Source organism: Pinus tabuliformis, chromosome 9 (assembly GCF_031772625.1).
Source record: "Pinus tabuliformis cultivar Carrire ecotype Pingquan chromosome 9, CPIR1, whole genome shotgun sequence".
NCBI lineage: Eukaryota > Viridiplantae > Streptophyta > Pinopsida > Pinales > Pinaceae > Pinus > Pinus tabuliformis.
This window is the reverse complement of record NC_142307.1, coordinates 877,227,863-877,299,951: the sequence shown is the minus strand read 5'-3', so window position 1 is coordinate 877,299,951 and position 72,089 is coordinate 877,227,863.

Below are 72,089 nucleotides of genomic sequence, written 5' to 3'. Positions count from 1 at the left end.
AATTTTTTTGAGAACATAGTGTCAAATTTGAATAGAAAGGACTAAAATGCATCATAACACTAGTTTAATTTAACATTTGATAATTACGTTTCCATATATATCATTTGCTAATTTTATTTTTGTGAAATTAATTAAGAAGTAGAATGATAGATTTCATAATCTGAATCAGTTATTTTTTAAACGATATAGCATTGATTAAAAACCAATAAACTAAAATCCATACATATTAATGATAAATTTCTTACTTATTTAAGCATTATACAAATAATGAATTTTAAAAAAATTATTAATTATTAAATTAATTGTAATAATAACTAATAATTGTAAAACCATTGTTACTGTATGATTACTTTTTGATCATTTTAATATATAATGTCTATAATCATTTTAATAAAAAAAAAACGGTTGAGTTTTTGATTTTCAATGTGTAATAGAGACTAGTACAATATTCCTGAAAAACTGATAACTATTTTTGATGTTGATCTTATTTTAATTATTCCAATATATCATTTTACAATTATACTTTATAAATTCCACCATCAAGAATAGTAGAATAGTAGAGATCATAGTGCACAAGAGAAGGCAAGATTTACCCTCAGAAAACTCACAAGGGGAAAATACAACAACCTTTTCAATAAAGAATTTGTTTTGTTCAATAAGAGGCACACCTAGACCTACTTGTCATTAAATAGATCACACCTTTTCAAACCCTCCAAGTCAATCCTCCCAACCTGATTCAACACTTCACTCTGCCTGATCTCATCCAAAATTTCGACCCTCATGTAACTGTCAGAATCCATAATTTCAATGTTCAGTAACTGCCTAGAAATTTCAGAGCCTGCAAAAGAAAAAGCCCAGAAATATGCAATCTACAGAGAGATAGAGAGAGTCTATCCACACGTGAAAGCTTGAGAGAGAGAGCGAAAGAGATCCAATTTTCCTTTCTTTTCATCCTTCTTATCCTTCTTGATCTTCACTAGGATGCCCATAAACTATCTTCTTGAGAGAGTGCAAATTGATGATGAGAGAATGAGGTCGAGCTACCATTATATAGTGATCTACTTGGTCGAATGGGTGTGTCCTTTGCTTGGGATGGCTCGTCATGGAGGGAGGCCATCTTGACAAACTTGGAGCCAAAAAATTCAAATTTAAATATTTAAATTTTCTTCTTTGAAAAGTCCAAATGGGACTTGACTTAAAACATAATTTTATTTTGATTCTAGCATTTAAAATACACTTTAAAATAATTAAAATAAATACATCAAGTGGCCAGATATACGTTATGAAGAGAAACCATAGTTACAAAATTCAACACTCCCTCTTAACTAGGGTGGTATTCATAATGACTGTCATAGATGTTCTCAAGTTGATAAATTTCTCTAAGGAAAATGTTATATCAAATCATCATCAATCCTCACATCTCAATGCCTCTCAATAGGCAAAAATGTTGAAACTCAACCCTCCTAAGGAGCACTAGAAGGCACTCACTCAACCCTCCTAGGGAGCACTCGGTAAAACCTATAGGGAGCACTCTAGGCCCTGATGCTAAATCTCCTCACTCAACCCTGCTTGAGGGAGTGATCAGGTTTGCACGACCTCACTCAACCCTATTGTGGAGAGTGCTAAGGTATAAATGTTGAAATATCTCACTCAACCCTTTCCTTGGGAGTGATCAGTTTAGGATGTTGCAAGACCTCACTCAACCCTCACCTGGGGAGTGATTAGGTCTCCTCACTGAGAGGAACTCTCTCAACCTTATCTAGGGAGCTCACTGGGCCTCTTAGACCATTCTCCCCATCAGAGAATGTCTATCCATGCTGGTATCAAATCAACACTCCATATTAATGAGAGGAGTAATCTCCACAAGCCCCATCTTGTCTCTGAAGTAAATCAACTTCTCTCTAGGAGATAGATTCATCAGAATACCAACTATCTTCTCATCAGTGGAGATATACTTGAGCCTTATTCCTCTTCTTTTTACCATGTCACAAATGTAGTGGTAATTGATCTCAATATGATATGGCCTACCATGGAACATAAAATTATCTGAAAGCTTCACACAATTTTGATTATCGTAGTGTATCACAGTCAGTTCTAGCTCTTAGTCGAATAATCATACAAACAACTTTCGAAGCCACATTGCTTTTGTATATGCTTCATTGGCTACAATATATCCTACTTCTATAGTACTAAGTGAAACAAATATTTTCTTCACGCTCATCCAAGATATCATAGAGAAGCCCATGGAGAAGCATACCCCCGAATTGATCTTCCTATCATTAGCACTTCTCGCCCAATCACATCTATATATCCCTAAAGTTGTACAACCTTTTTTGCAACATATCAAACCATATTTCATAGTACCATGTAAATGTGCTTTGCTACTATCCAATGCTCATGATTCGTTTCCACCTAGAATTGGATCAACATGTTTACAAAAAAGAAAATGTTCAACCTAGTATTAACCAAATACATCAACGAGACAATCAATCATTGGTACATGGATGGATCTATCAATATGGATTCAGAGCCTCTTAACTTATTCAAGTTAGTCACCATGCGATTGGGCATGGATTTACAATCCATAATGCAAAATTTTTGAAGGATCTCTATATAAAATACTTTCCTTGACCAAGAAAAAACTCGCCAAGTTTTCTTCCATATTTCCAGTACCAAGTCATAATGCATCAAACCAATATCATTCACATCAAAATTTCAATCCAATTGCTTCTTGCACAAAATGATGAGAGGCTCAACAATTGTCAGAAAAAAATCATAAACATATAGTAATAGAATCATAGGTGCATTCTTCACGACCTTAAAATAGAGGTTTGGATGTACATTGGTCTTAGTAAATACCAATCTCATTAGATAGCTATCAATTAGAGCATACAAATCTCTTGGAGCTTGCTTGAGTCCATACAAGGCCTTATCTAACCCGCAAACATGAGATTCCTTTCCATGCACCTCAAAACCTTGAGGTTGCTCTATGTACACCTCTTCCTCAATAAAAATATTGAGGAAATAAATCTTCACATCCCTCTGATGTAAGCTCCATCCCAACAAAGTAGAAAGAGGAAAAACAAATCTAATGGAAGTGTACCTGGAAACTAGAGAAAAGGTCTCATCATAATCTTCTCCATCTTTCTCGGAGAACCCTCTAGCCACGAATCACACCTTATATTTGTCAATACTTCCATATACAATATGATTGATATTGTATATCCACTAGGAAGTCACCATTGACTTCCCTTCTGACCTTGACACAATCTCCCATGAATCATTCTTCATGAAGGATTGGTATTCTTGATTCATGGCCTCCTTCCATACTTGTTGGATAGTTGTTTCTTCATAAGTAGAATGTTATGAATCCATAATGTTACTCATAAGAGCTTCATAGCTAGAGAAACTTTTACGTTTCATAATTTATCTAGATGTGCCATCAGGAGATGCATGTCCTTCTACTTCTTCTAATGTATATGTAAGCCATGCTAGTCTTTTTCAAATCTCTAGGACAACAATTGGTTCAACTAGTTCACAAGGCCCTTTTGGCTCTATAAGAAATTTTGTAGAACTCGAACATTGTTCCTTTGAAACCTCGTTCTTTACTTCATCATAGGAATGGAGACTTCCTTAGAGTTCCAATATGTCACTTTCTAATTGAAGGTGACATCCAGGCTAACCTCAATCCATCATTACTTTAGAATGTAGATTCTATAGGCCTTTGATGATTCACTATAATTAAAAAACATTCCTTTCTTTCTTGAATATTCTATCTTTTTCGTTTTATCCTTAGGAACATGAATGTAGACAAGGATCCCAAAGATTCTCATATGTCCAACCTCTAGCTTTCATCTAGAGAATGCTTCTTCAAGAGTCATATCTTCCAAAATTGAATGAGGACTTATATTTTGAATATATACAACTATAAATGATGATTCCCTCCTTAAGAATATCGACAAAGCCTGATCATACATCATAGCCTTTACCTATTCTTCAATGGACCCATTCTTTTCTTTTGCTACACCATTCTATTATGGATTATAGGGAACATTTATCTCCCTCTTAATCCAAACTTTCTTAAAGAAAGACACAATTTCTTTTAAGGCGTACTCTCCTCCATTGTCAAATATCAAAATATTGATCTTCTTACTTGTCAAATTGTCCACTTCATCTTTGAATTCCTAAAACTTAGTAAAGACTTCATCCTTGGTCTTCATGAGATAGATCCATGTTTTTCGGGAGAAGTCATCAATAAATGTCGCATAGTATAATGAACCTCGAAGAAATATCATAAGCATAAGAACTCATACATCAGAGTGAATCAAATCTAAAACTTCTTTAGATCTAATGTCATTACTTGGAAATGGTTTCTTGATGTTCTTTCCAAGAGAAAAATTGTTACAAACACCCTCATGATTTATCTGCAATTTAGGATCACCTGAAACTATTTGATTCAATTAAGGTAAATCTCTATAATGAAGGTGACCATATCTTCTATTCCATATCTCACTTGGGATTGATTTCATCATGTACAACAACTTAAGCTAGTTGACTCACAAGCTAGCTGACTCATGAGCCTATACAATCTTCCTTCACAAATCCCAAAAAACCTAACATCATCTATACTAGAGCCCATTGACCATACAAGTAATTTTCCATCCACAAAATCTACTCTATCTCCTTTATCTTCTAAACATGAAATAAAAACTAGATTCTTTTTCAAACCTGGTATATAAAACATTGCTAAGATGAACATTGTTACTGAATTCTAGCTCAAAGGATGTCTTTCCAATTCCTTTCACTACATAGTCGTGGTTGTCTCCCAGCTCTACCCTTTGGGATAACCTACTTTCCATCATGTTAGTAAGATTTCCATGATCTTTGGTCATATTTATTGATGCACTACTATCTACCAACCACATATTGTCATCATCTGTAATAGAACATATTAGAGAAGAAAAGTAAAAGAAATCTTTGTCACCTTTAGGCTTCTTTGAATGTTCATCTCCAACGTCGGTTGCAAAAGCATGTTATTTTCATTTTCTCTTTTTGTTATTAGCCATATCAGGACACTCATTTTTAGAATATCTAAATTTTTGATAACCATAGAATTGAATTCTTGACAAATCCTTCTTCCTTTGGGGAGGAGGTGATCTTCTTCTTGACTTCTTGTTTTGAGAGCTAAACTTCCTCTTTCCTCTATTCTCCTTGAAGCAAACTGCAAGTTCTTGAAAAACTTATTCCTTTTTATCTCTTAATATAAGACTTGATTCTTCTTGAGCGCAAGAGGTCCATAGTTTTTCAAATGAAGGAGCTTCCTTCCAACTACTTGTACTTGCTACAAATGCACCCATGATCTAGGTAGACCATTGAGTGTTATAGTCACAAGTTCATTATGAGAAATAGTTTCTCCAATGGCTTGAATTTGGTCTCTTATTTTTGAAATCATTATGAAATATGAATCCATGGTGTCATCATCTATCATCCTTACATCATAGAGATCATCCTTCAAGCTCATCGCTTGACCAAAATTCTTGATAGAAAATAGATTAATTAGGGAATCATACATCTTCTTAGAAGTATCAAGCTTTGCAATATAGCGGATTAGATGATATATGATTAAGTCCACAATAAGACTCACATTATAGTGATGTAATCCGCATTAAACTTCTCCTTTTCTGTAGTGCCTGTTGGTTCTACAACCTTCCTTGACACAATATCAAAAACTTTGTTCTTTGAAAGAATAAGATCAAATCTAAGTTTCTAACCTATGAAGTTTGAGGTTCCTTCCAACTTGTTCTCATATTTCAGACAAGAAGCCATAGATGGAAATCAACAATAAGGACTTCAACAATAGTGATCTCAATGTAGGGTTTCTTCAAAAATAATCTCAATGTCTCTTCCTTCACTAAAGCTGTGAAACCATGCTGATTTTCTAAATTCAAAAGTGACTAACACAATATTTATGAGAAAATGATAATTAATTTTGATATTGATATTCTTTGAATTATTCCAATAAACCATTCAATAATTATACTTCAAAAATTCAACCATACAAGAAAAATATAATAGTAGAGATCACAATTCACAATAAAATACAAGATTTACCATGGGAAACCCCATAAAGGGAAAAACCAAACAACCTTTTCAATAGAGAAATTATTCTATTCAACAAAAGGCACAACTAGACCTACTTGGCATTAACTAGGTCACACTTGGTCAAACACTCCAAGTCAAGCCTTCCAAACTGATTTAGCACTTCACTCTACCTAATCCAACCCAAAATTTCAGCTCTCTTGCAATTGCAAGAATCTAGAATTTTGACTCCTAGTAACTACCCAAACATTTTGGCCACTGCAACCAAAATATGCCTACGAATATGAAATATATATATATATATATATATATATCTATATATATATATATATATATATATATATATATATATATATATATATAGATATATATATATATATATATATATATATATGTAGATATATATATATATATATCTATATACATATATATATATATATATATATGTATGTATGTATGTATGTATATATACATATATACATACATACATACATACATACATACATACATACATACATACATACATATATATATATATATATATATATAGAGAGAGAGAGAGAGAGAGAGAGAGAGAGAGAGAGAGAGATCCAACTTATCCCCTTTTGTTCCCTTCTCATCCTCATTGATCTTTGTTAGGATGGTCATAAAATGTCTTCCTGAAACAGTGCAAATTAGTGGTGAGAGAGTGAGGTCAAGATGCCTTTATATTGTGATTTTCTAGGAAGAATGGGTGAGTCCTTTACCTCGATGTACTTGACTTGGAGGGAGGCCAACTTGAAAAATTTGGAGCCAGAAATTTCAAATTCAAAAATTCATTTTTGTTCTTTCAAAAGTCCAAATGAGACTTAACTTAAAATAAAATTTTATTTTGACTCTAGTATTTAAAATATTCTTTACAATAAACAATATAAAGACATCAAGTTAAAAAATATACATTACGAAGACTGACGATAGTTACATAATTCAACACAAGAAAGGAGAGAACTTAATATTACCAAAAATTATTTACATAGAGTACAAGCTAAGGTGAGCTATAGAAGCGTGTGTTCAAATGAAGAGTTGTCTGCAAAATACCTATTCTGGTTTGAAATGAGCTTGTAAGGGACCATCAATCGAAACCAAATGATCCCTTGGAAAATGCATCTGATAGTTTAAGGCAATTTGGAACATAGACATTACCAAATTGGTGCTTTCTATTTTGATTGGAAAAACTAAAATAACTATGCAAATTGAAAGCAAATAGATGCATATATAGCCTAACAAGTGTCCTATCCATGCTAGTTTCTTGGAGTAGGAATAGCTTGAGGTTGACACTCCTTGGATTTGTCCTTTTTTTCCTACTCCAACATGTCTAGATTGGAAAATTGATCATCATATCATTCTAGAAGCTCGGGAGGATGCTCCCCTTCAATCACATATCCGTAACAACTTACGCTAAGCCGAGAGGATTCTCCTTTGGTGGCTTGGGCAGTGTTGGTGGAATTCTTTGATTGAGTGTTGAATTTTGGCTCAGGCCTCTTACTGGATGGGGAACCACCACAATCCTCTGGGCCCTTTTCCTTTTCCTACACCTCCAAAGGTACATCACTAGGAGGAATGGCCATATGGAGAGAATAGTCCATTGCAGCAAAAATTTCCTTGGAACTAGTGGACATTGGAGTTGGAGCTATGAGGGGAAACTCGATGCCAATTTCTCTAGAGATATTTCATAGAGAGAGACAAGTGTTATTACAATTGATGCTGAACTCCACCATTTGGAATTTGGTTCCCTCCCTAGCGTCTTCCATGTTCTAGACGTGGCGAGATAACAAATTTCTCACTACCTAGTGTTTGTCACCAAAACACCGATGCTTTTCTACCTCCATGGCTATAGCCAAATGATGAATTTGGGGCAGAATATTCTGGTTGAAGAGTTCCTCCTCTTGGAAATGATAAAGAAGGAGGGGAAATCAGTCTCATCCTCTAGCACCACATAAATCTCTACCACCATGTTGATCTCAACCATGTTCACAGACCATTCCTACTTGCCTAGTGCGATGGTGCTTGGTGCGATCGAGCCTAGAATGTTTGAATGCAATTACATTGACCCTTCTATTGAACCTACCACCTATAGGATAGAGTGATGGAGGGAGTGGATGCAACCAAATTTTTGGAATATAATCCTAACATCTACTTTTATTTTTTAGCCTAAGTATCCTTGACTTAGCCACATGCACTAAAAATCATGTTCACACTTGGTTTTTGCTAAACTATCTCGGTGGACCAACTTTCCCTTGTTTTTTTGTCTTTAAAGGCTTAATATTACGGAAATATTGGTCCAAACACTTTCCTAAACCATTTAGACATCTAAGTGCATGCTCAAACCTAACCACACCTCATCCACTTGAGTTATTTGAGGATTGGCGCCCCAAATGAATATTCCCCCTTAAATCAAGGGATTTGGTCCCCCAAACCATTTTAGCATGTTTTAAAGTTGCCTTCCTTGGAAAATGCGTGCCTCCTCATGCTTTCCTTGTGGTGGATAGTTGGCATAGGTTGTCTTGAGTCATTGTTGCTATTTTAGGCTTCCCTTTAGCTTTTCTTAGCCTTTTCTAGTTTTTACTGGTTTTTTTCCTAGTTTTCTAGATTCGGCAATTTCGATATAACCACCTCCCTTTGTGATTAGAGGTTTGGTTGCTCATGTATTACTATTGTTCATTAATTTAATACATTGATTTTATGGAGAAAATTATTCCTCTCCTCTCTTGAATATCAACAGATTACTTGTGTTTAATTTAACTAGAATTCTAGATCTATCGGAGTTTCTGTAGGAATTCTACATGGTATCGGAGCTAGTTCGAATCTAGTGGATTGTACGCAGTTTTATTTGCAGGTATAGACCATTAAGAGGTGCAGCAAGAAGCAATGGATCATCTCTCTCGACCCACAAAACTCGTTCTAAATCCTTTCAATTACTTCGAAAGGAAGACAGATATCACTCTGCTCCTCCGAAGCAAGGGGCTTTACAGGGTAACAATCGGAATGAAGACTGAACCAACTTCTACAACAGAGAAGATCAAGTATTTCAATAAAGTATATGAAGCAATTGGGATGATATGCCTATCAATTTATAGAGAACTCATCTTTCACGCCAGCGGAGCCACTACTCCTGATGTGGTCTTGACCACATTGGAAGGACTATTCGGCAAGTAGGATGACATGAGAGTGCATCAATTGGAGAATGAACTCATATCCCTAAGTCCAACTCATTTCAGCAACCTGCAAGAATACTTCACCATGTTTAAATCCATCCTCCTTGAACTTGATGCACGTGGAGTCAAGAAAGAGGAAGATCAACTCATCCTTTCGATTCTCTCGAAATTAGGCCCTGAATATTCCATATTTGTATCATCTTTCCAAGCATCTAAATTGACTCAGGAAAAATGGAAAATGCCTCCATTGAATGGCTTCATTGTAGCATTGACTCAAGAGCAAGCTAAATTAGTCGAAATGGGTGCCATCAAGCATTCAAAGAACCAAGCACTTGCAGCTACTGATGCTCCAAAGAGCAGTGGAAGAGACAAGCAAAAAGGGAAGGGTAAATTTAATGAATCGAAGAAGGAGAGACCCGTACAATCTTCAAAGAGATCTTCTTTTCCTAAGGGTAAGAAGAAGAAGGAAAGAACACTTTACAGCTATTGTTCCAAATTTTTTCATCCCAAAGAAAATTGCATGAAGAAAGCAATCGATGAGATGGCTAAGAAATTACAGCAGCACAATCTCACCATGCCTGAGAATGCAAAGAAGAAGGATGATAATAGAATGGGAGATGGGAGAGGGAGAGCATGAGATGTTCATGCTTTAATGGCTGTCACATCCACTCCATCATCTTGGATCCTTGATTCAGGTGCACCAAACCATATGGCTGCATCAAAAGATGAATTTTCCTCCATTGAAGAAAGCACTAGATCCCCAATTTACTTGGGAGATGCCACACCCGTAAAGGTGTGCGGAGAAGGAATTATAGACCTTGAAGGGGGCTGCTTCACAAATGTGCTTCATGTTCCCTCGCTGTCTGAAAATCTTCTCTCAATGTATTAGATCACTCATTTCGGCTCTAGAAGGAAGGTGGAGTTCACTCCGAACTCCATAGTGATTATCGACATTTCCATGGGCTCACAACTTGCACATGGAATTTCAGATCACGGTTCTCGTTTGTATTTATTCTCCCACTTTGTTACTCAATCTATTAGCACTATATTTTTGTCACAATCTAATGATATCAGCAGGTTATGGCATGAAATATTTGGCCATATAAACTATAAGTACTTTCATCAACTCAACACATGGTAGAAGGATTGCCCACCATTAATTTCACAAGCAGTGTATGTCAAGGATGCATTCTTGGCAAGCATCTGGAGCAAAAGTTTGACAAATGAAAGGCACCGAAAGCTTCTTCACCTTTTGGGCTGATTCACAGTGACATCACGGGCCCATTCCCGCAACCCTCAATCAGTAAGGCTCAATATGTACTCACCTTCATAGATGATTTCTCTCACTTTGCTTAGGTATTTTTTCTGAAATTAAAATCGGAAGTACTTTAATGCCTTATAGAATTTAAATCATTTGCTGAGAATGAAACTGGCTGTAAGATTAATATACTCCATACTAATAATGGGGGGGAGTATGTCAACAAATATGTGCAACAACTTTGTATTGATGCAAGTATACAGTTACAACACACAGTGCCATATACACCATAGCAGAATGGTGTCGTGGAGAGGAAAAACCGATCGTTAAACGAGATGGCCAATTGTATGCTACAGTCCAAATCATTAGCTCCTAAGATATGTGCTGAAGCTATTAATTGTGCAACATACATTCAAAACCACATTCCTCACAAAGAACTCAAAGGCACCATTCCATTTGAATGTTAGACCGGTAAGAAACCGAAAGTGTCACACTTTTGCATCTTTGGTTCACGAGCATGGGCTCAAATTCCAACAGATAAGAGGAAGGCTTTGGAGCCTCAATGTGTTGAATGTATCTTTGTTGGATATCCTAATAGTGTCAAAGGATATAGATTGCTGGACTCACACACTGAAAATTTCCTTGTAGATTGAAGTGTGAAGTTTGAAGAAGAATCATTGCATGATTTTTTAGCAGACCCTGCCGAGGATCTGCTTGTTGCCACTGATGAGGAGTCTGGAACTTTTCGAGCACTTTAGAGAATTCACGAGAGAAGCCTATTGGGTTTGATTCAGAGGATAAGGAGCAATGGATGGCTACTCCAACTCAGTTGCCAGCTTGGGTAGAGAAAACCTTGCAAGATGCGGGTGAGCTAGTCGGTGACCCTGCGGATGCGAGAAGGACTAGATCATAGTTTTTTTGCGCTCCTCAAGCCTTGGCTACCACCGAACCATTACTTCACATACATTGATATATGACACTTGGTTCAGATCCATAGTCACACTCTGAGGCTACTGGAAACCCACTTTGGGAGGCTGCCATTGATGAAGAGTACTCTGCTCTCATGGAAAACAACACATGAGACTTGGTTCCACTTCTGAAAGGAGGAAAGATCGTTAGATGTCAATGGATATATCAAACAAATATTACTGTAGATGGTGAGATCAAAAAGTACAAAGCTCGTCTTGTTGCAAAAGGATACTCGCAGGTACATGGCATAGACTACAGAGAGACAATTGCACCTGTTGCAAAAATGGACTCCATTCGACTAGTTTTAGCCATTTTTGCTTCTCGCAGATGGGCAGTTCATCACATGGATGTGAAGAGTGCGTTTCTTCATGGAGATATCAAGGAGGAGATATATGGAGCAGCCATATGGATACATTCATAACTCTTCCGTCGTTTCCAGATTAAAGAAATCATTGTACGGTCTATAACAGGCTCCCAAAGCCTGGTATGCAAAGATGGATTCGTACCTGCTTTCCATTGGATTCATTCGATGCAAATCTGATCTGAATGTTCATTTTATACAACATGATGATTCCCTTTTGTTGATAGTACTTTATGTAGATGATTTATTGATGACAAGGAACCTTACCTCAACTATTGATTCGAAAAAATCATCATTTCACGATCGATTTTCCATGACAGATTTGGGACTGTTGCACTACATTCTTGGTCTTGAAGTTTCTCAGTCTACTTCAGGGATCAAGATGGCACAGTCTAAGTATGCATCAGATCTATTTTTCCGCTTTCAAATGAAAGAATGCAAGCCAACAACATCTCCCTTTATTTCGGGGATCAGATTTGAGGAAGCAGGTACTACACCTTTGGTTGATAGTACACTGTATTGACAGTTGGTTGGGAGTTTGTTGTATCTTACTCACACCCGACCTAATATATCGTTTGCAGTAGGAGTTTGTTCCAGATATATGCAGGAGCCCCATGAGCTTCACTGGAAAGCTGCAAAGAGAATTCTTAGATATGTGAAAGATACTTCCAGTTTTGGTATCTTTTATGTTGTAGATTGGCCACTTTCACTCATTGGGTACACTGATTTTGATTGGGTTGGTGATGGTACAGACTGCAAGTCCACCTCTGGTTATGTTTTCAGCTCTGCTTCAGGGACTTTTTGCTGGTCTAGCAAGAAGTAATCGACGATTACTTTATCTACAGCTGAGGAAGAGTATAGAGGTGCAGTGAATGCAGGGGCTTCTCTCCGAGTTTGGTATTCAGTATCCACTTTCGACTGTCATATTTTGTGACAATGAAGGGTCCATTTAGATATCGATTGATCTAGTTCAGAGGAAGAGGACAAATCACATCGAGATTGACATGCATTACATATGTGAGTTGATCCGTGACCAAGTCATATCACTACAGTACTGCCCCACTGAGTAGCAGGTTCCAGACATCTTCACCAAGTCTTTCACCGAAAAGAATTTTTCAGAACTGAGAGCTATGCTTGGCGTGGTGGAGATAGCTGAGTAGGCCCTTCTAGCCATCTAGCCCTTTTTTCTTATTTTGGGGGGGTGGGGGTGGGGGGGGGGGGTCCCACGAGTTTTTCCCTCTTTCTTCATTTTATGAGGATCTTTTATTTATTGTACCTGAGTACCTAACATGAAGGGGGGGGTGTTGGAATATAATCCTAACATCTACATTTATTTTTTAGCCTAAGTATCCTTGACTTAGCCACATGCACTAAAAATCATGTTCACACTTGGTTTTTGGTAAACTAGCTCGGTGGACCAACTTTCCCTTGTTTTTTTCCTTTAAAGGCTTAATATTATGGAAATATTGGTCCAACCACTTTCCTAAACCATTTAGACATCTAAGTGCATGTTCACACCTAACCACACCTCATCCACTTGAGTTATTTGAGGATTGGCACCCCACATGAAGATTCCCCCTTAAATCAAGGGATTTGGTCCCCCAGACCAATCTAGCACATTTTAAAGTTGGATTCCTTGGGAAATGCACCCCTCCTCATGATTTCCTCGTGGCTGATAGTTGGCAACAATTGTCTTGAGTCATTGTTGCTATTTTAGGCCTCCCTTTCGCTTTTCTTAGCCTTTTCTAGTTTTTTACTAGTTTTTTCCTAGTTTTCTAGATTTGACAATTTCTATACAACCACCTCCCTTTGGGATTAGAGGTTTGGTTGCTCATATATTACTATTGTTCATTAATTTAACACATTGATTTTATGGAGCAAATTCTTCCTCTCCTCTCTTGAATATCAACAAATTACTTGTGTTTAATTTAACTAGAATTCTAGATCTATCGGAGTTTCTATACGAATTCTACACAAATAAGTCCAAGAAGAAGCAAGATTGCAATAGTAAGGAAAATCTCATGCCATATTTAGAGAGAATGTTTTGGAAATCCTCATTTAATTGCAACTAAACCTGATTGAATGAGCTTCCATTAGAGAAATTTTGAGGTCTAAAATGGGCCTCAAAACAAAAATATACAACCAAAATTAACTTTATAAGAGCCAATATGATTCAAGATGATGATGTCAACCATGGGGGTTCACCATTTTTGGAGTAAAAAAAAAAAAAAACTATTTTTCCAATTTGTATTTTCAGCTTATCTCCCTAGGGTTTAACTCAAAATTTTGAGTAGAAGGTCCTATTGGATGAAAAAATTAATTCATAATCCAAGGAGTACCCATGTTGAATACTTTCAATGAACCTTGCTACACGGAAAACAAAAAATACATGAAACATGGGATAGCAATAATATTTTTTCATGTATTTCTTATTTTTCATGTAGTAGGGTCCATTGAAAGTATGCAACATGGTTATTCCTTGGATGAGGAATTAAATTTTGCATCCAACAAGTGCCCCCACTCGAAAGTTGAGTAAAACTGTACAGAGATAAGTTGAAAATACATGCGGAAAAACGTAGTTCTCTTCATTTGTTCCTCTAAAATTTGTTGATGTAATCTAATCTTATTTTACTATTTCCACTATTATTTTATAATTTTCTTTAGGAGGCCCAATTTAGACCTCAAAACATCTCTAATGCTCGTGTGTGACTGTGACTTGTACCCAAACTTGAACGTTGACATGAATTCTGCCATTCCGTCTCTAATAGGGAACTATGAGAGATGGTAAACTCGATCTAAGGTCTAATAATTTTATTTTTAATAATAAAGTATGTTATAATTTAAATACAAAATATTGAAATGATATAAATTTATATAAATTAAGAAAATAATGAGTATTGCAATAATTTTTTTTGATTGAGTTTTTTAACCTATTTTAGGTTTATATCCTATCTTTTTATCACACCAAGAGAGTGAGATACATCTTATATCTTAATAGTATAAAATCAATATTTTTCCATAAAAGTTTTATTTAATTTTATACTTTATTAAAAATTAATAGATAAGGTTTTACATTTATATATTCAAAGAGATTTCTATTTATTATTGTTATTATTATTATCATCATTGTTTTTTAAGTTTTCTACATATTTTTATTCAAAATTCATCTTGAAAAATACATCAACATACTATCGTGGCTTACCACATGGAAACCAGACTAGCAGTAGTGCTAATGCAGGAAAAATCTAGTTTTCTAGTAACCCTTTAATCCACACATAGATAATACTTTGAAGCAACAAGTCTACTACTTGTTCTCTGGATTTACTTGCACTGAAATCATTAATGTGTCACTGGATTCTTCTAAGTCATGGAGACCTCTACAAAATTTCGAACCTATGCAAGTTCTACCCAAATTCAACCTCAAACTTAACTAGTATTCTAAATTGGAATTCTACCTTGCTCTGTTCTAAACAAATTTACACTTTGTTATTTTTCTTATTGTCATTGACATAGATTTGGCTTCAATCTATTAGGATTACATGAATTGATTCCATTATTCACACATCTAAATGTTATTCACGACATCTCAAAGTATTTAACATAACACACAATAGTATAAAGAGTCATACACACAACATTTTGTGAATCTGCATTTCCATTAAACTCATAAACTCTCTTGTTTGTATCTTGGCCTGATTCTACCTTCATTTGGCCATTATTTTTACCCTTAGGCTTACATTGATTAAATATTATTTTAGAAGAAAACTAGATTTTCCTAGATCCCTAAATCGCTCCATGATTTATTCCCTAAATCTCTCGTGATTTTGGCTAAAAGCTTTCCTATCCACATCTTTTCTAAAACTATAACTCGTACTTTCTACAACAATTCAAAATACTAAGATTATGTATATATAAAGAATTGGAATTCCTTTTTAACACTGACATCCCTTTTCAACTTTTCTTCAAAAAGCCTGATGGATTTTGGAAGCTCTAATGCTCAACTCCCATAGTAGAAAAACTTCATGACCTCTGTGTCATTAATTCCCAAATCCTCGAGGATCCCAAACATTGTTTTCAAACATTCCATTCTTTTTTTTTGTGCTTTTGTCCTACTACCTACATAGTTTTATTTAACTTTTCAAGTTTCCAAACTTTATGTTGTTTTCATCCAATAGCTTTGTTGATACAAAACCTTAGAATCAACTCTTCCTTATTGTTCATTGTCCTTTTCTTTATGTCGTACCTTTTCTTGGATATCCTCTCCTTCAACATACATAACCTATCAATCTCATCAACCAACCTTGTTCTTGGCTTCTGAAATTTTCTATTATCGACTTTCATTTGTTGCATGCTCCTGGGCAGAAGAATATCAAAATTATCATTAACTTCCTCTTCAAAAATTTATGTTGATCATAACTTGCAGCATCACCCATCTTGATGTCATTTAGAACAATTTCTTTTGTTGGATTTAGGTATGTCTATCGAATATGCACCATACGATTCAATAATCTTTCTTCCAAATAAGCCATTTCTTCATCCAAATCAGCAAAATAATCTTGACTTGGATACCAATTCTCCTCACCCTTTTGTATTGAATGAAGTAAATTTTCACCCTCATGTTCTCTCAACATCCTTTTCAGCACCATAATTTCTTCCTTGTACTTCATTACCATTATGTCTGAATGTTACTCTTCCTCTTTATACTTCTTTTGACTATCTCCATGAGCCAATTCTTCCAAATCTTCTACGCTAATAGGTTTCTACAACTTCTCTTCAACAATCTCTTTAATCAAAGGTGTATGGTCTTCCCTTTCCTTGTATTTATGAGACAATATCATCTCATTCCCTACTAGAATAAAAGTATCATTTTGTCTTCCTTCAAGGACTCAAGAAGACATTTCTTTTTCTTCTTTCACCTTCATGATAATTCTAGATGGATGTCCATCACCATCTACAAAATAACATGTAATCATACACAAAATTTCAAATTTAAGAAAATTAGGCTCTTCAACCTCATTTGAGTCCTCTGTCAACTCCTCCTTATGCTGATTTGAACTCCCCAAAGAGTTCGTGAGACTTGCAATATGTCACTCATTATCACTGTCTAAGAAATCTATGATATTCTCAAAGGGTTTCTTCTCAACATCATCTTCATCCTCACTAAGCAATGGTCCATGCTCTAGTTCACAAATGCACACATTCATCTCAGCTTCCTTGAGCTCTTCACTCCTCTATTGAATACTAAACCTATGTTTTAACTTCACCTACAACTTGTGCCATTGCACCCTTTTTCATAGGTCCCATCCACATCTCTAGTCTTCCTCACCTTCTTGTAGCAGTTCTATTAGTTATATTAGTACATTCATCTATACTTTTATCTCAACAACTTTTCGGTCAACTTCCTCTTGACTCATGCTTCTCTTTATGCCATTTGCTTTGGCATCTTCTTTACTTTTATTTTGGCTTCTCCCTGAATCCATGATATGACTATCAGTAGTCATCTTCCTTCTTCCTTTGTGAACTTTACATTGTCCACTTGTAGACTGCGTCCAATCCTCCGAAACAACAAATTACTCCTTAACGTGTTACAATACCTCACCAAGATATCTTTGAGCTTAACGTTTTGGTATCCTTGGTTCTCTCCTCTAGAACATCTTGAGCTTCTCTACTCCTTTTAGGCTTTTACAAATCTTCACTTCCTCTAAGAACATCCATCTATCCTTCTGGAACTTATAAAATTTCTTTCCCACTAAGCTTCACCAACGTCCTACTATAATCATCAAATTCTTTCTCGATTTCATTGAAAACTTGAAAAAACCAATTTTACCTCTTATTCAAGCTCTTTCGAACATGCATAATACTCTACAATTTTCTCCAATCCTTGTGTTAATTATGCTATTGCATTTGAATCTCACCAATTTTTAGCTTTTTCTATTCATTAAAATATCCTCTCTACAATTTATATGCACCTTACGGAATCTCTTTGGACCTTCATTTAAGTAGGGACGTAATCACACATTTTTTCAATATCCTTTAGCAAGCATAGATGCACATGAGACTCACCGTGTCATCTAAAACCTCCTTAAGCTTCGTTCCTTAGAAATTGTACCACATATCCATTGCTCCATGAGATCTTACACACCTCACCATACCTTTCGTTGTTGCCTGTCTATCATTTTCTGCTTGTTTAAGATCATCCTCTTTTTACCACATAAATTACTTCGTCTCAATTGTGCACTTCATAGTCTGTGTGGTCTTGGCTTGTCCACGAAGCATTATCCACCTCTTCCAATGCAACAGTTTTGTGGTAGCATCGTCGGTCCTTAGAGTGGAAAGGCTTGATAAAGCGACCAATTGGCCAACTGTTTCTCGACATCCAAAAAGTTTCCATATATTCCCCAAAGGTATTTTATTCTGCAACAAGCTTCCCTTTTGTATTGCCCGAAACTATTTTATTCTGCAACAAGCTTCCCTTGTCGCGCCTCAGAGCATCTTTTCCTCACGCGCCCAGCCTCCTGTATAGCGCCTTGGACACTTTCCTTACTCGATGGGGCATCCTTATCCGATGCGATGAACTTCCTCAAGCTTATCGCGACTTTGCCAACTTTCTCAGTGGAGTGCAATAGGGATCACGCGCATCATTATCCTTATACGATGGACTTCCTCCAATCGTCGACCAAATATGACGCTCGCAAGATGAAAATAGAGGATTTTCACAGCAGAACAGTGCCTCATGCCTGCAATCGTAATCTGGGAAGTAGAAGGCATTTATAATCTGGAAAGACGCAACATTCTGAAAATATTATATCCACTCTATTTGCAGTTAAAGCCACAAGCTTGCATCTAGTTTCACTTATCTTCATAGCGATTACAGAAAAGGTTAGCCCCGAGGATGTGGTAAATTAGTCCTGAAGATATGGTCCAACTGTTAAGGAGATTTGGCTTTTATAAGTCTAGTGGTTCAATCCCCAATAAAATTATATACTATACATCTTAAAGAAAGCAGTTACTCTAGGTGTGATTTTTTGAACTGGGAAAAAAAGCCTGTTACAGAAAAGTGAAAGAAAACAACCACATTAGGTGTGATTTCTTCCACTGAAAAAATAAACCTGTTATGAAAAAGTCAAAGACACAAAATTCTGCATCTACACTCAGTAAACCCATGTGATTTCTACCTCAGAAGTGCCATCTTTCAATAACACAACTACCATAGTGATGTCATCGTGAATGTCTCTTATTTCCCCTGTACACATTCTCCTTCAAGTCTTCATAGTTGATAAAGCCTCGCAATTTTGCAGCCTTGTCAAGAGAACCTCGGACAAACCGCCTGGCTATTCCCTTGTCAGGATAACTGTGCATGACCTCTGTGGCTTTGTTGTCAGAGAAATTCTTTCAGAGGCAATCGAATGCAAATATAATGAATTCATAATCTTCCTTTGATTTTACGGAAATGAACACAAGGCTCTGTTGATTAAAAAAAGTTCTCTCTTGAATGTGGCCTGCTACAGAGTAGCTATCGCTCCACTAAAACTCTTGCCAATATCTTCGAAACCTATGCGAATGACTTCAAGATGAGGGTTTCTGTCACGTCCCCATCCATATATCCATAAAATTTTTTTTAAAAGTTATACATATCAACTTACCTAAACATAACGCTCATATGACCTTCCAATCATTATACCCATAACCATGCCAATTCTATATGCCTACAAGTGCACTTTACCTTTATTTTTCAATTATCAAAACGTTTACATAAGCATGAGCAATTATTAAACATATACATAAGCCTGAGCGTCTTAATGTATATATGCACAACTGTTTACGGATATACATATTCGATCTGCCTTTCTATATACATACATCACAGAGTTAATATATCCCATACTTTGGATTTACTCTACCCATGACAATCTGCTCGAGATAATTTCCAATGGTTAATGGTGTGGACTTGACGTCCCGCCGCAGTGCCTGTTGACAACTCATCCTACCATAAAAGCGGCAGTACTTCCAGGGCAGGTGGCATGACCTGGTTTCACCAGCCACGTGATGCTTTGGGATTGCGGACTTTGGTTTTATCGCCACAGGCTTCCGCCTTACTTCGACGGCTCAGATCAAGTTTGGTGATCGGAGGGTTGGAAATTGTCAAGGGTTTTACTAAGACTTTTAAGTGAATTCAGTTTGTCATTGTCTTCATTTGGTGCCGCGGCCTTTGCGGACCTGGTTCGATGTTCCTTCCACGGTTCGATACCAACTCCCTTGTGCTTCCAGACTGCAACCCTCCAGGGTTTGTCTTCCTGTTCAGCATCGAATCCTCGCAGGTAAATTTAGTTGACAGTCCTTGGTTAAGTTTTGAAGTTTTGTTAACCCGGAGGTAACGCTTACAGTTTTCTCATAGTTTCCTTGTCGGGTTTGTATAGCTGCAACCTGCTACGCTGCAGATCGATCTATGGCATTCTCTCCAGCGGCGCATCTCACCGGCATTACACAGGTATGTTATGACTTTTCGTACCCTGCCCTGGTTTATAGTGATTAGAGGTTTCAGTCTAAAGCTGTTACATATAATTTGGTATGAATCTTTATTGTTTCAGCACGGATTCCTTGCTTCCATTGTCGGTTATTCCCTGTGGGAAACCCTTACAGCTGCCTTCGCTGCATACGACGGAGAATCCTCTCTTGCGAGGTTTACGCTTGTAGACAGCCTCCGGCTCTGTCGTGTATGTTCAATCTTTACTATTAATTATCAGGCCGTCCTGTAACAACTTGATATTGATTGTATGGTCCATATAATATTTGGGGTTTAAGATCAGAACCCGTCTTAGTTTTATGGGGCTTGACCCCCTTTTGAATGTAATGATATATTTATATTTGGACAGTGCTCCGTCGAAGCTGCTAGTATTTGCAACAGTACATAGACATTAAGCCTTCGGGCATTTCCTGTGTTTTAATGGAATTTTCATTTTGGTTGCCGATTTTGCAAATAGATATGTGGGTTATATTTTACTATGGCATTACTTGCTCACACGCGGCCTCCGCCTCGGTGTTACTGGGTTATGTTGACAGTTTTCAGCTCACGCTCTCTGCAACTTCTAAGGTTGCATAATATCATTCTACATGATATGTCTCGGTGGCTGTTCAGCGTCTGAACGCTCATGCCCTTTCCTTAAGGAATCCAGCGAGCTTTCATGCACAACTTTTTACAGTTCATCTGTTTAATATGAGGGTTTGTATTTTATATTTGCATGCATAGTTTTTCACAGTTCATGTGTTAAATACGAGGGTTTGTAATTTTATTTGCATGCATCGCCTCTCGGCCATACTATGAATAATACCCATCACCGTGTGCTTGCACAGGTTCTCTGCTATGATTAAATCATCTCTCACAGTTATTTACTTCAGTTCTCGGGTTGGCTTAAATGTTTCTTTTTCTGGGCTACATGCAATGTGTAATGTACATTTAACACCACTGTCTTGCCTGTACAATATCACACAGTTCTTTCACTTGTTTGTATTCCACCAGTGCACGGTTAAGACCTTGTCACAGGTTCTTTGTTGGAGTCTTTTTGTGCAGTGAATACCGTGACCCGATAGTAAATATTTGGAAGAATATAACTATTCTTTGTTTTATAAGTTCGCCCGTTTAAGAATACTCTCTACACAGAGTCATTAAGTAGTTTTGCACAGGTTAATGTCTGTTTTTGTTATTAACTACTCCATTATTCGGGGCTGTTTCCAACCGCAGTCGGCTTTTTAGCTCAGAGTGCTAAGTCTGGATGTTAATGATCTTTCCCAAATCTAGACTCGGGATTCAGTCTTTTGGTCTGCGATGTTACGTTCTAAATGCATTATTTTTCTGTCGAACGGAAGAACTCTGTTAATGGAAATGAATCGAGGCGGTTACTTGTAACCAGTGCTCAGACTCAGGCTACCTACTCCTATACAGCCTTACACAAACTCTGTAACCTTTACTTGACCCGGGTATTATCCCCGTCTGTCCATTAACTAACAGTTTTCTACCTCAAGTTCACAAGGTACATTCTTTTAACAGTATCTAGGAAAAACAACCGTCTTTTCCTATTCAAATTACTGCAACTTTAATGCATTTTCATTTTTTTCTATCAGGGACTACCAGTTTGGAACCGTACCTGATTTCCTCTGTCAGGAATGGTTTTTGTTCAAACAGAAGGTCACCTGAGCTTAATTTCTGCTCTCCTCCCAGCCAATGAGATCCATCCTTCAGACGGAGTTCTCCCCCCGAGCAATCCTGCAGGCCTCCAGCCCTCAACAGGAACAGTGCACTCCTTGTGCCAGGTTATCTGGTCCTCACCAGACTTAACCTCCCTGCTCTCCTTCTTCTTGGAGCAAGATTTTTGTTTTCTTTTTCCTCTGTCTGTCCCAACAGCACAGAATCCGCAGTTAGGGCTTTTTCCCCCTTTTAGAGGGTAGTTCCATCAGTTATCACCACTGATCCTTTTCTTTAAGATTCACCTCTTAGAGGCTGCCAGCAATTCCAAGAAAATATTTAAATTAAATTATTCATTCAAAATTTGTTTGCCACAATTTTGTTTAAAACATAACAACAACTGTATTATTCTTTTACCACATTAACTTTCGAATTTACATAAACCTGGGGTCATTACAGTTTCTCAAAGAAACTCTTTTATTAGAAGAACTACCCAACAAACAATTTCACTCCACATAATATCAACCCACTTAATGCATCGAAAATCTAGCGTTCCTACAGCCCTTCCATTCACACACACATAGAACTTTTGAAACAAGTCTAGTACTTGTTCTCGGGATCACCAAATTCTTTTAAGTTTTGGAGACTTTTATAAAATTTGGAACCTATGAAGGTTCTACCCAAATTCAATCTCAAACTTAATTGGTGGAATTCTACCCAACTCTACTCTAAACAAATTTTCACTTTGTTATTTCTTTTACTACCATTCACATAGATTTCATTTCCTTCTATCAAGATTACATGACAGATTCCGTTATTTGCACAACTAATTGTTATTCACCACATCTTAAAGTATTTAACATAACACAAAGTAGTACAAAGAGTCATACACATAACATTTGGTGAATTTGCATTTCCATGAAACTAAGGAAACCTGTAAATGCATAAACTCAAAAACTATCTTGTTCCTCTCTTGGCCTGATTCTATTTTCATTTGGCCATTAGATTTTCCCTTAGGCTTACATTGACTAAATACTATTTTAAAAGAAAAGTAGATTTTCCTAGATCCTAAATCACTCCCTGATTTATTCCCTAAATAACTTATGATTTTCCATGCAATTTTGTTTTTTCCTTAAGGATAAAAGCCTTCCTATCCATAACTTTTCTTAAACTATAATTCATACTTTCAACAATAACTAAAAAAGCTAAAATTATTTACAACCAAGAAATTAGAATTCCTTTCTAAGGTTGACATCCTTTTGCAACTTTCCTTCCAAAATCTTGATGGGTTTGGGAAGCTCTAACCCTCCTAGATCAAGTGTAAATGTTTCAGAAAAATTGGGTTGCACCATTTGATGTCTATGAGAGTCCTACACCCTAGTCTTCTACAGTCAATCAAAAAAATGAAAAGTCTTTTAATACGTATATGACAACAAAAGTCTGACCATCTCAAATAGGCTATCCAAGCCTTTTCCAAAAAACATGACAACAAACAACAAAAGCTACCGCTAAGGCACAAAAAAATCTGGAATATCATGCATCTTCAGAAGAAGGTCTAGGTATCGAGGTATTTTCATCTTGGGTGGGGATAGATTAGTCACTTCTGTCTAGCAGATTTTCTAGTCAAACCAATCTTGAGTCAATGCTAACCAAGAAAGACCTCAAGTGATTTGCAACGTTGTAAGTCATTAAGCTGCATGACAATTTCATTCCCGTATTCATGTTTTTCCTCTAGAATATGTCTCAACATGGTCTTCAAGTGCCAATGGAGTGACATGGTCTAGTAATATTAGTTTTTTTTACCCCGAAATTTCCACAGAGGCTTATTTTTGGTCTGTATTTCATCACCAGAATAGGTCTGCCTATCGTTGTTCACCAAATTTTTATTTCACATATAACAATGTGAATTTCTAGGGTGGGAGATGCAAGATTCATAGTGGCAACATCTTGAGCCTGGATTTGAATGAAGGCCTTGCTTTCCAACGCATGGCATCTCACACCCTGACAAAGCAGAGGAGACAAAGCATAAATTTCACACAAAAAACACGAATTGTTGCTCTTTTATTGATCACACAAAACATGATGCTTACAATGAACCTGGTGAACGGTATTTAACCTTTTCCAACTAGCTACTTGCTTAAAATATCTTGGCATGCAACCACACACTAAAAGTCATCTATTACTTAACTTGACTTGACTCAACACTCAAACACTCAACCCTTAATCACTCAGTTAATTATGTCTCTAATTTTAGTCAACTCCACATGCAGGAGTAATTACAATTTCTAACACTCCCCCTTAATTACTCACCATGACTGAACATGACTTAACTATCACACAAACATGCTTTCTGGTCTATGTCTTGGCTAGGCTTACAATGACTGAAGAATTTTACAATTTTTCATTTTCTTTTTCTCTGCTTCCAGATACTATATCCTCGAAATTGCTTCATTCTCCATTGAAACTTCTTGTTGTAGGCTTTATTCACTTGTTGCTGCTGCAATTTTTCTTTGACTTGTTTTGAACTTGTTCTGAAAAGCAATTGGATCATGTATTTTACACTTTCCTCTTCAAATATTCATTCAACTATGGACTGCTGCCGAAATATTGCATCTTCAATCTGTCTTTTTTTCTCTTCTTCTTGTGCTTAATATCCCTGAATTTCTTTCTACCATATTTCTTGATGGAAAAATCTTATCTCTTCTTGAATCCATTGTTGAAAAATGGTTTCAATGCATTCATATTTGTATTCAGAAACATCCATATCATTATTTTCACTTTCATCATTAGCTACTGTTGCTTTTTTCCTGTAATCTGCATCAAATTTATTAACAACCTTGCTTTCAACTTCTGCTTCCATGCTATTTTGAACACCTGCATATTCAAAAACAATGTTAAAAACATCTTTCATATGATTCTCTTTAGTGAGAGCTTCCTTCTCTGCATCTGCCTTCTTTTCAACTGCATGGAGGTTGTCTTCCACTATTATGCTATTAGTGGATGTTGTCATAAAAAATCCTTCAATCACTTTACCATGTTCTTGATCGTCAACTCCTGCTAGATGACATACTGCTTCATGAGTAGTTCCAACTGCTTCACGAGAAGTTCCAACTGCTTCATATCTTGTTGCTACAGTGGAAACTTCAACCTTCAATTCTTCGTCAAACATTGCGCTTACTATATTTCCATAATAAATCCCTGTTTCAAAAAAGAAACCACACATATCATCAACATAATGTTCATCCACACTATGGTGGGATATCCAAGCATGCATGTGTTCATTGTCAATCTCATTGACAATTTCAACTTCAACAAATCCATCAGCTGCGGCTGGATTCATGAATTCACATATAACTCTACAGTTATCATCCACATGTGTTTCATCACAGTGGGACTCACCATCATCTGTATCATCCACATTACAGTGGAGTCCTTGAGCATTAATATGCTCTTGCTCTGCTTCACATACAGAGGCTTCAACTTCTCTCGTTGTAATCTTTGTTGCATCTTCTTCATCCATATGCATTCTTGCATAATGGATTTCAATTTTATGGTCTTGACAACCATCATCCATTTTTGAGTGGGGTTCTCCAAGCTCTGTTTTCCTCTCAGAGTCTTGCTCATCTACTCCCATATCTGTGGCTAACTTCTTTGCTTGTGACATAACCTATTGTTGCATGTCACTCTCCTTTATGCCAAACACTGCTTCCAAGATCTTCCATGTTTCCTTGGAAGTTGTAGCTTTTGGCTACCTTGCACAAAAACTTCTCATCCAATGCATATTTTATAAAATTCAATGCTAAAACATCACATACTACATCATATGGGTTATTAGATTCATACTCAATTAACTCTTTAGCCCTAAGAAAAGTTATCATCTTGATAACCCAATGATAAAAATATTCACCTATAAACATAGGAGCTGGTAGCAAATCAAAGCTACACTAATCACCCTTGATTTCTTCTCAATTCCTTGGTTGCGTCCTAAACCTCTCTAACCATGGCAATGATCTTTGCCTCTTCTTTTTGATTTCTTTTTTTAGTCTTCTTCAGTCGTGCTTTGCAACCCATGACCACTGTCACTCCTTTTCTTATAGTTTTTTTGCTAATTGCATGTGGCTATCTTCCATATCAACCTCGAAAAAATATATAATTTTCAATATATGCCCCCGTAAAGCACAATCTTCACCTAAAAAATTGTCATACTTAACAAAAAAAATCACAAACAGATAGACTTTTGCAGAGCCCTAAATTCTCTTTCCAATAAAAACCTTTTTCTTTTTTTAATTCTCTTAAAAAAACCCTTCTTCATAAATATCTCCCAAAAAATACTTTATAAAATCCCAAAAAAATTCTTTTATGAACTTTCTCTTTTCAAATCACTACTCCATAAAACCTTTTAAAAACCATACCATTCACCATAAACCTCTTGATAAAAAATTCAATAAACTCTTTCCCCAAGAAAACCTCACTTCACAAATTCCACCCTCACGTTTATGTGAAATCTTTAAAAATAAAATCGAAACCTTTTGTTAACTTTGACTTTGCTAACGTCCCATGAAATATAGTGACAGCGTGTGATAATACTGTCCATGGTGATCACGACACGCATTAGTGTTCTAACGGTCTCGGCGGAGCCAAAGACCTGCATGTACAAGAGGTCGCTCGATCAAAGCTACGACACCTTCTATCGTAGGAATGTGCAACCACACACTATGGCTCTGCAAGCTGTTGTTCACTTCTTCGATAGCACCAGGTGATGGGTGTTCATGGCAACTGCAGCTGCTTTTTTAAAATAGATGAGTTTTCTACGCTGTCTGCAGATCAAACGAGATTGGCTTTCAATTCTCTTATAACTCACACAATGCGGCTCTGAAAGCTGTAGCGACAGATTCTCTCTTTATCAAATCTAGCTTTGATACCAATTTTTTGCAAGGCCAGAGGAGACAAAGCATGAATTTCACACATAAAACACGAGCTGCTGCTCTTCTATTGATTACACAAAACATGATACTTACAATGAATCCGGTGAAGGGTATTTAACCTTTTCCAACTAGCTACTTGTCTAAAATATCTTGACATGTAGCCACACACTAAAAGTCATCTATCACTTAACTACACTTGACTCAACACTCAAACACTTAACCCTTAATCACTCAGTTAATTGTCTCTCTTAACTGTCTCTCTCATTTTAGTGAACTCCACATGCGGGAGTAGTTACAATTTCTAACAGGGGTTGCTTACACTTAGGAGGCATCAAGATGAAGGGGTTACTACTAGGTAGAGAGGAAGAGGAGGAAGAAACTAGGGGTGGTAAGTAATAATACAACCTTGGTAATGTTCGACAAAATGGATGACTATAAGGAGGTAGTACCAAGGGACTAAAGGCACTAGTGAGTGGTGACTTTGAACAAAAAGAACATAACCACCAACAGATAAGGGATGCCTTTCAAATTCCACTTGCATCTATCTTGCCCCAAGAATTAACTAGACATGAAAAACCATCACAAACATTGATTGCATGTGTTCCTACTGGGATAGATCTTATACCACAGACAATGGCAGTCGATATTCCACAAAAGAGCTCCCTTCCAATTCAAATGCAACCACCTCCACCCTGACGTTACTATCCCGTGAGGAAAGTTTAAAGCATCCAACTTCGAAAGTGAGGAAGTGAGGGAGAGGTCCTGTTAGGAGGATCATGACCTTCCCAAAAACACTAGAACTTTTGAGCAGGATCCAAAGAAATAATTTCCACATTCAAAGGTAAAGCTTAAAGACTCTGTGTCCACACCAGTTATCCATCGAACAAAGCGTGAGCAAGTTTGGGAGATGTTAAATGCCCATTCTATCAACATGAAGTTGATTTAATGTTTGCATGGGTCACATTCAGTGATCAAATTTGAAGGTCTACTCTTAATTTCATTTGGAAGGGCATATATTTATATAACCCTTCAAGGATGAAAAGTTATAAAAAAAAACACTTCTACTGAAAAGTATATATTAAATAAACCCCTCAAAAAAATTCCATAATGAAATAGTGTCAAATATTCTCAAATTCCATTAAAAAAAGGTAAACATATGTTTCTTCTATTCATTCGATGATCTTCAAAAGTATTTGGACTTACATAAATTTATATTTTCCCAATAAAAATGGATTTCTAGTTTTCATTTATTTCCATACATCATAAGTAGCATTCCAATCTACCTCATTTAGAGAATGATGTGCACTTAGAGATAGAAACATTAACATATCTAGTGTCTCCAATGAAAGTCTTTATCTATCATCATTTTTTATCCTGTTTAATTTTCAGAAGCCTCTTTCACACACTGATGTGGTTGTTGGGATAACAAGAATAGCTTGCCATAATTGCATCAAATATGGAAAGTCTTCAAACCATTCATGTTCATCTCCACATAGGTCTCATGTCATACATATGATTTTTAAGGTATGATTTACAAATAGCACAAATAAATTCATTCATTTCACCTAAACATCTGGCAGTATCCACAATAGATGATTCCCCAACGCCAAATTTTTTGACATAAACATTTCAACTATATTTTTGTTGGACAACCTATATTATTCACTTCTTCATAATAATGTTGAGAAGTGAAAAACTTAGCCACATTAAATACATGTAAATCTATGAATCTCCTGTCTAAATATTTAATCACCTTTACAATAAAAAAATTTCCTAAAAGAATACAATCATATAGTAGCCTCGAATATTTTCATATTTGGAAAAATTTTGAACCTCAATGGATGTAAATGTACCATAACTGTGCAGCTGTACTATCTGCAAATTCAGGCGTTCCTCTTTATGCTTTAACTAAAAAAGAAGACATATGCACTGTATCTACACCAAAAGTACTTTCCAAAAATCGTTTACGAAGCATGCTAATAGAAACATCTAAAGTAATGCCAATATATGTAATATCAACATGATCCTCTTCGAACTTTTGATTCAATTTATTTAATTCAACGAGCATGTATGAAAGTATATGGATGCAAATTTTCACTTGAAATATTGTTGCCAACTCATACATTTTTTTCTCCCCTAACTCCCAATCCTAACAAATAATGCATGAGTTTAACAAGTTTTTCCATGACCTTTCCTCTTGAGATCGACCTAATTTTATGAATTTGTAAGACCACTAACTTAGTGAATTGAAATGTATACATTAGCTCTCTCAATTTTCATTGTCCTTTAGTTTATTTTCCAAGCCATGAATAAACTTTCTTTCAAATTTGTTAAGATATTGCAACTCTGGAAAATGAGATGAAACCTCATCGCTTGTTAATGCTTCCCTGTAAGCGATGCAATGGATAACTAATAAATCAGGACCATATGAAGCTTAGGAGATAAACCTTCACGAATACCCCTCATGGAAGATGCACCATCTGAACCAAAACCAACAAAATTCATCAAATATAAATCCATTTATACTAAAAGAGTTCTCACTAGATCATACATACATTGAGCTATTCCATCCTTTATTTGAAGTAAACATTGTTAAACATTGACCTCTTCCTCCATTCGTCAAATATGTAATATAAACAATCAATTGGTGTTCCATAATTTGATCAGTTCTTTCATTAACTGAAATTGAGTAAAATGACCTATGCAAAATCTTCTCTTTTAGATTGTTCCAATACACCTCTTTAGAAACTTGAAGAAAATATTTTCTTGGTGTGGTATTTGTGTATGCAAAAAATTCATTGTTAGAAGCATGTGTGGAGTGCATTTATACCAATGCAAGTCACATACTAACTTATACATTTCTAAAGATAAATCATGTATAGCAACAAAATACATGTTTTCAATCATTGATATAATTTTTTGCTTCCTAGCATTACCATTAGTTCTACATGTTTAGTGATTGGAATATTGCTTCAATGGCTTTTTCCCTCCAAAATTTGTAAAACAAAAATTGAGCTTTTGATTTTGCATGGCCACTTATACCACTAACTTGAAGAGTGGTAGTTCCCTCTTTTGAAAATGGAGTCTCACTTTTAAATTTAACACATCAAGAACATTTTATCCTTTCATTACCATTAAGTGTTTCAAAACATAAGCCCATGGAAACCTTGTATTCTATTTAGATTTGAATATTATTTTGTGTTTCTTTCATGGGTTTTCTATTTCAACAAGCTCTACACTATTTGATTCATCATATTCATGTAGATGAGGATCAAGTTAATTTTGAATATTACAAGGTTGATGAGAATGTTGTGTAAGACCAAATGATTCAACAATTGCCAATTTGATTTTATCCTTCTTAGGACAACCAATAGGAGATATTTTTCAATATTTACACTATTAAATAAAAAAAAATAGAATAAGTAAATACATAAATTAAAAATCCATTAGCAAGATTGAGATAGAAAAAATTCAACCTTAGCAACATGCCATAGGATTTGACTATAGATTTCTTGATAGGTTATTCATTGATTTGTTGAATTATGTTTTGTAACATTCTAGGAAACTTGTAGCTTTATGATAGAGAACAAACACTTCATGAAAAATGGTACTTGGACAAGAAATCTGCATGGATTTAAACAACGAAGAAAAATAAGCAAGAGTTTGAATGAGAGCGTTATAGTTGTGGAGTCCAATACCCTCAATATAAAATAGATATTCTTTTCATAGTTGGTTGATTCATATAATTATGACAATAAAAATTTGCACTATTAACAATGTAGAAAACAACTCGATCACCCATGCCTGGAATGGAAGGATGGTAAGCAGTTGCATTCAGGGTATCTAGCCATAATGTTGATATCCTGGGGTGTGGATTCAATAGCGCCTAGGATAAATTGTGTGACCATGAAGGCCGTCATTACTTCAAGGAGTGTTGCATTAAAGAATCCATAGAATGAAAAAGCGAAATGTTAATGAGATATGAGGAGGTTAATGAAAAATACCTCATAGTCTAGCATCGAACCATAACTTTCTTCTGTGGATGATGGGTTGCAATTCAAATGAAAATGGAAAAAATGGATGCAGGGAAAGAGAACTTAAGGATAATCATGGAGGAGCGAGAGCACATGCATAGTTGTTGAATTGTTATTCAATGTGCTATGTCACTCTGTGCTAGGTGTAATATTACCATGGTTGTTGCATGTCTTATTGTTGCAAGTTGCATCATGTTGGCGTAAGTTGGGGGCCTCAGGGAAATGTCCCCAAATCATGACATAACTATTAAATTGTATGAGGTCATTTGGACTTTGACTGGTCTCTTCTACGAAACTATCACTAGTCAGAGTGATTTATGCACTAGTACAGACTCGAAATTATCGTAAACTTAAAAAAGTATTGAGAGGCTATTAAAAATATTACCCTTCTTTTGAAATATAAAAATTTAATCTAACCTTTGTAATTGACGAGTGATTTTGATATTTTAAATTTTTTTCGAAGTGTAATTTTTTTTTAGCCCTTCTAAGAAGGGCCAGGAGCCTAAAGAAGGGCTAGGAAGGGTTCAATTTTGAACGCTGGTCACGTTGGCCATGACGCCCAACTATTTGATGTCGTGGGAGGTGGCGAGGTGGCCAACTACTCCTCTTGCCTTGAGATATCATCCCATCAGGGTAAAGAGATTATTATTTTACTTATAAGAGTTTATCTAATTTTATATTTATATAAATTAATAGATAATATTGAATATATCTTTCTCTCTATATATAATTCGGTATCATTTGAGTGGTTGTGAGGTGTGTTGTTTTCTTTACCTAAATTTAATTTTCATAAATGGCATGTTAAATCATCAACTATTTTAAATTTCACACCATGAAGTATGTTAAGTTATCCAGTTTATTGAACTTTAAACTTTGAATTTTTTTTTGGATAAAATATTTATCAATTTGAGTGAGCCTAATAGTTAAGAGTATACATTTTTTTGTAAGAATATTTATATAAAGAGAGTTTCTTTTCCCACAAATAAGACGGTCTTGTACACCAATTTGGTGTTTAGCTTGGTCGTGAACTACTACTACTCCTCCTCCTCCTTACTTTTTGAAGAAACTATGTGTTAATTTATGAAATGTTTGATGTTTCAAGTGAAGAATTCACCCATTTCAAAAAATGAAAGAAGTTATAAAAAAATATGAGAAAAACTAGAAAAAAGAAATAGTTTTAAAGAAATGAATCCGCCTCCTCCCCCTCGCCGCCTCCTCCTCCTCCTTCTTAGAAGAAACTGTGTGTTAACTTATGAAATGTTTGAAGTTTCAAGTGAAAATTTACCCATTTTAAAAAATGAAAAAAGCTATAAAAATTATTTTGAGAAAAAGTAGAGATAGGATATACTTTAAAAAAAATGAATTTACTAAATAATAGGTATTGGGAAATTAATTATTATTAAAAATTATCAATTAGAAATTAATACATAATTATTATTAAAAATTATCAATTAGAAATTAATACATTATTAGAATTGATGGAAATATTAACATTAGACTTAATGAAAAATAACTATTTAGAGTTATTAAAAAATAACTATTAAAAATTGATATGAGAAAAATATGTTAAATTAGAATTAATCAGAAAATAATTGTTAAAAACTAATGTAAAATAGAAAACAAAATTTTAGAATTGAAAATAAAATATGATATTAAAAATAAAGAAAATAATGTTAATTTTTTTTACTAAGAGTATTAGAATAATTAAAAGGGAATACTATATTAAGAGATTCAAAGGAAATTTTTTGTTAAAGAACTATAAAATGTTAAAAAAGACACTTTATGATAGATAAAAGAGCATAAGGATGATTAATATAAACTAATTATATATATAATAATTAGAATTTAAAGAACATCCAAAAAAAACTATTACGAGGAAAAAAAAATGTTACTTTATTTCCTCTTTTTGTTTTTTATTTTATCTTAAGCTCATTCTTATATGATATAACTAGTCTTTCTTGATCATCTTTAGGCCTCCTCATTTATATGGTTTTTAATTGAAATTTCCATTTTTTAATAATTTTATGATCTTCTTTAAATACATTTTTAACTTTAATCTCTAAATATAACATTAACTTTTGATTATCCTAATTATTTTCTTAATTTTTATTTTATGTTCTAATATTATTTTCTTTATTTTTGATATTTTATTTTATTTTCAATTTTAATAATAAATATTTTTTTATATTAATATTTAATGATTAATTTTGGATCAATTTTAATATTAATATAATATTTTATATATATCAATTTCTAATAATTATTTTTTTATTAATTATAATATATATATTTTTAATATTTTTATGGTATTATTAATTTTTAATAAATAATTAATTTTCTCATTTTTTTTTGTAATTAATCTTTTTTTAATTAATCTTTTTTAAAACTATATGAGGTTTTCATTTTTCCTCATCTTCTTCTCCCTTTCCAGATGAGCGGAATGGCCATCTAATTTTTCAATATAAAATATAATTTCTTCCAATAATATTTCACATAATATTAACAACAGCTACATATAGCTAGCCTCATAGCTTAAATATAGCTTAATAAAAAAAAAAAAACTAAGACAAAGATCTCATCACAAAAATAAAACAACTCATAAGCTATTGTATTGTTGAATGTCATCGCCAAAAATTATGAAATATGATTAACTAATATTGTTTATGTTAACATAAATATATCTATATGTGTATTTTATTCTTATTTTTATTTATACATATAATTATTTATAATTAAATCGGTTAAAATATGTTTGTAATATAATTATAAGTGATTTTAAATTGAAAATATTGTGAAAAAATTATAATTTATGAAAATAGAAATAATAGAAAGAGGAAAAATAGAAAATTTAAAAAGTTAATAAAAAAGAAATAAAACTAAAAACAAAAAATTAATAACTAGTGGAAATGAAAGTTACTAAACAACTCATAATAAGACTTCAACTAATCACATTAAAAATAAATAGATTTAAAAAATAATAAAAAATAACAAAAATTGAAATCCTAATATTAAATTAGTCATAAATTTTTGGTAAAAACAAATTAATACACAAAAAAAGTACTCTAAAATATAATAATGGTAAAAACCTTACAAAGAATTAAATCATTCAAAAATTTCCAAAAACTAATATATCATTTAAAAAATTTTAAACATGGATTTAAAAATAGATTACCGAAAATATTATAGGAATTTTCGAAAACCTTCGGGTTTTCCTTCACCACACCGTCACAAGTGTGGATTTTTTTTTTAAGATGATTTTTAAATTTTCACAACCATTCTTAATCTACGATATGTTTGACAAAAATTAGGTCCTTTAAAAGTTTCAAAGGATTGTTTTAAGCTTTTTTTATTTTTTCAAAACCATTTTTTATGGAGGGCATTAAAAAAAATCAAGTTCTTCAAAAGTTCCAAAGGATTGTTTTAATGTTTTAAGTCCTTTAAACGTTTCATAGGATTGTTTTTGTTGAAATGCTAATTTTTAACTGGCGTGGAGCGACATCGACTGCAAACAGTTTCACCTTTGTGATGCGATGAGATTGCAGATCGCAAATGGCATGCATGCTTGGAGCCTCTGTTTGTTCACTTGATTTCTCTGATTGCGATGGCGATGGGATCCGATCGCATATTGCAGAGCGCACCAATATGTGTGTGCTCCATTTTTTCCCTTCCGCCAAATGCGATTTCGCGATGTGATCAAATCGCACATCGCAAATCGCATAATTTAATGGTTGAAGTACAGGCCTGCAATATGAAATTAACGTGGAGTAAAAGTTTCATTTTGACCGTCAGTAAAACAGTAAATGTCAGTAAAACAGTAAATGTAATTTACTGTGGGTTGGTAAGTTTTGGTAAGGATTTTAATTTTATAGTTTTTTATTTTCACGGGAGTTTTGTCTTAGGGCATAAGTAAAACAATATGTAATTTTTTTTTGTTGTTTAGTGTATGTAATGGAAGCAATGAAATGCACAGCAGTGCGATAAAAAAAAAACGCACCAGCGTAAATGAAAAATTTACACACCATTGAATCTTTGTGAGACAGAGTTTTTATTTTTTTCACAGCAGTGAATGTAATTCTCTGTAGTTGAAGTCTGTTTTTACAGCAATGAATGTAAAAAGAGATTTTTTTTACACATTCCAGTGTAAAATCTCAAGAGGAGACAGAGCAATTTAATAATAAAAAAAAATGTTCTTAGCGTAATCCCTCAGGAAGAGGAAGAATATATTTTTGTATCAGCAGTTTGATTAATGAATAGAAATCTTTTATGCGTGTGGTGAAACTATGTTCTCCAGCAAACATTCCTTTTGTGGCTTCCCTGTGCAAAACAGAGCATTGTTTTCTATTCTGTGAATTTGTTTTTGGAATTTTACTAGAAAAATTCCCAACATGGTATCAGAGCTGGTCCAGGCTCTTTGAAGGTGTCAAAGAAGTCGAAGGAAGGTTCCTTTTGTTGCAGCAACTTCTCTAGCAGAGTGAAGACTCAGTCAAGAAAGGATTCAGGTATTTCTCAAAGATTTTTTTTGTGTTGTTGCTGAAGAAACAGTGAGTTATTTTAAATACACAGTCAGATATTTGAAGCATAGTTTAGAGTGCAAAAATGGCCAGCACCATTACCAACACTAGCATGGGTATTTTTAATACTCAGCTCCCACAGTTTAATGGGAAAAACTATGACTATTGGGCAATAACCATGAGAGCCCTGTTTGCCTCACAAGACTTATGGGAAATAGTTGAAGATGGTTTTAAAGAACCAGCAGATGAAAATGAGTTTAATAATCTAACTCAGGCAGAGAAAGATCTGTTGAAGAGCTACAAGAAGAAGGATTCAAAAGCCCTCGTATTTTTATATCAAGCAGTGCATGAGAGTGTGTTTCCAAGGATAGCAGCAGCCAAGACATCCAAAGAAGCATGGCAAACCCTCAAGACAGCCTATCAAGGCATGGAGAAAGTGAAGACAGCAAAACTACAGTTGCTGAGGAGAGATTTTGAGAATCTGTGCATGAAGGAGTCAGACAATATTGACTCATTCTTCACACATGTGATTGGTCTGGTCACACAGATAAGTTCTCATGAAGAAACTCTTGAAGAAAGGAGGATTGTGGAGAAACTGTTGAGGATCTTACCCTCAAAGTTTGATGTGATTGTCACCACCATAGAAGAGACAAAAGATCTCTCAAACTTTTCAGTTGATAAACTTCATGCATCACTGATAACGCATGAGCAGAGGTTGAGTAGAAATGAAAACTCATCTCTAGAGCAAGCCTTCAAGACCCAGATGTCCTTTGGAAGAGGAAGAGGTCAAGGCAGAGGAAACAAGATAGGAAGAGACAGAATCCAAAACAAAGGTGGAAGGAACAGTCTAGCAAATGCTCAAGGAAGAAGTAGCAATCCAAATCAGAACCAAGGCCAAGGTAGCAACTAACAAAGTGGACAACATCATGCTCAAGGACAAAGGTATGAAAAATCCAATGTCCAATGTTATTATTGTAAAAAATATGGGCATTATGCAAATGAATGTAGGAAGAAGCAGCATGATATGAGTAATAGATCAAGTGCAAATATTACTAGAGAAAATATCAACCAAGATAATGTGTTGTTAGCTTGTAATCTGGCTGAAACAAACAGAGAAGATATATGGTTTCTAGACTCTGGTTGCGGCAACCATATGACAAGAAACATAGCATTGTTTTTTGCTTTAGATCAGAGTGTGAAATCATAAGTCACACTTGGGACTGATAGCAAAATTTCTGTTATGGGTAAAGGAGAAGTTAAAATATTTATAAAAGAACGTGAAAAGAAAACCATAGCAGATGTCTATTATGTTCCAGGAATGAAGTGTAACCTCTTGAGTATTGGACAGCTTGTTCAAAAGGGATAAAATGTTTTCTTTGTGGATGATGTATGCACCATTATGGATAGAGCACCCAACAAAAGATGTATTGCCGAAGTGAAGATGACGAGGAACAGAATGTTCCCTCTCAGAATAAAGGAAGATTTGAAAAACAAATGCTATCGCAGCAGTGACCCAAGAGGCTTCCAAAAGCCAACCAAAGGATGAAAATTGGTTGTGGCACTTGAGATTTGGACATCTCAACTTTGGAGGTCTTAACTTGCTGAGCAGAAAAGGAATGATAAGAGGATTACCATTGATAGAGAAATCGGACAACCTTTGTGAAGGTTGTATCTTGGGGAAACAACATAGAGAAAGTTTTCCATCAGGGAAAAGCATAAGGGCAAAGGCACCCTTAGAAATTGTCCACTCAGATTTATGTGGACCGATGCAAACTCCACCACTAGCAGGCAGCCAATATTTTCTAACATTTATTGATGATTTCACCAGAAAAACTTGGGTTTACTTTCTAAAGAACAAAAGTGAAGTGTTTGAAAAATTTCGAAATTTCAAAGCAGTTGTAGAAAACCAAAGCGGGTTGCATATCAAAGTTTTGAGAATTGATTGAGGAGGTGAGTATATCTCTAAAGAATTTCTACGGTTTTGTAGAGAAAATGGAATTCATAAGCAATTTACAGCTAGGTACACCCCACAACAAAATGAAGTTGCTGAAAGGAAGAATAGAACAATCATGGATATGGCGAGGAGCATGTTAAAGGCAAAGCATTTGCCAAATGATTATTGAGCAGAAGCTGTACACTGTGCAATATATATTTTGAATAGGTGTCCTACAAAAGTAGTGATAAACAAAGTGCCAGAAGAAGCATGGAGTGGGAGAAAGCAAGGAGTCACCCACATGAAAGTTTTTGGATGTGTGGCCTATGCACACATTCCAGATCAGCTAAGGAAGAAGTTGGACAACAAAGTGGAGAAATGTATTTTCATTGGATACAGTGAGGAATCCAAAGCTTACAGGTTGTATATGCCATCCACCAAGAAGTTTTTTGTGAGTAGAGATGTTCAGTTTATTGAGGAGGAAGCTTGGGATGGAAGCAGAGAGAAAACAGTTAATGTTAAAAACTGTTTGTCTCATGATGAAGATGATGAAGAGTTGGCTGAAACACATCCCCAAACAGCAGCACCAACACAAGGACAGTAAGGGACACCCTTGAGGAGAAATGACAGTGCTTCTCCAAGCACACCACAAGGAGGAAATTCAAGTGCATCTTCAAGCACTTGCACACCGAATGAAAAGGGTAAGAAATTCAGAAATTTAAGTGATGTTTATGATGAAGAAATGAATTCTTTATTTGTTTTGCATTGTCATGTTGATAACCCTGTTCATTTCGAAGATGCAGTTAAGGATAAGAAATGGATAGAAGCTATGGATGAGGAGATGAATGCCATAGAAAGAAACAAGACATGGGATTTGGTTGAGCTACCAAAGGGTAAATAAGTCATTGGAGTTAAATGGGTCTATAAGACCAAGAGTAATGCTGAAGGCAAGATAGAAAGGCACAAGGCAAGACTTGTTGTCAAGGGATACAAGCAACAGTATGGAAGAGACTATGAGGAGACTTTCGCACTGGTTGCTAGAATGGAAACTGTAAGAGCAGTGCTGTCCATAGCAGCACAAAACAAGTGGAAAGTTTACCAAATGGATGTGAAGTTAGCATTCCTAAATGGAGTGTTAAAGGAAGAGGTTTACATTGAACAACCTCCAGGCTATGAAAAGAAGGGTCAAGAGCACAAAGTATGCAGATTGAAGAAAGCCCTTTATGGCCTGAAGCAAGCACTAAGAGCATGGTACAATAGGATAGATTCCTATCTACTGGAAAATGAGTTTGCAAAGTGTGAGGGAGAACCCACCGTTTACTTCAAAGAAAAGGATGGTAAAATTTTAATTGTAGTGTTGTATGTTGATGATGTGATCTTTATAGGTAATGTTGACTACCTTATTAAAAATTTCAAATCAGTCATGAAAGAAGAATTCGAGATGACTGACATGCGTTTGCTGAAATACTTCTTAGGAATAGAAGTAGATCAAAATGAAAATGGAATTTTTATTTCGCAGGCAAAATATGTAAATGAAGTGTTGGGCAGATTTAACATGTAGGACAGCAAGGCAACAATCACTCCCACAGTGATGGGATTAAAACTCAGCAAAGAGGATAGCAACAAAGTTTTGATCATAGTGTGTACAAGAGCATAGTTGATGGCCTTATGTTTTTAACTGCAACTAGGCCGGACATAATGTTTGTTGTCAGTTTAATTTGCAGATTCATGGAAAGGCCAAAAGAAGCACATTGGTAAGCAGCGAAAAAAGTTCTGAGGTATGTTAAAGGTACAAAAAGATTTGACATTTTATATACTTTTTCAGAAAGTTCAGATTTAGTTGGCTACACCGATAGTGATTGGGATGGAAGTATAGATGACCGGAAAAGCACATCTGGTTACATTTTTCACATGGGTTTAGGAGCAATTTCATGGGCTTCCAAGAAATAGCCAATTGTGGCCTTGCCTACAGCAGAAGCAGAGTACGTGGCAGTTGCAGCAGTGGCGTGTCAAGCGGTTTGGATGAGGAGACTGTTAAGAAGTCTATGCCAAGAGCAGGCAACAACGACGGTGATTTTTTGTGACAATAGCTCAGTTGTTGCCCTGTCCAAGAATTTTGTGTTTCACAAACGAACAAAACACATTGATACAAGGTTTCATTACATCAGAGAATTGGTGAACAACGAAGAAATTGTTTTACAACATTGTAGCACTCAAGAGCAGGTTGCAAACATTCTAACCAAACCGTTGGGGCAGAAAAGTTTTGAGTTTTTAAGGAAACGTCTGGGTATGACTGAAAACCCAACAGTTGAAATTAAAGGGAAGTGTTGAAATGCTAATTTCAACCGGCGTGGAGCGACAACGACTGCAAACAGTTTTACCTTTGCGATGCGATGAGATCGCAGATCGCAAATCGCATGCATGCTTGGAGCCTCCGTCTGTTCACTTGATTTCTCCGATTGCGATGTTGTGATGCGATCCGATCGCATATCGCAGATTGCACCAATATGTGTGTGCTCCATTTTTTCCCTTCCGCCAAATGCGATTTCACGATGCGATCAAATCGCAAATCGCAAATCGCATAATTTAATGATTGAAGTACAGGCTTGCAATATGAAATTAACGTGGAGTAAAAGTTTCATTTTTGATCGTCAATAAAAAGTAAATGTCAGTAAAACAGTAAATGTAATTTACTGTGGGTAGAGCATAAAGTAAAAACAATATGTAATTTTTTTTTGTTGTTTAGTGTATGTAATGGAAGCAATGAAATGCACAGCACCATGAAAAAAAAACACAACAGCTTAAATGAAAAATTTACACACCATTGAATCTTTGTGAGATAGAGTTTTATTTATCTTTTATGCGTGTGGTGAAACTCTATTCTCCAGCAAACATTCCTTTTATGACTTCCCTCCAAAACATAACATTGTTTTATGTTCTGCGATTTTGTTTTTGGAATTTTACCAGAAAAATTCCCAACATTTTTTAGCTTGAATTTCAACAATGCATTCCTTGCGATTCCTTCTCCCTATCAACTCAAAAGGTTTGATCTTTCATACGATCCATATTATCCCATTTGAATTAATCTTAACATTCAAATTAAGCTATATAGTGGGATTACCTCATCGGAATTTACGATTGCATTCCAAACATTACGATAACATTCCGAATTTAGGATAGGTACAGTGGGATTACAGATCATTCTAGGAAAGAAATTATGTTATGAAATGTTGATTGATCTCAAGGTACACCAGAGCAAATATAAGGCTTAAACATCCTTTCATAGAAAAATCAAATGTTTAGAGCCACATATAGGATGACATCAATAAATATAGAATAGTTGAACAAACTTTCAGCAGTTGTACAGAATTGACAGATAATTACTGTCTGCGGCCTCCTCATCGTGCAGCTGCATTCTCCGCCGATTCACCTTTCCTCGCTCGTTCTCTCCTCGTTACATGTGTATGTCTGCTCACGGACTAATGAAAAGTATCAACAGCTCTTGTGGTTCCAGAGGACCGACCTGTTCCTGTTAACACGAACCTCCCTTGCTCGGAGACCTATAGTTTTGACAATTAGAAGGCCCTGACGGAGTTACGGGACCCCTAAATGATACGAACAAACCTTTATTCATCTTAATAAAATTATTATTATTATTTTCCACTTGATCTCCCTGAAACATGAATTTCAATTTAAGTGGCCTGCCACCAGAACTTTCACTAACCATCGTGACCACCATAAACATGGCAATCAATATCACCAGTCGTGCTGCTATTCTTATATCCATGGCGCTCCAACCACTAGAATTCTCCTGTTCACAGCAACAAAATAAGTAAAGGGTATATACCAGTCTCAGTATTCAGAAGAATAAGAATATGATTGTAACTCCCTTACATTAATATATATATAGAGAGATAGAGTAAGTACCTAGGCCGAGAGTGGGTGGCAAAGAAGAGAGGAAACGTGGGGTGACTTTGGGGATTTGTTTGACGGATTCATGGAATGGAGTGGTCTTATAAAGCGGCGTTTGCTAAAATGAGTTTAACAAATAGTTTTCCGGCCATCTCACTCGAACCCGAGGTTCCGTTTCATTCTCAGTGTATCAATTTCTTTTGACGTTGAAAGATAAATTCAAACAACCCCAAACCCCTTGAGGAAACCGGTTAATTCCCGCCGAAATTCAATGCCGGAAACGAAGGGTGCGTGCTTTGATTAATTTTCCAACCAGCAAAACTTTTCCAGAGGAGCCATCTCAGACTTTTGACTCTCAAACAAAATTTTGAATGGTCATTATGAAATCGTTCACTCTGACTTTTGTTACTTGACTTTAGAGACAGGCTTACCGACATCGTAGCTCAATCTCCTTGTTTAATAATCTGTTTTTTTGGTCAATACTTTCCGGTTGACTCAAATGGTGATGCATTTAAAAGACTGCTTTTTTTTTTCAAAAGGTGCATTCAAAAGACTTTTACTCGGGCAATGAATTTATAAATAAAAGATAAGGATTTTGAAAACTAATTCTCTAACCTCCTTTGAGTTTTGGACATGTAACCTTAAAGGAGGAAGTGCATATTTTTAATTATTAAGCTTATTCAAGTATACACTTAAAATGAAATGTTTTTAAAACGTATATAATATTAGTGAAGGTAGTTTTGGTGAAGATGATAAAGAATATTAGTTATTTTTGAATAATATATATAGGTCTAATTTATCTTTTGATACTAAAGAAAGACTTAAAATTACCCTTGATTCGTTAAAAACTCATATTCCTTCGATATTGAATAATAAATTAATTATAGAAATTTTATTTTTTTTATAAGTTAGTGTAGGATATTCTATTAATCATAGTAAAAATTATATTGATAACTAAGAGTTATTTAAGCACTTAAAAAGATTAATTTCGGAGTTGAAGGCTTTTATATATCGAAATTGAAACCATAACACTATAACTACAAGATTATGATTACAAAAAACCATTGTCCATAGTGAGAAACATTTCCACCTTAGTAAAAACAACCATACCTTAAGACTAGCAAAAAAAACCAAAAGCAACATTAGAAAAACGCCCCTAACTCTGTAGAAATACTAGGGGCAACATGCTTTCCATAGAGACAGTAGAGTCTCTGTACAATCAATTTCCAAACTCTAAGATCAAGAACAATGAGATCAATAAAAAATGGCAATAGTTTCGTATGAATCCTAGAATCATGATTCTTTGATAGGAAGAGCAACACCAAAACACTTTGCATAAACCTAACATTGCCATTCCAAGATAAAATCATAAGTGCATGATCAAATTCTTCAATGACCAGAGACATATCACTAATCTGTTGACTACCATCAATCTTAAATAATAACTGGTGATAGAGAGGAAGTATGAGAAGGAGGGGAGTTTGAAATTGGTGGGTCATTAATAATGGCACGTATGTCTATTGTGTCATCTAAATCTGAGTCCGAGAGGACATATTTTTCCACCCTTCACAGACGAGAAATAATATCATCCACGCAGAAACACACATTGTGAAGAAGCCTCATGGTATCCTCTTGCCCTACAAATAGTTTGTAGTTTTCCACCTGTTTATCAAGAAAGACCAAATGAGAAAGAGTCTCCATCTATTGATTTATAGTTATAGAATGAATAAAATGTAGCCTCTGCTTCCTGAGCTTTCTTGGGTCCGTAACCCAGTTAAGATTCTTAACACCCACCTCATAATCTTAGAAGCAGGGTCATCCCCAAACTCCTTAGATTCTAGTTGCATAATCTCTGCACGAACTTCCACGGGAATAGAATCAAAATAAGTAGCGTCAAAATCCACCCAAACAATCTTTGATGATGATACGATGAAACTATGCAAATCCTATAAACATATGGAAAAGGTGAAAATATATTTCCTTGTAAACTACTAACAAATAATTTCAAATAACATGAATTTATTAAGTTACAATGATAAGACAAAAAAATTAAAAAAGAAAATTATATTTTTATAATAATTTTCATAATTATTACTGAAAAAATAATTTACCAAAAGTTAAAGGAAAAAAATGATACTAGCCAGTACACCATATAAAAATTAAATGGCTATAGAAATCTATAGACATCAAAACACTTACCTTATGATATATCTCACATTGCTAAGATTAAAAAAAAATAAAAATTAATTAAATTATAACTACTTTATTATTATTATTATTATTATTATTATTATTAATTATAAAAATAATTAATATATGAGTTAAACATATATATGTTTAAAAGAACATGTAACGATACTCTTAAACATGCAGATCCACCCTCACTAACCATGGAAATTTTTAACATATATATGGGCTTTGTTACAATACCATGAGTCAATACAATAGCTTACTAATAACACGTCTTACTAATAACATGTGCCTGGAAGCCATAATTGGTGTCCATATGATAATTTTTTTAACTAATCAATTTAATTGAAAAGGTATCAAGGGCATAAGTACATTTGAGATAAATGACAACCTTTGATGGACTACTAAAAATATTTTATAATATTTTGCAGAGGTTAAATCCATATCATTCACCTAGAACTATTGATAATTAATTAAAATTTTAGAAACCTTATTCTAAAATAGACACCCTATCAACCTAATAACAACGTGCTATTTTTTGCATTTATAAAACTTAATTAATCAACATCTCCTTTTAATGTCGCTACTAATAAAACACATTGAATATGTTCTATCATAAATTGATAATGTTCAATATAATTAACTAAAAGTTCCATAAAAAATAATTATATGTTAAAATATATTCTTATTAGTTATGTTAATATCTTATTTTTCAAATTTTTCATTTATCTTTCCTCGATTTAAGAGTTGGGAGGCATTGAGAAAGTTCAAGTAGAATGATTTTTTCCATCCTATCCTTACTTGGTATTTTCCTATCTACATGAATTAACATCAAGAAACTTGCCACCATTTACCCTACTTCTAAAACTGTGGCAAATGAAAGAATTATGCAATCTAGGAAAATATCTTGAAATGATCATTTCATTAAATTGGAAGTAATGAGTAAGAATTTCGACTTAAAACTTATGAATTCCTTTTTCAAAAGTGTAAATATTGATTTTTGGAAATAGAAAATTGTACTACAAAAGTATGAATATTCCATAATTCCTCAATGATTCATGTAACCTTCTATTTCATATTGTTTTCTCAGGAGGGCTACAACAATCTTATATGGAGTCCTAAGTAGGTTTGTTGGACAAATTATTGTTTTCCTTGATTTGAGCAATTTACTAATTACTCATTAGTTTTTCATCAATTCTCTACAATTTACTTAGAATTGTGATATCCAATGTTTACTAAGGTCAACATCTACTAGAGGTAAATTGTAATATACATCAAAGGTGAAAATTTTAAATGATTTGAAGATTTCCCATTTGCATTTTTGACATACTTGTCATTGATATCGATTGAGGTAAATTGTAATATATATCAAAGGTGAAAATTTTAAATCATTTGAAGATTTTCCCATTTGCATTTTTGATATACTTGTTATTGATATCGATTGGTTAATGATCGAAGAGACAATCTCCATGTAAGGAAGTATAATGGTGTCCACCACCACTTCAAGTGTAAATGTGATTGTTTAATTAACAAGTAAACCCCCTCATCCATGTTAGCTTCCTAGGGATAAGTGGCATTTCTAGGTAAGTATCATCCTTAAAAAAGGATATAATCCCCCAATTGAAGACTATGCTATTTTCCATGTAGCATCTTACATCATCATATGTTAATCCTAGGGCACCAATATATATTTCTAGTTCCTCCTTTTGATTTTAGATTAATTCAATGATCATGTATTTATGCTTCATATCCTTCCTAGAATCCATATCAAGATACTACAGTTTATCCACGTCAACAACATCACACATTATCATTTTTAGTTTTAGGAGATATAGATGCTTGTGTGCAAAGAAGTGGAAAATGACTTAGAAATATTGTCTTTTAATGGTGGCCATCTTTAGGAGTGAACATTTTTGTATTTGAGGATGTTGACTCAATGGTTCCCTTAAAAATCATTTATAGTTGCACCAAGGGGGTAATCCCTCTAATGGTTCCCCTCCATGGTTCACTCATAAAGGGAAATATTATAGTTTCAAATATCAAAGCTTGAACACTACTCACAAATAATCCTAGGAACATTACAAGTATATGAATTATTGAATGGATCAGAGAAAATGGACGAAAGACTACTAATTTTTTAGTCGATATAATGATAGAAAGTAAAAAATTAGGTGGTCAAATTATTAGGGTTCCAGAATACATTTACCAAAATAAACCAATCTCTTGCTTAAAAGACTTAAAAAAAAGACTAGTATTCAATTGAGCTTAAAAGAAGAAAACGTTTCTCCCCATGGAGGGCGTTGGTTTGATAATGAAGATATGATCCCTCTCTCTAAGGGATGTATATGATATGTTAATTTGTAAACTTCACAAGTGGTGGTAGGAGGAAGAGTGAGAGAGGGGCTCAATAATGTGACAACTATTATCCATTGCAAGTATGAGGATATGATTTTACTAGTGCTAAAAGACTAGGAGGAAACCTCTCCTAGTGGACCCATATAATAAATTGGGCCAAGTGAAAGTATTGGATACATTTTAAATCACCACTTGGATTACTTAGGGAATTTGATAACCCTGTGTAAAAATAATGTTCGTTAGAGTATATTTCTGATGATCTATTGGGAATTAGAAATGAAATGAATCTAGTTAAATGGAGGTACATACATACCTAGAAGAAGGAAATTAGGGGTTTTGATGTGGATTAGTATGGTGAACTAGTCAATGGTCTTGAAATTATATTTGTCTAGTGGATTTGTAGTGGCTTTGATGTGCTTGTGTATAACATGAAATCATAACAAGAAGAGGGCCAAAACTTGGGTTTGTAACTCATAGTATGGCCATTTTAGCTTCCTTTTAAATTTTAAATATTGTAACATCAAGGGTCAAATTGTCATATCACATGGAAGGGTAATTTTATGAAGAGTAATAAAATGGGAAAGTCATGGTGGAGGAAAGTTTGTGTGGGTACAGTATGTTTGAACATTTGAAAATTTTCAAGGGAATGGTAAAGGAAATTTGTTTCAAAGCTTCAAAACATGGCTTATTGTAGTGTGTTGCAAAGTGAAAAAAATTATGGTGTGATATACCATGGGTGAAGAAAGTTTTGACAAAGAAAATGTGCCATGGTAAAATTTGTTTTACATGTGGCATGCCACATTCTTGGAAGTTTTCAAGTGTCATGATGTATCATGGGAGAAAGAATTTCCTAATGTGATAATGATCCAAAAAATGAATATTTTCAAAGGTGTGATATGTCAAAATTTCCAAAATTTCTCAAAGCCTTCCTATCTTATGGTGTATAATACTTAAGACAAACTTCTATGTAATATGTCATCACAGAGGTAAGTTTCTCAATGTATGATAAAGGGAAATTTCAGAAGTTTTGAAGATTATAGAATGACCAAAAAGAATGGCTTCAAAATTTACTAGTGGAGATCAAATAAATTTTTAGAGTCTCATGAAGTCTAAAAAGAGTGAACCAAAATAAATTCATGGAAATTTACTGCATACAATTATCAAACCACAACAAATTCCATGAAGGATTAGACATTTGAAAAAAATAAAGGAGGGGTTCCAATCCAATTTTCCTTCATTATCTAGTGGAGACGCAAAATAGTAGGGTGGGGGGGAGGGGGGTGATTCTTTCTCAATCGATCCAAAAATATACACCTAAAATTTAGGAGTACAATAGATTTTCACCAATTTGGAAAATTTTCATAATGAAGTGCTAAAATATAAAATTGTTTTCGCATTACAATAAAATTAAAAGTCATTTTTAGCTGTTTTTGAATAGATTGTGGAATAGATGCATTCTATCATTCTCATTAAGTTTAGGAAAAGATCCATAATTGATAATTTAGAATATAAAGAGATAATTACCCAACATCTTTTCACATCAATTTTCTTGACTTTCTTAGGGAAATATTTGTAGTTTGGCATATAATGATACAACCCTCACCTTGAATCTATCATTATCAGACTTATTTAAATAAGGTCATTATCACATAGGGTCAACCCCATCAAACTATCACATTAACTCATCCATATCTGTTGCAAATCCAACACTTGTTTAGTAGTTCCTACCCATTATGGGATACTCTAGTTAACATCTCACTTACCATTTTGGAACCCATGTTGAGTCTTTCTCATAGTCCTAAGAGGCTTGTTAAAATTTCAATGACTTTAAAGTAAGAATCCATATCATTCTTTCTTCCTTTAATTTAACTAATTTCTTATTTTTTTTAAAGAAAAAAACAATATTTTTTTATTATGTAAAGAGGGAATAAAAATTACATTTTGTAAACACACTAATTGTGTATGCAACTTGGGAAATTCCTTGTCTATTAAAAAAAATACATCTACCACTGAAGGATCAAATAATCAAAGCCCTAATATCAAAACCTAATATCAATTCATCACTATTATTGATGATTGCAGTCCCTGAGGTACTCTCTTGAAATTATTATTGATGATTGAATCCCTAAGGTTTGTTTTGTGTAAGTCTATTTTATGCACTTGGAACATAGTTGCACACCATGTGACACTCATATACTCCTTTATCATGGTATAATTTTATTATTTTTAATATTTATAACATCAATATGATTTGGAAAATTAAATATTAAATATAAAAAAAGAGAGGGTAAATCATTTGTATCTTTATGGTTCATCTATTTAGGTGGTAGAAAGTATTTCTTTAACCATTAAACAAAGAACTTGTTTTGATTCAATTCCTTACAATTTGGTTTTACATATTTTCTTAGTAAGTGTAATATGATTTTTGAGCTTTTATTGTTTTGATTAGTTATTATTACAATCCTTGTGGAGAATGCCTCAGCGCATTTTACATTGATGGTAAATATCATTGTCCCCTTTTGATGTCAATTGCTACGCATGTCCTCATTGTGTTTTGCTAATGTTTAAGGGAAGTGTATAATCTATGCAACCATTCTTTAGGTATCTTCACCATCCATTTTTTCGTTCCTAGTGTTAAATCATAATGAGTAGTTTGTTCTCTTGAGTTACTATGTGAGCAGTTGAAACATGTCAATGTTCACATCTTGTGTATTGATTGATGGGGGATGCCTCAATGCCATCCTTATAATGGATCTCTTCTTATAAAATTTATCTCATTACTCTAAGAAATATATTAAAAGAACTTTTCAATAGAGTACCTTAGGGATTGCAATCATCAATAATAGCTTCGCTCACATCCATACTCAATAATGGCTCAACCTCAATGAACCATAATTGGTTGATTCTAGAAATATTCCACATCAATACATATTTTTTCACTTGTTAGAATGTACTATGTACCTTAATGCCCATTCTCATTGTTGTTGGGTTATCTCACCTTTTGAAACGATATGTATCAATGATTAATGATTGTGTTTTTATCATGTTTGATTTTTCATCATTTATTCATGTGGTCTAGATTCATACTTATTATGGATTTGCATTTAAGGATGTGGGCTATGGTGGTGTCTCCTTTTGGTGATAACACTTGATATTATTGTATAGGCCAATTACTTCTTGTGTACTTTGGAGGACCAATATTTATTTTTCATAATTTAATTTTTTATCTTTACGTTCATTCAGATGCAGATCTAATTTGTATATTCTCATGGATATAATCTCATGTTGACATGAATCCACTATCTAGCTTTTTCATGATGGTATTGCGACTTATATATTAATCATGAATATTGTTTTTGGTTCTAATATTATTTTCCCTACTTCATTATTATTTGGTAGAACAGTTAGACTTGGAGCTTATCATCGTTTAGCTTCATTAAACAAGAAACATGGAAGACTGGATGTACATGTGAAGATGGTGGAAACTCTAATTTGTAATCCATGTGTCCAATCCTTTGAAACACCTTATAGTGGCCATAATACCTCGTTGCTAATTTATTTTCATTAAGTTTGTTACTTGAGGGACATTTCTATATATGATTGTAGTCTCACAAATACCCAATCCCTCACTTCAAATTCCCTTTCACTACGATGTTGATCCATTTGTTGTTTCACCCTATTTTGTGCCATAACCAACTTGTCCTTGAATATTTTGTGAGCTTCTTGTTGGTGTTGTCTATGATCCTTTACTACCTAAGCCTTTATATTCCATTTCAATGGAAATAATTCATAGTAAACCATTTGTGTCTCCCTCCTTCCTTGAGGGTGAATTTGCCACAATATTTTGTTTTCCCATTTCGTAGATAATTTCACAGTAATAACTTAACATATTTGTGACACATTTTTGTTTCTCTTCTAAAGATAGCCTTTTCTCTAGGAAGCACTTTAGACTATCATTATTGTTTTTTACTTTGAAGTGTCTAATTATTAGGTATGGATGTCATTTCTCATCTACATGCAGTATGAACAACATTTCATTTTCATAGATGGGTCTAATTAAGTTATTTCCTTTGATTTCACTACTTCCAAAGTTAAGGGACCTTCCTTCTTGTATCAAAACTTCATCGATGCCATGGCACGAGACATCACACTCCATAATGAACTTCTTGTTGTTGTTGTTGTTTTTTATTTTTTTAAGTCATGTGTTTCCAAGATGGGAGTTATATATATATCTATATATATATATATATATATATATATATATATATATATCTCTTTAAGTTCTTCAAAAGATTTGGTTGCTTCTTTAGTCCAGGAAAATTGCTTCGTTCTTTATAATTTTGTTAGAGGTGCTAGTACTTGACCATAATTATTGAAAAATTTACGGTAATAACCTCTCAATGCTAATATTCTTATGAGTTTCTTCAAGGTATTAGGGATTGGCCATTTCCTAATAGATTTGATCTTTTTAGGATCCATATTGACACCTTCAAGTCATACAATATAACCTAAATATTCCACTTATTTAACTTTAAAGGCACACTCTTAAGGCTTTGGATAAAGTTGTTTATTTTTTGATAGTGTTAAGACCCTGTGAACATGGTGTACATGCTCTTCCTAAGATTTGTTTTATATTAATTTTCCATCAAAAAATACTAGTACAATTTTTTCTAAGGAAGGGTTTGAAAATAAAAATCATGAAGCTTTGAAATGTTGAAGGTGCATTTGTAAGTCCAAATGGAAATAATAAGTCATAATGACATTCATCTATTTTAAATGATATTTTGGAAATTTTTTATTTCCTCATTGGGATTTAATGATATCTAGAATGAATATGCAACTTAGTAAAGAAAGTTTGTCCATGAAGTTCATCTAATAATTCATCAATTACAAAAATAGAAAACTCATCTTTGATTATGGTTTTGTTGAGATATATGTATTCTGGACACATACACCATGAACCATCCTCTTTTATAACCATCACAAATGGTGAAGAGAAAGTGATTTTTCTAGGTTGAATGATGCCTTCCTCTAACATGTCTTGAACGATATGCTCAATTTCACTCTTCTATGCATGTGGATAATTGTAAGGCCTAATGCCACATGGTACACTTCCAAGCTACAAATGAATAACATGGTCATGATATGAGGCACGTGGAAGATCCTTAGGCATCTCTCCAAATACCTTAGAATAATTGTTGATAACATTTTGGAGATCCATTGGAGCAAAGGATATAAATGTTTGAACATCTAATGAAAACAATTATGAAATTACACCTTGGTGTCCCTTTTTAACAATTTTGACATGGTATTAGAGATTCTTACTTTACTAGGGTTCCCTTGGATACTTTAAGCTCACTTTCCTTTCCTTATGAAAAAATATTATTAAATAAAAATTCTACAGTTACACCTTGGTGTCCCTTTTTTTAGCAATTTTGTCATGCTATTAGAGATTGTCACTTTACTAGGTTTTCCTTTATACCTCTAAGCTTAATTCCTTTTCCTTATGAAAACATATTATGAAAATATCTTGAAAATTAAGGGCCATTTTTCTCCTAATACAACATCAACACAACCCATTTGGATTGCAATAATGGGACTAATAAATAAACACTCCCCCATATTCAACTTAATATTATTGCACTTTTGTTGAACAATTTATGGTACCTCCATCTTCAATCCTTACTTGAAATTTAAATGTTATAAATAAAAAGAAATTAATATTTTTTGCTGATTTGTGATTGATGAATTTATGGGTAAATATGAATCAATAAATAGTTTTACCTTTTTCTTTTTGATATATCTTCATATCTTGAGGGTTTATGAAGTATTACTACCAACCAATGCATAACAAGAGATTGTTGGAGTGGGCTCTTCTAGTTCAAGATTTTTGTAATGCCCTCCTCCCACATCTACCTAGGTAACTAGCCAACCGGGGTAAACATGTGATGAGAGGATAATATGATATGATTCAACCTCCTATATAACCTTAAGGAAGTGGAATCGATGGAAACACATCAAACATACCTTCCACATCAGCAACAACACTCTCAGGAGCCATACCAACCACTCAAGTATCATGCCCCCAGGCCCCACTAAGTTTTTAAGGTATTAAACCTCTCGATGCTCCCATGCTATGGACATGCCATCATCTAGAAATATATGGATGCTCCCACAAGCCTACATGCCTAAGTCCAGGGACTATTTCTAGCAAACCTATGCCAAAGTCTGAGGCATCTAAGGAACTTTTCAAGCCTAGAATTCTCACACTACCCATAATTTGCTATAACTTCTGGAATACATTAAGCACATGATGCCAAGACTAATAAACCAAAATCCAACTCCAGGACTAGGCCCGACCATCCCCAACTGAGACTGACATTCTCTCATACACTTTGCATGAATGAAATTTACAGGTTTAAATAACAAATCTAAGCATAGGGGCCTCATACATATCTGAGAATCACTCAGAAGCATCGTTTCATGACATCATTAGCTACATAATCATATATTAGGTAATAGATGGATTATCCATTCATTTACAAATAAAAACATTAGGAGAACCATACATCATCATTGTGATAAAACATATACATAAGAAACATAATAGCAACATAACTACCAATGAAATAAAATCCATAGAATCCACATATAAACCAATATAATACTCATGAGATAACAAGGATAAATAGCCTCATATTAATTTTGCAAAATCCAACCCAGTTTGGGACTACCACATTCCACTCGACCGTAGAATGTTTGAGCCAAACCTCTCTTCATCATTCACCTCCATGCCATATTCCAAGCATGAATGTGGGATCCCATAGAACACATAAATCCAAAACCATAAAGGGCTTCCAAAGGGCCATCCAAATCAACCCATAAAATAGTGATTCCACCTCACAGCTAGACATCACAAAACCATCATCAAATTGGTCTCTACCCAAGCCTTCCAGGGCTCTAGATTATTTTTTCTAACCAAGGTTTCCAAGACTAGTAAATCAACCCATAACTTATTCTAGGCTTCCAAAGTGCTTTTCCAGCCGGATTCCAGGACTAGTAACTCAACCCACCAAGGGCTTCCAGAGCATTTTTCCAACCAAGGCTTCCACGACTAGTAACTCAACCCAAGCTGTTATAGGGTTTCTACAACGTTTTTGCAATCAAGGGTTCGAGGACTAGTAACTCAACCCTAGTTGAGGAAACATGATAACCAACTAAAAGAAAACAAGGAAATAAACCCACAATATCCATGGCTATCTAGGAAATGGCGAGGCTAGGGAATCTAGTGTCAATCTAGGCAATCCTCCATCCCAGTGACATATCATGACCAATAATCTACATGCATAAGCCATGCATGCCAAAACTAGTGAGGAAAACATACATGCAATTCGGTACCTGCAAGCAAAACATGATGTAGTTGTTGATCCTGATGCCCTCTTGCTCTTTCCTTCTCTTTCTTTGCCTTCTTGCTCCAAAAATCCATGTATGCCACTCTCTCCAAGAGTGCTCCAAGAGAACTCTAAGTGTTGAAGAGTGAGAGAGAGAGAATAGAAATGAATGCCATCAAAACTGAACTGACCCAGCTCACCCACTAATCCTCAGAATCCTTTTTATTAATGAGGCCTCTATTTTTTTTGTTTTTCATTATTTTCCTTCAATTTCCTCCTCACATGAAACCTATGACATTTCACCTTCATTTTCTCCTAATTTCCATTATTTTCGTAAATAAATGTGCCAAAATACCTCTTTACCTTTCAAAATTCCCTTTCCATTGCCTTTGTCAATTTCTTTAGCCATAATAAAATGAATGAACACCCACTAGGATTTTTTCCCTCCATTCAACTTGGAATATGTGTCACATGACTATGGTCATATATATTTTTACATCAATTTTTAACGAGGGTTGTTACAATTTTTTGAAGTTTTCACTTCTTTATCTTCTTCATCTCCATAGTTTATGTAGAATAATTTTTTCTCACAACCTTTATGCCCCTTACTATCCTTACTTTTGAAACATAATCCCTTTTCTCTCTTCCATCCATCTGTTGAAGAATCAACCTTGTTGGTTTAGAAGAGGAAGCATGGCTTTTTCTATAGCTATTAGTGACTGGTTTTCTAGTCACCATATTTTTTCTTTCAACTTTACTAGCTAGACTGAAATCATGCTCTATAGATTTAGATTCAAAGAGATGCACCTCATTTTGGGAGCTTTCTTTTAATGTTCCCATAAATAGTTTTAACAAATTATCCTTTAAAATATTGTTTACTTTGAGACTGAACTTTTAGAATGGTTGAATTTTCTCTTTAATTAGACCTTTTTGTTGAAGGTTTACCAATTAAATGAAGAATTTATTTCTCTTAATATCCTAATAATGTGTTATCAGTTTCTCTATAAAAGTATACTAAGATATAATAAAATCCCTTTTCCTTTCACAAAGCCATTGATACCATGTTGATCTTGTTCTAAAACATGAATGCAATATTTACATTTGTAAGGATTCCACATGTTGTATATCAAAATATTTCTCTGTATGAAATATCCATGTTATAGGATCATTACCATAAATATTCGTCATATCGATCTTTTGAACATAGTAGTTCCTTAGTGATGACTTGAAGCTTTGATGATGTGGATCTTGGATTGAAAAGTCATGACTAGGTTTTTGTGATTCAATATTTGTGCTATCTAATTGTGATAACATATACTCCCCATATGAGATTGATTCTCAATACCATGCTTCTCCTTATGTTTATGATTTCCTTGGATCTCCACACCCACTTTAGGGATATTTATAACTAAAATGTTTTCATTATTTCCCTTGATCTCAATATTTTTTTCTTTTTTTTTATGAAGCCTCTCTAAGAGAATATTTTCCATCACATTTGTGGATTTTTGTATTTCTTTCTTATTTTCTACGTATTCCTTATTTTAATTAATCTTATTTTGTATTAATTCCTTATTTTAATTTATCTTCTTTTCTATCTCTCTTAAGATTTCTCGAGGACTTGATAAATCCACCTTTCTCAACATACTACCATCCACTTCGTTCACTTTCTTCCATAAGTGAGATAACCTAGATTCTAGCCTTCACTTTATGTATGAGTCAGGGATGAGCCTTCAATAGATTTAGTTGGTGTAGTACATTTCTTTGGAGGCATTTTCGAAAATAATAATGGTACTCCTCTTTATCAAAACTTTTAGTCACCAAAAAAATGGGTCTTCTAATCAACAATTAGATCACATATATGTTACGTACCTTAATTCAGAGAATATCTAAATGACTTCTTTTTTATCTTGATATATCTCTAATATTTGAGTTCTTCTGGATGTAAAACATTGAACTCTAATAGTTGGAGATGTCTATTATGCAATTCCATAGGTGTGTCTGGAATTTGATTTTCCAAGTGAAAGTTATGGTAACTTTCTTGAAACCTATCGATTTTTGGCCTCTTCCCATGCACAAAATTGTATAGTGTGTCATGTGCCTAATTATTAAAATATAATTCTGAAATTTATACCTAATGTATCTATGTATGTCTCCTAAAATCATTGAATATTTCATAGTCTAAAAAATGCTAGGAAAGAATATATGGAAAAAATAGCAAGATGACTTGTTTAAATTTTATTTTAGGAGTGTTATCAAACCATAACTTCTACAGGGTATAAATTCTTAAGTATAGTGAAATAAATTTTAAAATTTGAAACAGATGTTCCCTAAGCTTTCTCCTTAAAATGATCCAAGTTTTACTATGTAAAACCTTCCAACAAAAAAATTGTTGTGAAAATTCCAAATTACCTTTTTTGAAACTGATTTTCAAAGCATTCACGAACCCGAAACTCCTTAGAGCATATGTTTGAAATCATAGCAAACCAAGATTTAAATTTTGAACTAGATGTTCATCAGTATTTCAACTCAATGTGGTCCAAATGTCATGGTTTGAAACCAACCATAGAAAATTTATAGTGAAAATGCTACAATGACATGTTTGATATTGATTTTAGGAGCATTTAGGAGCCCTAACTTCCTTGGAGCACATCTTTGAAAATATAGAGAACTAAGGTCTAAAATTTGAAACAAATATTACCAAATATTTCTCCTCAATAATCTCCAAGTTTCAATATCTGAAATGTCCTAGAAAAAAAAATATAGTGAAAATTCCATGATCACCTATTTAAAGTAGAAAAACCCCAGAATCATGAGCTATGATACTAAATATTATGAACCTTGCACCTTAGAAATGATAAGAAACTAATAATTATAGTACACTTTAAGGGAAAACATATTTTTACAATGGATGCAATATATAAGACACTATTTGATGATGTTAAGACCAAATCTCCTTAGTATATATACAAGAGACAAAATGTACAATTATAATAAAATGTGACCATGAGAGGTTCTAGCCTACATAACAATATAACAATAGAAATGTAATCAGCCAATATATAGGGATTAATAATGGGTTTTAGTGTTAGGATGGGTTTTATATATGGATTAACATTACCAACGACCAAAATTTATGCAACTCCTTTATCTTAGTAGGCAATTAATTTCTTCACTTCAGATATCAATTTATTAGTCCCTACTAAGGCAAGACTATAAAAACTAATTTTCTTGTTGGCCTATTAGTTTAACATTTATCACTACAAGTTGTAATGTTTAATTTTGAAAAACAAATATTTATTTTTTCAATATTACTAAGATTTTTTTTTTTAATACAAACCTTTCAAATCTTTAGTTATCATATCAATTCACCCTAACTCTTCCAAATTCCTATCAGCTATACTAAAGCTCAAATTTAATGAACCCATTAAATGATTATAAACTTAGATGATTCTAACTTAATTTAAACATAATTATTTGATAATTCCTATCCGTTACAACTAAAATTCAAATTTAACGAACCTATTAAATAATTCTAAGTGTAAATGATTCTAAATTAATTTAAATATAATTATCTGATATAATATTTTTTAGAGCATAATTTCTAACTTAAATAACAATAGTACTTATTTAATTCAAAAATTTAATATATTTCCCCCCACACATACATATATATATATATATATATATATATATATATATCAATTTTATTTTGAAACAGTGATACACTATGATAAATTTCATAATCATATTTATCAACAAGTTATGTTTTAATCAATTAATATGGATTAAATAGTAAAAAAAAAAAAATTGTATATTAATCAGAAATTTCTTATCTATTAAATATTATAGAATAATATATTCTAAAATGTATTAATTATTAAACTAATTGTAAGGATAATTAATAATAATTAATAATTTACTATTGTGAAACAACTAGGTAGTTTAAAATGGTTTTTTTTTAGACATTTAACAATACAATTTAAAGTAATATTGAGATTTCTTTTCATCTAAAATACACTTTTGAATGCATAAATGGATTCAACACCTTGAAAATCATTGAGGTACTCTATCTTTGCAAATGAAACAACTTAAAATCTGTACAAGATTTTGAACAAAAATTATTAGAAAAAAACCGGGAAAAAGAACCATTTCATCTATTGGTTAAAATACTCTTAAAAATCAACTACTTTATAGAAAATATATCATTTTTTTACCATTTTAAGATATAATATACTTAATGATTTTAATAATATATTTTTTTAATGATGAATATTGAAATATAATTTTTGGATGATTTTTTATTAATTTTATCTGATATCTTTCTATAATATCTAATAAGTTAATATTCATCTTACAAGTTCATACAACTTGAGTGGGCCTAATGGTTTAGAGCATGTGTTTCCTCCTAAGAGGTTACATGTTCAAAACTAGAAGGGGTGGAGTATGTATGTCTTCATAGACCTAGTAGTTAAATCGTTGGGAAGAGGTGGGAGGTGGGTCCCTTGTCCCATAGATGTCCCACAAACAAGGGAGTATTATACACCAATTTGGTGTTTGGACCACCTCCCTTGTCCCACAAACAAGTTGGCCTCCCTTGTCCCACAATCAAGGGTCCCACAAACAAGGGAGTATTATACACCAATTTGGTGTTTGGACCACCTCCCTTGTCTCACAAACAAGTTGGCCTCCCTTGTCCCACAATCAAGGGGGTCTCATACACCAATTTCATATTTGGTTTGGTTGTGACTTTTAAAATTGGATAATAATAAAGTGATTATTATTTTATTTTATTTTATTTATTTAATTTTATACTTTATATAATATTAATAGATAATATACTTAAGTGAATATGATTTGAGTCCTTGTGAAGAATATATATATATATATATATATATATATATATATATATATATATATATATATATATATATTTATCAATTATATTAAATGTGAAACTTTCAATCTTGTTATATTATCAACTATATTATTATTTTTTTGATAAATTATTTATTAACAATTTTTTTTAATAAATTATTTATTAACAGTTTTTTTTGATAAATTGTTTATTAACCGATTTAATAATTAAGAAAATGTACTTCTTTATAAAAATATCTGTCCCACAAATAAGATAGTCTCATACACCAATTTAGTGATTAAATTAATTATAATCATAAAAATTAGATTATTATTTTTGTTGTTATTATTTAAATATTATTTAATATATTCACATACATATATATATATATATAAAGAAATGATACATTAATTAACTTAAAATTTGATGTTCAATTGAGCCCTAAACTAAGAGTTGGCTTTTAAAAAACAAATTCACCCAGAGATAGATGTGAGATTAATATTCTATTTAAAAATTAGCCATCAAAAATTAAGAAAAAATTAAATATTAAAAAAATATATATCATTAAATTTTGATAAAATGTGAGCATTAATTTTTTAATTATTTATTAAAAATGGATATAAATGAGAAAAATATTAATATTAATATTGAAATTGATAAAAATAATTATTAAAAATTAATTTGCAAAAAATATTAATAAAATTAAAAAATAAAACAAAGTATCAAAGATAAAGAATAACATTACAATACCAGAAATTTTAGAAAATCAAAATGATTAGAACATTCAAAACAAAAGTGATGTTAAAGGAAAATCATATAAATGTTAACAATTTTGATACATGAAGAGTAGAGTTGGAATTTCAAAACAGAGTCCTCGTCAAATTTGACATTTTTCACACTTTCCGGACCCGTTTCTTAATACCAAGTAAAGATTTTGACTGCTTTATAAAATTTTAAATTGTATTTGATGGGCAAATCACTCCCTGATGAGCAAATTGCAGGTAAAATTCCATCCCTATGAAAAGCTTAAGAATGGTCCATGGAAACACTTTGAAACAAATTCATTAACATAAATAAAGAAAAATAATATTTTCTATTTTCTATTTTTAAATAATTAACTAAGAAAAAGTGAAAAAAATATAATAATATAAATACCAAAATATGATGTTTTATTTATTTCTATAATGTATAGTTTGAATTTTTTAAAATAATTTTTAAATTTATTCATTTATCTAAATTCTCAGTAGTTCCTATTTTTTATTATTTTAATCTTTGTCGTAAAATTACTTTGTTTTAATATTATTATTATTATTTTGTAATTTTTTTCTCAATAATTGTTGATAATTTTTTTTAATACAATTTTCTCTGTCAAATTATTATGATTATTGAAACCATTTTTATTTCGAAACCATATTATCTCTAACAAAAATGAAGTCCTTTACTAATTTAAACTCGAATCTAAAAAATGAGGTCCTTTAAACTTTTCAAAAGGTTGTCTTGAGCTCACGTTTCAATCATAAAATTCCATGCCATTTGATCTTTCATATGAAACTATCCGAAAGCCCAAACAATAATATATTTTATTTTATTGACAATCCATATTAACCCATTTGAATTTATGATAACATTCAGATCGAGCTACAGTGGGATTAGAGATCTTTCTATGCAAGAAATTATGGCATGAAATCTTGATTCACCTCGAGGTACGCCAGAGGCAATATGAGGCTTAAACCTCCTCAGTATAGAAAAATCACATGTTTAGAGCCAAATATAGGATGGCGTCAATGAATAAATAAAGAATAGTTGAACAAACTCTCAGCAGCTGTACATAATTAACACAGATAATTACAGTCTGCGGCCTCCTCGTCGTGCAGCTGCAACCAATTATTTTCTTCGCCGATTTACCTTTCCTCGGTCGTTCTCTTCTGGTTATATACATACACTATATGTATATGCGACGTTGGTCATTGAATAATTAATATAATTTCCATCTTTCTGGTAGCCTTGGTTTATCCAATTTCCAATAAAAGTGTTTCTCTAAACACTAATTTTTCGCGTTAAGAAACTTGTAATTTTGACCTTTAAAAAGTCTTAATAGAATTGTTGAATCCCTAAGTGATTGGAACAAACCATTCTTCATCTTAATCAAATTATTATTATTTTCCACTTCATCTCCCTGAAATATGTATTTCAATCTAAGTGGCATGCAAGCAGAACTTTCACTAACCATGGTGACCACCATAAGCATGGTAATCAATATCACTAGTCGTGCTGCTATTCTTATATCAATGGTGTTGCAACAAACTAGAATTCTCCTGTTTACAGCCTCAGAATAAGTAAAATGTTACACCTGTACCTATACCAGTCTCAATATTCAGAAGAAGGCAAACAAGAATATGATTGTAAGTACTCCCTTACATTCATTTATATATCAGTTTCAATATTCAGGAGTATATAGTATTCTTCTGGATTAAATTGTAAGACTTGTCAAAACTAAAGCTCCACAAATAACCATTATACCCTGTATCATTTTCACCCACTGATAAAATCTTTCGAGAGGACGGACCTGTTCCTGTTAACACGAACCTCCCTTGCTCGGAGACCTATAGTTTTGACAATTAGAAGGCCCTGACGGAGTTACGGGACCCCTAAATGACACGAACAAACCTTTATTCATCTTAGTAAAATTATTATTATTATTATTTTCCACTTGATCTCCCTGAAATATGAATTTCAATTTAAGTGGCCTGCCACCAGAACTCTCACTAATTATCGTGACCACCATAAACATGGCAATCAATATCACCAGTCGTGCTGCTATTCTTATATCCATGGCCCTCCAACCACTAGAATTCTCCTGTTCACAGCAACCAGATAAGTAAAGGGTCTATACCAGTCTCAGTATTCAGAAGAATAAGAATAAGAATATGATTGTAACTCCCTTACATTCATATATATATATATATATATATATAAAGGGCGAGTACCTAGGCTGAGAGTGGGTGGCAGAGAAGCGAGGAAACGCGGGGTGACTTTGGGGATTTGTTTGACGAATTCATGGAATGGAGTGGTCTTATAAAGCGGCGTTTGCTAAAATGAGTTTAACGAATTGTTTTTCGGCCATCTCACTCGAACCCGAGGTTCCGTTTCATTCTCAGTGTATCAATTTCTTTTGACGTTGAAAGGAAAATTAAAACAACCCCAAACCCTTTGAGGAAACCGGTTAATTCCCGCCGAAATCCAATGCGGGAAACGAAGGGTGCGTGTTTTGATTAATTTTCCAACCAGCAAAACTTTTCCACAGGAGCCATCTCAGACGTTTGACTCTCAAACAAAATATTGAATAATCATTATAAAACCGTTCACTCCGACATTTTTTACTTGACTTCAGAGAACAGTAAAAAATCTGTTTTTTTGGTCAATACTTTCCGGTTGACTCAAATGGGATGCATTCAAAAGAATTTTTTTTCAGAAGGTGCATTCAAAAGACTTTTACCCATGCAATTTTTTTATTTTTATTTTTTCAAAAGGTGCATTCAAAAGACTTTTACTCATGCAATAAATTTACAAATAAATGACAGCGATTTTGAAATCTAATTCTCTAACCTCAAGTTTTGGACATGTAACCTTAAAGGAGGAAGTGCATATTTTTAATTATTAAGCTTATTCAAATATGCACTTAAAATAAATGCTTTTAAAATGTATATAATATTAATGGAAGTAGTTTTGGCGAAGAACACAAAGAAGGTTAGTTATTTATTCAAATATGCACTTAAAATAAATGCTTTTAAAATGTATATAATATTAATGGAAGTAGTTTTGGCGAAGAACACAAAGAAGGTTAGTTATTTTTGAATAATATTTAGGGCAAGTTTATCTTTTTATGTTGAAAAAAATTAAAACTATTTTTGATTTGTTAGGAATTCATATTCTTTAGATATAGAAGAATAAATTAATTATATAATTTTTTTTGGTAATAGGTTATTCTATTAATTATAGCAAAAATTACATTGATAACTGAGAGTTATTTAAGCTTTCAAAAAGACTAATGTGGGAGCTCAAAGTTTCTATTAGATAATATCATTAAATTTAGAGATTTGGTATATACATCCAACTTTAAACTATAACACTGTAACTAAAAGACTATGATTACAAAAAACTATTGTCCATAGTGAGAAACATTTCCACCTTAGTAAAAACAACCATACTTGAAGACCAATAACAAGAAGCAAAAGCAACATTAGAAAAATGCTCACAAATCTATAGAAATACACGGGACAACACACTTTCCATGGAAACACTAAGTCTCTTTACAAGCCATTTCCAAACCATTTCCAAACTTTAAGATCAACAACAACGAGATAAGCCAAAAATGACAACAATTTTCTATGAAGCCTAGAGTCACGATTCTTTGATAGGAAGAGAAACACCAAAACACTTTGCATAAACCCAACATTGTCGTTCCAAGATACGCCATAAGTGTATCAAAAACCATAACTATATGACCAAATTATTTAATGACCAAAGACATATCACTCATCGCTAACTACTGTCAATCTGAAATAATAACGGGTGATAAAGGTGAAGTATGAGGAGGAGGGGAGTTTGGAATTGGTGGGTCATTAATAATAGCAGGTATGTTTATTGTGTCATCTAAATCTGAGTCTGAGAGGACATATTTTTCCACCCTTGGATATCCTCTTTCCCTACAAAAAGTTTGTAGTTTTCCACCTATTTATCGTGAAGGACCAAATGAAAAAGGGTGTCCATTTGTTGATGTGTAGCTATAGAATGAAGAAAGTGTAGTCTCTGCTTCCTGAACTTGCCTAGTCCGGAACCCAATTAAGATTCTTAACACCCAACTTAGAATCTGAAAAGTAAGGTTGCTCCCCAAACTCCTTATGTTCTAGTTGCATAATCTCTCCACGAACTTCCACGGGAACAAAACCAAAATAAGTAGCCACAAAATTCCACCCAAGAAAACTTCGACGATGAGATGATGAAACCATAGAAATCCTATAAACACATGGCAAAAGCAAAAATATATTTCCTTATAAATTACTAACAAATCATTTCAAATAACATGAATTTATTCAGTTATAATAATAGATAAAATAAAAATTATATTTTTATAATAATTTTCATAACTATTAGTGAAAAAATAATTTACCAACCGTTAAAGGAAAAAATGATACTAACTAGTACAACCATATAAAAATTAAATGGCTATAAATATCTATAGACATTAAAAAACTTACCTCATGATATATCTCACATTGCTAAGATTAAAAAAACATAAAAATTAACTAAATTGTAACTTTATCATCATTATTATTAAAAGAATTAATATATGAGATAAACATATATACATTTAAAAGAACATGTAATGATATTCTTAAACATGCAAATTCATCCTCATTAACGATGGAAATTCTTAACCTATATAAGAGTTTTTTTATAATACTATGGGTTAATACCATAGATTACTAATAACACAAGCTCATGAATCTATAATTGGTGTTTATATGATATCTTTTTAATTAATCAATTTAATTAAAAGGGTAGAAAGAGAATAATTACGTTTAAAGTAAATGTCAACCTTTGATAGACTACTAAAAATATTTTAGAATATTATGTAGAAATTAAATCCATATCATTCACCTAAAACTATGGATAATTCAATTAAAATTTTAGAAACCTTAATCCAAATTAGACACCCTATTAACCTAATAACAAGATAATATTTTTTACATTTATAAAACTTAATTAATCGACATCTCTTTAAAATGTCACTACTAATAAAAACACGTTAAATATGTTTTGTTATAAATTAATAATGTTCAATACGATTATCTAAAAAAATTCATAAAAATTAATTAGATATTAAAATATATTCTTATTAATTAGGTTAATATCTTATCTTTTAAATGAAATAATATTTCATTTAGCTGCCCTCAATTTAAGTGTTGGGAGGCATTGAGACAGATCAAGTAGAATGATTTTTTCCATCATATCCATTCTTGGAATTTTCCCTCTACGTGAATTAACATCAAGAAACTTGCCACCATTTACCGTACCTCCAAAACTACGGCAAATGAGAGAATTTTGCAACCTAGGAAAATATCTTGAAAGGATCATTTCATTAAAACGGAAGAAATGAGTAAGAATTTAGACTTAAAAGCTATGAATTCCCATTTCAAAAGTGTGAATATTGATAATTGAAAATGGAAAATTGGACTACAAAAGTATGAATATTCCACAATTCCTCAATGATTCATAACACCTTCTACTTCATACAATTTTCTGAGGAGGACTATAACACTCTTATATGGAAAATTGGACTACAAAAGTATGAATATTTCACAATTCCTCAATGATTCATAACACCTTCTACTCCATACAATTTTCTTAGGAGGGCTATAACACTCTTATATGGAGTTCCAAGTAGGTTGGTTGGAAAAATTATTGTTGGAAAAATTATTGTTTTCCTTACTTGGAACAATTATTGTTTTTCTTGGAAAAATGTACTAATTACTCAATAGTTTTTCATCAATTCTCTAAAATTGTGCAATCGAGTCTTTAGTGAGGTCAACCTCTACTATAGGTAAATTGTAATATATATCAAAGGTGAAAATTTGAAATGATTTGAAAATTTCCCATTTGCATATTTGATATACTTGTTATTGATATTGGTTTGTTGATGATCCGAGAAATGGTCTACATGTAAGGAAATAGTGGTGTCCATAACCACTTCAAGTGTAAATGGGAATGCTTTATTAGTTAGTAAACTCCCTCATTCATGTTAGCTTCCTAGGGAGAAGTGGCATTTCTAGATAAGTCTCATCCTAAAAAAAGGTATAATCCCCCATTTGAAGGCTATGCTAGTTTCCATGTAGAATATTACATTATCATATGTTAGTCCTAGGGCACCAAAATACATTTTTCTAGTTCCTCCTTTTGATTTGGGATTAACTTAAAGTGAGGTATTTATGCTTCATATCCTTCCAAGAATCCATATCAAGATCCTAAAATTTATCCATGTCAACAACATCAGACATTATCATTTTTAGTTTCAAAAGATATAGATGCTTGGAAGCAAATAAGTGGAAAATAACTTCGAAAATCTTGTCTTTTAATGGTGTCCATCTTTAGGAGTGATTTTTTTTGTATTTGAGGATGTTGACTCAGTGGTTCCCTTAAAACTCATTTATAGTTTCTCGAAGGGGGTAATCCCTTTAACAGTCCCCCTCCACGGTTCACTTAAAAAAGGGAAAGTTTGTAGTTTTAAAGATCAGAGCTTGAATACTACTAGCAAATAATCCTAGGAACATTACAAGTATATGGATTGTTGAAGGAACAAAAAAAAAATGGAGGGAAGACTACTAATTTGTTAGTTGATATAGTTCTAGAAAGTAAAAAACTACATGATAAATGTTTGATGATCCTGTAAAATGTTATTTGGTAAAATTATTAGGGTTCCTGAATACATTTACCAAAATAACCCAATCTCTTATTGAAAAGACTTAAAAAAAGCGACTAGTATTCAATTGGGTTTAAAAGAAGAAAAAATTTCTCCCCATGGAGGGCTTTGGTTTGAGAACGAATATATGATCCTTCCCTCTAAGGGATGTCTAGGATATCTTAAGATGTAAACTTCACAAGTGGTGACAAGAGAAAGAGTGAGAGAGGGGCCCAATGATATGACAAATATTATACATTGCAGGTATGAGGATAGGATTTTACTAGCTAAAAGTGAGGGTTTTCTAACACACAAGGATGAAACCTCTCCAAGTGGGGCCATATAATAAATTCAGCCAAGTGAATGTATGGGATACTTTTTTAATCCATTGCTTGGATTGCTTAGGGAATTTGATGACCATGTCGAAAAATAATGTTGGCTAGAGTATATTTTTCATGATCTATTGGGAATTATAAATGAAATGAGTCGAGTTAAATGGAGGTAGATACATACATAGCAGAAGGAAATTAGGGGTTTTGGTGCACATTCATATGATGAACTAGTTTATGGTCTTGAAATTGTACAGTGGCTTTGATGTGGTTGTGTATAACATGAAATCATAACAAGACGAGGGCCAAAAGTTGCTTTTATAATTCATAATATGGCCATTTTAGCTTCCTTTCAAATTTTAAATATTGTAACATCAAGGGTCAAATCGTCATATCACATGGAAGGGTAATTTCATGAATAGACAGAAAATGGGAAATACATTGTGGAGAAAAGTTTGTGTGGGTAAAATATGTTTGAACATTTGAATTTTTTCAAGGGGATGATAAAGAAAATTTGTTTCAAAGCTTCATAACATGGCTTATTGTAGTGTGTTGCAAAGGGAAAAAAAGCTATGGTGTGATATACCATGGGAGAGGAAAGTTTTGACAAAGAAAATGTGCCATGGTAAAAGTTGTTTTACATGTGACATGTCACATTCTTGGAAGTTTTCAAGTGTCATGATGTATCATGGTAGAAAGAGTTTTCTAATGTGATAGAATACAACAAATGAATATTTTGAAAGGTGTGATATGTCAAAAATTCCAAAATTTCTCAAAACCTTCCTATCTTATGGTGTATAATGCTTAAGATAAACTTCTATGCAATATGTTGTGATAGAGAGATGTTTTTCAAGATATGATAAATGGAAATTTCAAAAGTTTTGAAGATTGTAGAATGACCAAAAATAAAAGCTTCAAAATTTAAGAGTATAGATCAAATAAATTTGCAGAGTCTCACAAAATCTAAAAAGATGAACCAAAATAAATTCATGAAAATTTACTAAATATAATTATCAAACCAAATAAAATTCCATGAAGGATTAGAAATTAAAAAAAAAATAGAAGGATTCCAATCCAACTTTCCTTCATCATCGAGTGGAAGGATTAGAAATTTGAAAAAAAATAGAAGGATTCCAATCCAACTTTCCTTCATCATCGAGTGGAGACACAAAATAATATGGGGGTCATTGCTGGCTCAATTGATCTAAAAATATACACCTAAAATTTAGGAGTAAAATGGATTTTCACCAATTTAATAAATTTCATAATGAAGTGCTAAAATATAAAATTGTTTTCTCAACACAATAAAACTAAAATTCATTTTACTCTTTTTTAATAGATTTTGGAATAGATAAATTATTAAATTCTCATTAAATTTAGGAAAAGATTCATAACTAGAATATAAAGAGATAATTATCCAACATCTTTTCACATCAAACTTTTGACTTTCTAAGGTAAATATTTACAATTTGGCATATAACGATACAACTTTCACCTAGAATTTATCATTATTAGACTTATTTAAAAGCGGTCATTATGACATAGGGTCAATCCTATCAAACTATGACATTAACTCATCCATACTTGTTACAAAGCTCACACTTGTTCAATACTTCCTACCCATTATGGGATACTCTAGTTAATATCTCACTTACCATTTAACACCCATGTTGAGTCTTTATCATAGTCCTAAGAGCATTGTCGAAATTTCCATGACCTTAAAGTAAGAATCCATATGATTCTTTCTTCCTTTAAATTAACTAATTTCTTTTTTTTTCGAAGAAAAGGCATCGTAATTTTTATTATGTAAACCAGGAACAAAATTTAATTTTATAAACATACTATGTAAACAAGGAATACAATTTACATTTTGTAAACACACTAAGTGTATATGCGGACTGGGAAATTCCTTGGTTGTTACAAAAAGCATACATCTGTCATTGGAGAAGTAGGGAATGAAACCCTGATATAAAAGCCCAAACAATGTGCAATATCGGAAAAAAATCAAGGCACACAGGCCCTTCCAGAAAAATATATGGCACACAAGCCATAAACTATTGAAAAACAAGGTCGAAAAACTATGGCGTGTAAGCCCTCCAAAGTCCCAAGTACGGATTGAAAAAAAATTACAATTTGCTGGCACACAACGTGACTGCAAATGATACATAAATGGTTTTGAAACACACATCAAAAAGTTGAAAATAATTAATATTATTTTGTATTAATGGAGAAAATGGTTACATAGTTGTAACATTCTCCCTAGTTTAGGATTAGTTCCTAGATTTTAGGGGTTTGGTTGCAACTTCCTAATTCCTAGTATTGTTTTTAATGATGTAACCTTTCATTGATGAATAATAGAGTGTACGAGAGTGATCTCTCTGTTTTGAGTGTAGTCTCCAGGTGCAGGCCTTACCTGTGATCTAGATCTCCTTCTTTTTAAATTCTGTTAACATTTTATCTTGGTATCAGAGCCCAGATTGGGTGAGCCTGATCTTGTATCACCTCTTGTGATCGAAGTGCCTTTGTGGCCAGCTTGCCTTGTGGCAGAATTTCTTGTGTGGTTTGAGGTGCCTCTGTGGCCACGTGTACACAAGGAGCTTTGTGCTCAAATGAGCAGGTGGACTGCAGAACACCTGGCTTGGACTCGATGTTTTTTTGTTTTTTTGAATAGAAGGAGATTGGCGCGCTTTTTGCGCTGACAGTAGCGCCATGAGCAGAATTGGCGCGACTGTTCATCTGTTAATTGTGCCAGAGCACCAAAATACCTGATTGGTGCAGAATTTCACGGAAAAATAGCGCCAATACGCGCCAATACGCCCGGGGATGCGCCAATATGCTCGAGGATGCGCCAATCCACCTTCAAGGAGATCTGCGGGAAGCCTCATCTTCGTTTGTCGGTTTACAAAGGGAGCATATCGGAGAAGTTGCAGATCTATCTGGGACAGGCAGATCAGATCAGTTTTGATCAGATCGATTTTTTGGCTGTATTGAAAAATAACGAATTTGCTCATTGGAGCGTGACTGATTTTGCTGAGTTGTCAGATATTGGCGGATCTGAATCAGTGACAGATCGATTTGACAGGTATCGATTTTTTGTTACTGTTGGGTAGATTCATTTCTTAAATTTGATCAGAATGATTAATATGATGGAATCTTATCTCCACGAGTCTGCCAAACTCGATGGATCTAACTTCACGAACTAGAAGTTTAAGATCCAGACCTTGCTTGAAGGTGCGAATGCTTGGTCCATAGTTACAGGTGATGAGCAGAGGGTGAATGTGGGGGCGCAGGAGCAAGACTGGGATAAGCGAGAGAACAAGGCGAAAGTTTTGCTGAAAATGTCTGTGAAGGACAACGTTATTCCGCACATCAAAGACTGTAAAACGTCCGCGGAGATCTGGACGACCATCAAAAGTCTGTATCAGACCCAGAACACAAGCCGAGTTATGGCACTTAAAAGCAAGCTATTTTGGATGAGGATGAATGAGAATGAGACTGCTGATACATTTGTTACGCGAATCAAAGATGTGAAAGATGCATTGGGGAACATCGGAGAGGTGGTGTCTGACGCTGATCTTGTCTCAATCACACTGAACGGGATGCGAGATGAATTTCAAATGTTCATCACTGGTTTGGCAGCAAGGGAGAAAGCGCCCACATTTGATGATCTGACAAGGATCTTGCTGCAAGAGGAGGAGCAGCAGTAGAACTTGAACCCCCAGAGTGATGATCTTGCGCTGATGGTGAAACGACGACCATTCAGAGGGAAGTAGCCACAACAACAATCACAACAGAAAGGAGGAACAATGCAAAAACGTCCACATAAAGGTATGATTGCAAATAATTCCATAAATAAATGTTATTATTGTGGAAAGAACAACCATATATAGAGTGTATGCTTTGATGCAAAGAGGAAGCAGACAAAGCACAGAGGATACTTTGTTGAAAATGATGTTGAAGAAGATAAAGATTTCAGTCATGAATTTCGACTGTTCATAGTCGACCATGCCCTTTCAGCATCTTATGAGGACGATATATGGTATGTTGATTTGGGGGCATCTTCTCACATGCCAGGTAAAAAGGAATTTTTTAATAGTCTTGAGGGAAGTACATATGGATCAAAAATCTATTTAGGAGATGATAGTGGATACGAGATTAAAGGTTATGGGGTTATTCCAGTCAAGTTACCAAATGGAAAAATTAGTCAACTTCAAAATGTTTTATATGTACCTGGAATTAAGAAAAATCTGATATTTGCATCCATGATAACTGATCAAGATATGCAATTCGAGTTCTTCAAGACTCACTGTGTGATAAAGGATTGTAGGAAAGAAATAGTTGCAACAGGCGTGCGTGTTGGAAGCCTATACAGACTAGATGTAAAGAGTATATCAAAGCGAGCCATGGTTGTAGGAGGATCGACAACCGAACAACTTTGGCATCAGAGATTCGCTCACTTGAATTTGCAGGACCTCATGCTATTGCAGAGAAAAGGTATGGTTGAGGGGCTCCCTATCTTTCGTAATATTCAGTTAAATTGTGATGGATGTGCCTTAGGTAAAATGCATAGAGAATAGTTTCCTGTGCATGATAGGAGGAAGGAAACAAATATTTTAGAACTAGTGCACACTGATATATGCGGACCCATGCAGACAAGGTCACTAGGTGGAGCATATTATTTTTTGTTATTTACTGATGACTGCACTAGATATTCATGGGTTTATTTTCTGAGTAAGAAAAGTCAGACTTTCCAGTGCTTTAGAGAATCTAAAACCTTGGTGGAAAAACAATTTGGTAAGAGTATAAAAATTCTCCGTTCTGATAAGGGGGGAGAATACAAGCTAGGGGAATTCATGAAATTCTGCAAATCTCACGGGATTGTTCAACATTTTACAGTGCCACACACACCACAGCGGAATGGAGTCGCAGAACGCAAAAACAAAACCTTAGTGGAGTGCGCAAGGAGCATGCTACAAGGTAAGGATCTATCTAAAAGCTTTTGGGCAGAGGCTATTAACACTGCTATATATTTGAAGAACAGAAGTCCTACCAGGTATCTTAGCTTCAAAACCCATTTTGAAGCTCTATATGGATTCAAACCAGCAGTAAATCATTTAAGAGTATTTGGGTCAAAAGCATTTTCCCATATACCCAAAGCTGATAGGAAGAAACTAGATCCTAAAGCTGTGAAATGTGTCTTTGTTGGTTATGGCACAGAATTTAAAGCATATAAATTGTTCAATCCTGAGACCCATAAGATATTTGGAAGCAGGGATGTAGTGTTTCATGAATAGGTACATGAAGGGAAATATGACATTGGTGATGATTGGCACATTCCATTGTTGATGGATGAAAGTAGCGAGGATGAAGGAGAGCAAGAGTAGAAAGAAGAGCAGAAAGAAGAACAGGAAAAAGGTGATAAAGCAAGCCCATTTAGAGCTGAAAAATTTGAGGTAAGTCCCCTACCAAGGAGATCTGGTAGGAAGACTCAATTACCATTAAAATTGAGAGACTATGCTTTGATGTCAAATGTTTTGAACATTTTAGAGCCCACCAATTACAAAGAAGCTAGTCAATTTAAGGAGTGGAGAGCTGCAATGAATGAAGAGATGGAATCAATTCTTAGAAATGACACTTGGGATTTAGTTGAACTACCTAAGAATAAAACACCCATAGGATGTAAATGGTTGTTTAAACCAAAAATGAATGCAGATGGAAGTATAGAGAAATTAAAAGCTAGGCTAGTTGCAAAAGGATATTCACAGCATGAAGGTATAGATTTTGATGATACTTTTGCACCTGTAGCTAAGTTAAATACAATCAGAATGCTTATTTCTTTAGCTACTAAATATAATTGGGAGCTACACCAGCTTGATGTCAAATCTGCATTTTTAAATGGTGAGTTAAAAGAGGAAATTTACTTAGTATAGCCAGAAGGGTTTGTAAAGAAGGGGCAGGAACATCTTGTTTGCAGATTGAAAAAGGATTTATATGGTTTAAAACAAGCACCCAGGTCTTAGTATGAAAAGGTTGATTCTTTCTTTTTAGAGTATGGCTTTCATAGAAGTTTGAATGACCCAAATTTGTATACCAAGTACAATAAGCAGGGGCAGATTATTCTGATTTCTTTGTAT